The 72,089-nt window shown below is 37.1% G+C and overlaps 5 protein-coding genes across 6 annotated transcripts; 3 read left to right on the forward strand and 2 right to left on the reverse strand.

Moving 5' to 3' along the window:
• Nucleotides 1-8,587: 8,587 nt before the first annotated feature.
• On the forward strand, nucleotides 8,588-14,519 carry LOC121984836 (GATA transcription factor 27-like). The gene is made up of 8 exons (XM_042537981.1): nucleotides 8,588-9,138; nucleotides 10,813-11,172; nucleotides 11,697-12,123; nucleotides 12,234-12,306; nucleotides 12,620-12,723; nucleotides 12,783-12,969; nucleotides 13,048-13,165; nucleotides 13,928-14,519. Exons 1-8 carry the CDS (start codon nucleotides 9,099-9,101, stop codon nucleotides 14,305-14,307), a joined length of 1,689 nt encoding a protein of 562 aa, XP_042393915.1. The 5' UTR covers nucleotides 8,588-9,098; the 3' UTR covers nucleotides 14,308-14,519.
• Nucleotides 14,520-14,890: 371 nt separating this feature from the next.
• Nucleotides 14,891-15,792, forward strand: LOC121987588 (PRA1 family protein D-like). Its single transcript, XM_042541336.1, has one exon. The coding sequence runs from the start codon at nucleotides 14,940-14,942 to the stop codon at nucleotides 15,528-15,530; it is 591 nt and encodes a 196-aa protein (XP_042397270.1). The 5' UTR covers nucleotides 14,891-14,939; the 3' UTR covers nucleotides 15,531-15,792.
• A 12,495-nt stretch (nucleotides 15,793-28,287) lies between these two features.
• Nucleotides 28,288-28,869, reverse strand: LOC121987589 (FCS-Like Zinc finger 1-like). 2 transcript variants are annotated; one of them, XM_042541338.1, is made up of 2 exons: nucleotides 28,621-28,869; nucleotides 28,288-28,536 (listed from the first exon to the last, which is right to left on the reverse strand). In XM_042541338.1, the coding sequence occupies exons 1-2, from the start codon at nucleotides 28,833-28,835 to the stop codon at nucleotides 28,362-28,364; spliced, it is 390 nt and encodes a 129-aa protein (XP_042397272.1). In that variant the 5' UTR covers nucleotides 28,836-28,869; the 3' UTR covers nucleotides 28,288-28,361. The 2 variants fall into 2 exon arrangements, with proteins under 2 accessions (XP_042397272.1, XP_042397271.1); XM_042541337.1 differs by having other exon boundaries at nucleotides 28,615-28,869.
• A 13,259-nt stretch (nucleotides 28,870-42,128) lies between these two features.
• On the forward strand, nucleotides 42,129-48,622 carry LOC121984837 (pyruvate kinase isozyme G, chloroplastic-like). Its single transcript, XM_042537982.1, has 12 exons — nucleotides 42,129-42,511; nucleotides 42,906-43,157; nucleotides 43,898-44,063; nucleotides 45,728-45,862; nucleotides 45,977-46,087; nucleotides 46,193-46,281; nucleotides 46,415-46,477; nucleotides 47,261-47,436; nucleotides 47,554-47,656; nucleotides 47,761-47,933; nucleotides 48,036-48,144; nucleotides 48,232-48,622. The coding sequence occupies exons 1-12, from the start codon at nucleotides 42,299-42,301 to the stop codon at nucleotides 48,343-48,345; spliced, it is 1,704 nt and encodes a 567-aa protein (XP_042393916.1). The 5' UTR covers nucleotides 42,129-42,298; the 3' UTR covers nucleotides 48,346-48,622.
• A 47-nt stretch (nucleotides 48,623-48,669) lies between these two features.
• Nucleotides 48,670-50,309, reverse strand: LOC121984838 (E3 ubiquitin-protein ligase Os04g0590900-like). Its single transcript, XM_042537983.1, has one exon. The coding sequence runs from the start codon at nucleotides 49,871-49,873 to the stop codon at nucleotides 48,869-48,871; it is 1,005 nt and encodes a 334-aa protein (XP_042393917.1). The 5' UTR covers nucleotides 49,874-50,309; the 3' UTR covers nucleotides 48,670-48,868.
• Between the last annotated feature and the right edge of the window lie 21,780 nt (nucleotides 50,310-72,089).

Below are 72,089 nucleotides of genomic sequence, written 5' to 3' on the forward strand. Positions count from 1 at the left end.
TTATTCCGCTGTGTCTCTGGTCCTCCAAAAGCACCACACCTCGCAAAGATACGATCCATGATAAATATAGAATTTTACATATATCGATCCTATATTCCATAAAGGAATGTACATGTATTTTAGATCAAACAAAAATAAAATTCTAAAAATAATATAGCTCCTGCTGTATTTGATACATATAATCATGCACACAAAATAATGCCCTTGACATATCCAAGGGTCCAATCACACACAATATCTAAATGTCATAATAGTTGGAGCCTGCAACCACAAAGTTAGCACATCCTACTATTATCCTACCTAAATTATGTATGACATGTGCATAATTAATTTGAAAATCAAAACACATAGAGGCAAACCCTAGCTTTGATACCAATTGTTGGTTAGTCCTAGGAAAATCATACCGATTCCACTGTACAAAAATTTTGTACAAGTGTCGAACCTTTCTTTAAATAATCTATTGTGTTCTTTAGAAGTTAGATTAGGAATCGCAGACGGAACTTAACATCATTGATTCCAAATTTAACTTATCTGTTCTTAATGGTTTAGATTTTAATTGCAAGCGGAACTTAACACTATTGATTTAAATCCACGTACGTTATAAATTTAATTAAATATTAATTTCCAAAATTGGCTTCCAGGTTAAACATGGCGAGGCACAAGGCCTTCTTGGATATGGGAGCAACCATCACTTCCTAAACAAAGCCTTTTAAGGAAAGCTAATATTCAATTTCCTTATATAACTCTAGGTTTAACCAAAAAGAACAATCGAATCACAAATTCAAAAAATAAAGAAAACACAAACACGAATTACTAATTCGAAAAACTAGATCTAATGCCTCTTGTGTTTGGAATTCATACAAAGAAAAATAACTAGCATGATGCGGAAAATAATTGCTAATTATACCTTTTCTTTGCAAGCTAATGACCTCGAGATCTTCTGCTGTATTCCTCGCCTCGCCTTGGACGTCGTGTGGGCGACGATCCTCCAAGATGAACACCACCCAAAGCTTTCTTCTCCTTCTTCTAATATTCGGCCACCACCAACAAATAACAAAAGAGAGCAAAGGGAAAGGGAGAAGGAAGTGGGTCAGCCACACCAAGAGGATCACCAAGCAAGAGAATAAGAATTGTGTTCCATGAGGCCTCCTCACCCCTTCTTTTATATTACTTGCCCAAGGCAAATAAGGGAAGAATTTTTACAAAAATTAAAATCTTCCTCTTGTTTTTCCTTTTCCCTTTTTATTTTCCTTTTCTTTCCTCTTGATTGAATCAATCACCAAATCATTAGATGATGATTTTATTTTAATTTTTATTTGGTCGGCCACCTTGCTTGGGCACCAAGCAAGGGTGGCTGGCCCCCTTAAAGAGGAAAAAATATTTTTTTATAAAATTTTATAAAAGAAGAAAACCTCTTATAAAATTTTACAAGTTCTCTTTCTAAAAGTGGATGTTAAAAAAGGAAAGTTTTAAAAATTAAAACCATGTTTTAAAATTTAAAACTTCTCTTCAAAAATTTTCTTTTTAACATGAATATAAAATTTTAATTTTAAAACTTCTCTTCCTTTTTTTCTAAAACCATGAGGATGGTTAAAAAAGGAAAGTTTTAAAACTTTTAAAAATCTCTAATAAATCATGTGGCCTAATTCAAATAAGGAAAGTTTTTAAAATTAAAATCTCTCTTTTAAAACTTATAGTTTTCTTCAAAGAGAAGATTTTAAAAATTCAAAACACCCCTCCTATTTGAATTAATCATGGTCGGCCCCTACTTGCTTGGTCACCAAGCAATAGGGTCGGCCCCCATAGAGGAGGATGTGGTCGGCCCTTGCTTGGTCACCAAGCATTGGACCGGCCCCCTTCTTGGACACTAAGATGAGCTTATATTGAGTGGTTTATAAGACACCAATGAGGCTATGACAGGGACCTAGAGGAGAAATTGGTTTTGGCCTTCCGATGAGCTTGAGTATCTCGTGTTCGCCCCAAATACACAACTCAAGTTCATCAACAATAACTCATTCCACTAGAGAGTTATTGTTGCACTACCACACCAATCCCAATTATATTTATGGGCTCCTTCTTACCATGAGTGTGTTACTCTCCCTGTGTTTAAGATAACGAATGCCCACTAATTAAGTAAGTTACCGACAACTCACTTAATGAATATCTAAGTCCAAGAGTAGTACCACTCAACTTCATTGTCATGTCGGACTAAGTCCACCTGCAGGGTTTAACATGACAATCCTTATGAGCTCCTCTTGGGGGCATTCTCAATCTAGATAAATAGGACACAGTTTCCTTCTATAATCAACAAAACACACTATAAGTAATATCATTTTCCAACTTATCGGGCCTATTGATTTATCGAGCTAAATCTCACCCTTTGATAAGTTAAAGAAATAAATACTAAATATATGCGCTTGTTATTATATTAGGATTAAGAGCACACACTTCCATAATAACTAGGGTATAGTTCTTTTATTAAGTCAATATAAAAAGAACTTACCTAAAATGGTCCTACTAAATACACTTAGAGTGTACTAGTATAATTTATTAGTCAAGATAAACTAATACCTAATTACACTACAACTATACCAATGGTTTGTTCCTTTCCATCTTAGTCGTGAGCAACTGTTTATAATTTATAAAGAGCTGATGACATGATCTTCTGTGTGTGACACCACACACCATGTTATCTACTTTATAAATTAATTGAACAACTATATTTAAAAAATAAATATAGACATTTGACCAATGTGATTCTTTTATTTCAAAATAAATATTTACAAAAGCTAGACTTTTAGTATACACTCCAACAGTTTCATACCTCTCTACTCTTGCACTCTCTTGGAAGAGCTCACACAAATGTTGATTAATCTCCCTAGCACTCATGTTCTCATGCTGTCTCTGCAACTCGCGAGACATAGAAGATAGCATGATGCATTGCACATCCAGTGTATCTTCCATATACTGAGAATAATATGACTGATCTTCATTTGAAGTATTGGGTGTAGACTCTTTCGGTAGTTCTTCTTCGAGCACGTAAATTTTCTCTCGTGTTTTAAGACGATTTTCAATTTCCTATACCAATCCAGGTAGTTGGAACCGAGGAGGATATTCTCTTTCTCGAGAATGTTTCACAGTGATAAGGTACTTGTGTTTGCCATCTAAAATTTAAAACAGAGTTTTAGTATTTGTGGAATATATTTAATAAAGGTCTTTTATAACTCCTATTATTTTATTCAAGTCCAACATCCCTCACTGTTAGAATCAAAAATTGGTTGGTAACAATTTCTAATAGGACTGAAACCCTGAATCATATAGAATGCACACAGCTGAGCTGTACTTACATGCTGCATTCATCAAGTAAGCCTTAACTTGTCAATCACAAATCTATATGATTTTCGGTATATTCTTGTTGAGCCTTATATTCTCAACACTTGTCCCTCAAATTAATTAACCTTAACTGATCTAAACAAATCAACGAATTTGAATTAAGTCGACCCACTAATAATTATGATAAATTATAGATGTTTTAATACAAGCCCATAGCTGAGCTGTATCGACTTATGTAGAAACTCTAACTATCATCATAGTTATTAGTGGAGGGTATTCAACAAATCTTAACTTTAATATATTTAAGGGATTTTATAATTATTAAAATATCTCACCATAATTAACTTCTTGTGCATTTGCACAATCTCATTACAAGATTTATCTCCATTAATCCTTATAGTCTTTTAAGACAAATAGGGACTTGGAGATTTTAACATGTTAATATACTTATACCATAAGGAATTTATATCTAAATTACAACATGTATTACTTTATAGGTTTTTAGACAAAATTCATTTCTATCATGAAATGTTAAGGCATATAACTTGAAATAAAGAAATTAAGATTTCTTTGAAATCTCTCAAAACACTGATTCCTCAAATAAATTTTGAAAAATTGACTTCGTACTATATGATATAACCATAAATTGGCTCTGATACTACTATTGGGTTCAGAGTATAGCGAAAGACATATACTAAATCATGGATCTCTTCGTAGTACATATAGTTTTACAAAAATAACATAAAAACATATCTTGAATCCTCGATAGACTTGAATGATATCACAGACAGATAAAAGCCCCACGTGTGACTCCTCTAGCGGTATTCATGCGCACTAGATCGCGAACTTGACACGATCTGTTAGGTGCTATACTCTTGGATTGACAAAACCTTGGAAGCACTATCGATTTCTTCCGATGGAAGAAAGCGAAGAAGAAGTTGACGAGAGAGAAATGGAGAGAAGGAATTCGCCACTTGAATCTTTTCGAGGATGACTACTTATAGCCTCCAAGGAATACAAATAGTTAAGGTCTCAATTAATTCATCATTTATAATCTTTATTAATTAGGAAGATGAAGAGTTACAACCTCCTTAAATTCTTCATTTATAACATTCATTATGATAACTCTTCAAATTCTCCATTAATCATTATTATAATGACTATTCGAATTCTCTATTAATCATCATGATTATGGCTACTCGAATTCTCTTTTCTTTGTATCAAATAAATCCATATTTGATCTTGATCTCGACTAGCTTCCGATATTTCAGAATTAATTAATAATCTAATTAATTCTTATTCTGAAATAATCAATTGATTAATTTTAGTATCCACTAAAATAATTAATAATGTTCATGTTTACGTCTATGTGTGCGACCCTCTAGGTTTTATACACGGAGACAATGTAAATCCATACATAGACTAAGGTAATCGTCTAGCAATAATTTTTAGCTACCCAACGTGATAAAATTAATATCAGTATAAACTATAAACCACCATGAACCAATTACTGTGTAATTCAATCTCTTCATCTAAGTCTACATCCTAATTAATTCGGTACATTATGTATCATTACCAAATTAATTGTTTTACTTGATTTCCAAGATATAATAGACTCCTCTTGAATGATAAATCATTCCTCCCATGGCCATAGATTTCGAGTCACTAATATCTCTATCAAGCGGCCAGGATGTCAACTTTTAATTCAAGAGAGTGATGAATCTCTATTGACTCAACACTATTCTCTCTACACTTTTCCATATATTGAATTACCGTATTAATCACAATCTGATTAAAAAATGCTTTTAAATGCGTCAAAGCACATAACTCTATGCATAGAATAAATGAAGGTCTCAAGTCAAAAGATCTATTACACTCGTTCATAAGAGGAATGACCAATGATATTTAATATGTGGTTTTCTCTTAAGCGAGTCGTGTCTAGTGTGCCTCTAAACTCAAGGTATCCTTAAGTACAACTTGGATATTCATCCCTTGGTCTATCTTGACCTAGTCATACTCAGTGTTGATTTAGATATCCATATCTCCTCTAGATATCTATTCGATCAATGACTTTTTTCAGATTAATATACTCATTAATCTATGGGACTTTATCATTAATCATATACGTACAAAAAAGTAAATAATTAATGATAAATACTTATATTTATAAAATAATTATCCATAAAATATATGAGTATTTTGACACATAAGTCTACACACTAACAGAAGAAAAAAAAATTAGATGAGTTGATTATTAGTGACGGTATGTAAATGCAATAATATTCATAAATTATCCCGCCCTTAGTCACATTCACCATCGGAAATAAATTGAATATGTGATTTATTTTTCTTTATATAATTTAGAAATAATTATACGTGTAGAATAAATTGAATCATTTTTTTCTATAATAATATTTATAAATTGACCTTAACAAGTTGACATAGTTGATCTTTATATGGGTAGTTACTTTAATAAGTTATAGGTCAATTTTCAATTGGTATAAAATTTATCGTTGGGTGTCTAATCTCTACCATGTAAAAGACCACTGCAGTATCCATAGGGATAGAGCCAGGAATTTTATATCAAGAGCGCAAAAGATATGTATTTATGGAGGAGACGGCTGTATCATTACCTCTCTTTTATCTCTTATTCTTATACCCTATATACCTCTTATGCTAAAAAAAAAAAAATTGAGGGGGGCAACAACCCCTATCACCCCCGGCTCCATCCCTAGTAGTAGGATAAATATCGCTCGTGATTGACCTCCTTTCAAATAGTATAAGGTTTTTCTGGAGGGGTCTCTAAGGTGACGACAATTATAACATCCATAAATTGCTTCGTGGATATAGTTGGAGTAAAAAATGAAATCGTCACTTTAGTAACTCCTTTAAGTTGGTCTCATACTCTCCGAAAGGGTAAATCTCCATGGATATAGTTGAGTTGATAATTGAATGATAGATGATTAATTATATAATAGAAAAGATCGAATTCCCAGGGGAATAATCTCTTAGGAAATAAAATTCCTTCCAATTAAAAATGTTATTTGATTATTATAATTTACTTTATCGCACTTTAAAAATAAAAAAAATAGAATTTAAATTTAGATAAAAAATTGAAAATTAGTTTTGAATATGTATAAACTATATTTTAAATTTATTTGATATATAAAATGAAAGATAGTCTATTTTTACAAGCACAACTCATGTAATAATGCAATTTAGATTTTTAATTATGGTAGTAGAAGATGGAATTTGACATTCTAGCGGTTTCATATGACTCTACAAATATATGTAAAAAATTATAGTTGATCAATATGAGAAGTCCTTTTTTTCCCTTAACTTTATCAAGATTCTAATCCTTTCTTTACAGTGGCTACTGCTTTGATTCCCAATTAGATATTATTGAAGGAAGAAGAGGACATGAATATTCATGAACACTCTTCCAACATATCACATGATTTTTCTTCTTCTAAGCATGGGCACTGAGTAGGAGATTGCATATGCATTCATTTTCATAACTTAAATTTGTAAGTCAAACAAACTATAAAGGTTATTTTAACAATAAGAGCAAAATGATATCGTTCATTCTAAAGTTAAATATCATCGATTTCAGATAAATTATAAGAGATATTTTATTTTAATGCACCCATCCTAAAATTAAGTATTATTGATTTCAGATAAATTATAAGAGATATTTTATTTTATACCGCAATCCTTTATATAAAGAGTTCAGACAACTAATAAAATATTTTATATCGTTAGAAATTAATCTTAAAATTTATTAGAATAAATATCCATGTAAATACTAAACCACAAAGACTATTTTAACTATGATACTTATAAACAAAATATTTAAAAAATATTGTATTTTAAAATTATAGAAAAGTGTAATTATATACTCAATTGAACCTTTAGAATACATAATGTCCATATTGATTGAAAAACATAAACTAATTGATTTATGTGGCCCACTTAAATCTTCCACCTTTCTCAACATGCTCAATTTGTTTAAACCATTATATTTATTCAAATAGACTAATTTACTTAGACTATTTTATTTTAAAAAAAAAATAATAGTGTTCGATTGAAAATTCAGAATTATCATCTTAAAAAAATAAAAGGAAAAAAAATTATAATTACCAATTGTTTGCCCAATTTTTAAGATATATGACACAAGACTTACTCATCATCTTCAAATCAGATTCAATCAATTCTAAGATTTTATTTATTTATTTATTGTCATTTAATGAATTAAGCTCCCCTTATTCAAACTCAACACATCAATTCTTGTATATATCATCCAAAATTTCTTTAATTTCTATCCAAATAGAAAAGTCCAAAAATTGAAATAAATGTTGTCCACTCTCGACCTTCAACAAGAGTAAACAATATATGCACCTCCTTTCCTCTCTTTCTCTCTCTTCTTTTCTCCTTCCAAGCATGACTAATGTTATCATGATGACACCAAATGTAAATTGAAATTTTCTAAACAACTTTAGGACCACATACTTTCTTCATCCTCCAAAATTTTAAATTTATATTCTAGCCCTTACCTTACTTGTCCATTTAGTTACTTGCCAATTAATGAATATAGTTTACTTGTACACACCTAGTGAGCCTTCTAGATGTAAAGGAATACCACTTGTCCATCCTTTTAAAAATTCCAAACTAAATACTTGCCCACGCATCCCTAAATTTTTTTAATATTTCATCCATGCCACTAAAACTTCCTAACAAGCCTAAGTTAGTCATTTCAAGTTCATGGAGCTAAGCCTAAAAGTTTATCAGTACCAACTAAAGTGTATCTAATGGTCAACTAATATGTATTTATCTTTCAACATGTCATTTTTATAATTAAACACCTCCTCTAGTCCTCACGAGTTGATATTTATACAAGTAATTGTTCTAGTAAATTTTAAGATAAATTCTCAATTGATACAAAATACTTTGTTGGTGTTTGATTTTCCTTATGTAAAGGATCGTTATATAAAAAAATAGATCTATTATCTTAATAATCCCTAATCCTATAGATATGAAAAAAGATAAATATAAATATAATGATTATATATCGTCAATTTTAGGATGACTATAGACCTCTGTATAATCTTAATCATGATGAATGATAAATAACTATATAAAAGGTTTTAAAAAAAAAGTTTATGAATTTTGAATGATATATTTACAATATATCAAAATTAATATTTTAAAATCCTTTGAAGACCCAAAAGCATAGGGAGGAGGTTGTCATAGTAGACAAATTAATAAACAAAGAGAAGAAGGAAGCGAAACAAAGAGAAGGAAAGGCTCCTCTCACCTATTCATCTCCTCTCCTTTTCTCCTACCATTTAATTTTGATTACCCAGTGGAGTCTTCCCTTCCATTGGATTTGCCCACTCTCGCCATCCAACCCTGCAAAATTCCTCCTTTTTGCCTCTCCATTCCTCCACTCGCTCTCTCTCCAGTCTCCACCTCTTTCCTCTTGCTTTCCTCCTTTCGTCTCCCTCTTCCCGTGGTCTGCTTGGACTCGAAACGAGAATTCTACAGTTTTTTGTTGAAAAGAGGGCTGTTCTTGCTACTTTGTTTTGTGCCCTTTGGGACTGTTCGAACATAGCAAAGATAAAAAAAAAAAAAAAAATTCTTCCATTTTATCGCAATTTTGCACATAAAAAAAAAATTAGATCTTTAATTTTTTTTTTGCGACTTGTTTGTTTTACGTTGATTTCTATTGGGATTATTAGAAGGGGAAGAGGGAAGGATTGGTACAAATGGTAAAGGAAGGACCTTGCCGTCATTGTGGAGTTACAAGTGAGTTCCTTTGCACGTTTGTGAGCGATCCTGGATCTTGGACTTGCTTCCCTGATTTAGTTCTTCCATTATTTTGTTAATTTTATATTGATTTGCTTTCTTAAAATTAACAGATAATTTGATGCGCTGTAATGGAAATATGCTTTCTGTATTATTTTCATAGTGTTCTCATCAGTTCCCCCAAATAGCTGCTTACTTGCCTTCAGATTTCATTGCTGAAACATTCTGAATGCATTGTGGAATTAAACGTTGTGCTGGAATTGCTGGGTTAATGTTTGTTTCTTGTCTTCTGTTGCTCAGTTTGCATATCTTCTATGTCTGTGCTTTTCTTAGTTGGTGGGAATCATCCTGGACAATTAATCAAGTCTAATTGAATTGTGTTCTTCATTCCCTTAGGTTCAGCTCCTAAAAATGTTTTGAAATCCCCAAGCGACTTAAATTGTTGTGAGTAGCCTGTCGGAAGCATTATAACCTCTCAGCAATGAATCAAGAGGCGAGAGAAATTCCTGTGGTATACAATTGTATCAGATAGAAGATTTTCATTGCCTTATCCCTGGTCCATAGTCAGGAAAAAGAGAAGACAGCCATTGCTTGGAGATTGACTGATAATTTTTGCTTACAACTCCATAATTCGCACTTTATATTCAGTTACATGACACTGAATTCATTCTTCAGCAGCAAAATAGGAACTGGAGCTTTCTAAAATGCATTTTGTTCTACATTGCAAATTCTGGTGTATCCCAAAATGCGATTTGCAGTATGATTTTGTCTCTAACTCTAAACTTTGAGATATTGTATTAGTGACAAGGAAACTTGTCAGTACTTCCTATGAAGAGTTTCTTTTTGACTAGGTAATGGAAAAGTCCTTACAAGGAGCTGAAGTCTTTATTGGATTACACTGTTGTGTCCTAATCCACATTCATCTTCAAACTGTTTTTTGATGTGATATCCTCTAGCAACATGTCTGTACCTTGAAGCTCATCTACTTGGGGATTTCTGCTCTTCTGTCACTGAGAATATTTAGTAATGATAATGCTCTATCCTATTGTGATCACTTCTTGTGATTCTTGCATACAAGCAAGCACTTGTTTCAAGTAGAAAATGATACCCATGATCTATTTCACTTTGACCTTGTTGACTTGTTCATCTAGAACTTTGAAATTATGAACCTCCTTTATTAATGTCCATGCATACATAGACAGCCTTATTCAGAACTTCAAGTTCTTCTATGACAATTCTGCAGTAGGCCTTTGATAGGAATGCCATCCATGGTGAGGAAAGAGTTATATAAAGGGTTTATCATGTAATATCATCATTTAATTTAAATCATGGAACTAATAGGCAATAATACTACATCCTGCTGCTTGCAGAAATGTTTAAATTTTCAGAGTACACTATGCTTTATAGTTCTTAGTTCCTTGTAAAGCTACTCCACAACTTATGTACTTTTTTGTTGAAAATCATTGTTTTTTCATTGTTAGCATAATCCCATAATGTTGATTTCAACTCCTATGATTGTTACTTATGTCTTCTTTGTTTCTTGTGTCTGAGTTAGAGGCAGGATATTGGTCTTAGTTAGTTATGAATTATGATCTAGGTTTGTGCTAGTAATCACTTTCATTATATAAACGAGTATAATTATGCTTTTCATTACTGAACCTTAATGCGAAATAGGTACCCCTCTTTGGCGAAACGGACCACCTGAAAAGCCAATTTTATGCAATGCATGCGGTTCCAGGTGGAGAACCAAGGGTTCATTGACAAACTATGTGCCATTGCATGCTCGAGAAGCGTTCAATGTAAGTGAAGTAAAAGCCCCCTCCAAAATAACTGTATTCTTCAAAGAGAAGAAGCTGCAAAAGAAAAAGGAAAGCAATTATATTTTGGAAGGAGATCGCGAAGTGCAGTATCCTGACCAGTATTGTCACAAGTTTGCCGAGGGAGATACAAGCAATCGATCTAGTTCTGGGTCAGCCATTTCGGGTTCTGATAGTTGTGTAAATTTTGGCATAAATGATGCAAGTGAAATTACAGGTAATCATCCTTTTTGTTTTCTTCTTAAATCGAAGGTGTTAGGTTATGATATTCACTTCAGAGGGCATGAGTAGAGAATCTAAGTCCTTTTCTAACTACTTAAGCATTTGGGCGAATGATAGTTCGACATGGTAGTAGAGCATGGGCTCAAAAACTTCTATTGGCAAGATATTGAAGTTCCTTGTAATCCTATTAATGATTCTACTCTTTGCTATATAGTTTTTTCTGCTTAGTTCTATTAATGATTATGATCTTACTTTCAAGTTTGGAACATTTAACCGCTCAATGATGAATACTAGGTTTCTTAGCCTTGATGATTTGTCTCCTATTCTTTCTAGTAGTGTTTTGTGAGGTATATGTAAACACCAAAATCTCCTAATCTCATTATAAATTCTGAGACACTTGCACTTCAATTAGTTTTGACAGTCAGCATCCAATATTCGGAAAACTGGAACTTCTTACTTATTCTAAGCTTTGACTATAATTTACAAATTGTTCTTCAATTCCCTTGATCCATTTTTCAGGTTCAGTGCAGTCAAATATATGGGACTCACTAATGCCTTCTAAGAAGAGGACATTTTTGCCTCGCCCAAAGTCTTCTTCCATCGAAAAACTTACGAAGGACCTACATTCCATATTGCATGAAGAACAAGCCTCAAACATGTCCAGAACCACAGAAGAAGACAATTTGCTTTATGAAAGTGGAACTCCATTTGATTCTTCTGAGATTGGCTATGGAGGCATACTCATTAAACATCCATATGCAAAATCTGTCGAGGAAGAATCAGAAGCTAGCTCATTTTCAGTAGATAAACTTAAAACTATAAAAGAAGGTTATTCAAGCTCAACATCATTTCCTGTAAATAGTAAGGACAAAGGAGCCAGTTGTACTAGATCAGGGATGGACACAATGAAGTCAACCTCACAAGTATCCCGAGATACCGACAACAGGTACTATCTTAAGGCTTCACTTATTGACATTGAAAGAGTACTCCAGGAACATGCTAATAGCTTTAAAATTAGGTTGACATGGAATTTGAACTTCCATCTGTCCTTCGCAGGGACACAATTTCTCATGAACAAATAATCATGTTACAAGATAGAGAATCTCCCTTGGGTTATGCAGATTTAAGTGTAAGAATCTTGTTTTCTATGTCGACAGAATGTAGTTTTATATGCCAGCTAGTGTTATATAATCATCTATAATGTGCCATATGTATGTGACTGGTAAGAATATAAAAGAACAGAAATGGTCTCTTTCCTATCGGCTTAAGTTTTGGGGACCAGTGACTTTAATCAACATTAATATGGTAGAATATATAGCAAGCGCAGTAAAGGTTTTCGTGTTTGAATCTCAACAATGTCACTAAGCATTTCGATAAGTGGTCTTTCATTCAAATTTAAGGTAAAATAACTGAGATTTTTATTGCTCATTCTTGTTTCATAGGCTATTTTTAACTTCGAGGGTTTCACTAAATATCTGACATACGAGGAACAACATAGATTGATGAAATATCTACCATGTATCGACACTACTAAACCTCCTGAAAGGTTAGTTACATTTCTATAGTTTTACTTTCTAGTTCTTGTGCTAATTGTTAATTTGGCAGCCTCAAAACAATGTTCTCAAGTTCCCAATTTTTGGAGACATTTTCTCACTTCCAGCTTCTGCTTCGGGAAGGAGTTTTCGATCTCTCATTGCCCAAAACAAATGTTGAAGAGTGCAAAACTTTAAGGAGGCTGGTATTACGAAACTGCAGAAGGTTTGAATGGTTACGACTCTACCAAAAATTGAAGGTAAAAGAACTTATATACGCAAAGCATGTATATGGCATGTGTTATGTTCTGACTGATATCTTGCCTCAATTCTTGTAGGATGCATCCTCTAAGATCAGAGAAGGAGATGGAACACTGACCAAACTTACATTTCCTCGAGTTTCCAATTTCGCATCCCTGAAACGGCAGAGGGACAAGCAAAATCTTAACTCTTCAGGTTTGTTTCTTTGATTGATCAGCTGTATGAATGTGCCCATTCTTCCATAGTGTTCATCAGGAAGCCTGTGCTACTTTGATCTATCTCGTATATGATTACCCCCTAAATGAGCATCAAAATATATGGATTCAATGGTTTTCTCTATCACAAATAGACATAGAAAGTGAAAAGTTCTCAGAAGAAACATGCACGTTAATGTTGATTTCCCTATGCCATATTGGGACATCGGGGACCAATGGTAGTAGAGTAGTAATTAATCAAGGCAAACCAGGTCATGCTAATTACTAAAGCTTAAACCGTCGGGACCAATTAGATGCCGCCTTTATGTTGAAGCATCTCTGACATTGTAGGATCTTGCAAAAGAAAAAGATTTGGTCATAGTCCAAATTGAACATTATGATGATGTTTCTCTTTTTTCGGTTGTTAGGACCACATCGAATACTTCATAATATAACCTATGAGTTGAAGATGTATTCACTGTACAGGATGTAAATTGTGTCAAATATAACTTGTTGTTTAAATAAAGTTACAATCTCGAGATGTTTTCCTTTTTCGCTGATAAATAATTCTTAACCTCTAGCTACTTCGAACTGAATTAGGCTAGACAGTCAATGAAGAGTTATGATTCATGTAGCTGGCTCCAAATAATTGAAAAAACATGGGTTGATATTGATGATGAAGATCTAGCTGTGCACTTTCGATGAATAGTTATTATTTGAAATTTTGTCTCCTGATACAATCAGTGTATTCTGTTAATTTCAGATATCAAAAATCTTGTGAAAAGTGCTAAAAGGGCATGCAAGCCTGAGCTGATGAATCATCATCCTTCAGTATCTGCAAATCAGCTGGAATCTAGCGCAGTTTCAAAAGTAACCGACGATGTGAATGAGTTTCTCGACCATGAGGATTGTTGCTTCAGTCCGAGAAGCTTTTTTACTTCTCTTCCGGATAGTAACTACACGATGTTCATAGCCGATAGCACTGAAGATGACTTGCTTCTCGATGTGCCCCCCGGCATATCATTTCCTGAAGCACAACTCTTGTGCCATCCTCAGGAACAGAAGGCGAGCCTAAATGGTTTGTCTAGAGACATTGGAGTTGAAGATCGCGATCGGCCATCTTCGAGTTTCAGTAATAGATAATCATTAAGGGACTGATAACAGAAAGGACTGTAGCCAAGTAGTTGAGAGATCGATCGATCTACTTATTTCAAGTATGCTACAACACTGACGACATTATATTGAAATTATGGACTGGCTTGGGCTGGTTTTTGCTCTTGTATTATTAACCATGACAAAATAGTTTGTCAAACAATTGAAAAATAATATATAATTGATGCAACATTATGATTTACTAAATTTGTCGTAAGGGATTATTTGCAGTTTATCGTATTGAAGTTTTGCCGTGTAATTTGAAGTGCATACCAATACGAGAAATAATGGCTGGAATTGGAGATGTACGATGTCAATGGTCAACGTGGAATCTAAGAAGGAAATTTGACCCGACGACTTTGACAATCCTGCGCGTGATTTCGTGTATTAGAACTGTGATGGATAAAATTTGTAGTATATTCTTATTTTTTAAAATGAAAGGGTGTTTTTGATAGACGAATAATCAATAGTGCCGGACCAACTCCCGTTACGAACTCCAGTTGGGCAACTCCCACGTTTCGGATATTTATAACGGGACTACAAAACAGTAGGCGTTATATTATTCGTACCCGAACCCCCAGGCCCCTCCTCGGTTCGCCTTTCCTTCCCAAAACCGGCGCGCGATGGCGAGCTACGGCGGCCTTCTCCGGCGCTTCCCCTCCGTGGTCCAGCGCGGCAGAGAAGGCGTCCGATATGCACGCAAGGCCCTGGTTCGCTTCGCCCGTCCCCAGTCCTTCGCCGTGCCGGCCTACGACGAAGCCGCTGCCGTCCGCGCCGTCCGAAACCTCCGCTCCTTCCGCTTCCATTACGCCTTCCTCCTATGGTTCCTCCTCCTCGCCTCCCTTTTCCCCCGTCGCCGCCACACCATGCTCTTCCTCATGGCCGCCTCCAAACTAGCTCTCTTCTTCGGCGCATTCCTCAAGGTCTTCCCCAATTCCACTCTCCTCCGACGCATCGTCGAACGAAGAGTCATGGGCGCGCTTGTGGCCTTCGTGATCGGCGCCGAGATCGTGGCGACGGGAGCTGTGCTGCAGTTTTTGGTGGCGATGGCCGTCGGCGTGCCCTTGGTGCTGCTCCACGCGGTGTTCCGAGCGCGGGACGACTTGGCGACTGACGTCGTCGAGACAGCGGCGGTTGCGAACGGTGGAGAATTTCGGCAGATGGCGGAGAAGGAGAAAAAGGAAGATCTCGAATTGGGTTCCCAGCGACCGTAGCCATAATTATAGTCTTTATAAGCAAAATTGAGGGTGTGAGACTGGAGAGGAAACAGCAATTAGTGAATGTTCGATCTTCGAAAACTAAGCATTTCTTTAGTTTTATAAGCAAAGTTGAAGCTATGTTAGAATTTATGCTTATATTTCTCTGGTTTAGTCTAAGAATTAAAAAGCAATACTTTGTTCTGATTTCCTCAGGATCTGTAATAGGACTAACCGATTTGTTTTTCTCCAAGTCTGTCGAGTTAGTTGCTTTATTTTTCGAGCTTTGGACGTTGAGAATTCTTGCCTTCGACAAGACTATAGAATATTTCTGCCCTGAAGCTTTTGTCTAGAGGAGGTTCCAGCTTTTGTTTTGATTTTGCTAATACATTTCTTTGATTCTTAAGAATTCTCAAGTAATTAGTTGATCCTCAATTGACCGTGTGAAGACGGTTGGCTGGGGGTGTTGCTCCTCGATTGACCGTGTGAAGATTTCGTTCCGTTCTACAACACAAAGAACGTCAGTGTTGGACCAGGGAAAAAGTTCCTTGGTCATCCGACGCTTAAATCAGTCACCGAAATAGTAGAAAAGACGGCAAGGAACTGTAGCAACAACAGGAGCTCTAGCAAAAATAACGCATATCTCCGTCGGTGCATAGACCTCCTTTATATAGTGCTCTGGTAGCAAACGTACACCTTCTCAAGGCGTATACACGTTTTCCCAATTGTCATATGAAAAGATATGTCAAGAAAGTGTCTCTGACACCATTCCTTAACATGACGTATAAATCCTTGATATAACAATAGAAGATTTCGTCGTACGATTTGCCTGTTGTCCATGTCCTGTTGTCAGCGACACTAACTCCCAGAAGGATATGATGAGTTGTCCCACTGTTGGGCTAGGCGGGGGAGCCGTTCGGCCAGGATTCCCCGCCCGATTACTCAAGGTTGTTCTTCTTCAGGGTCGCTCGGCTCAATTGGGCATTCCTCGCCTGGTCGAACAGGCGATCCAGTCGGACTAGCCTTCATTTAATCATAGTTGTGAGCATCTGATGTCCTCTATATAGTCGTCCCGGCTGGATGAGCGATCTGCTCAGATGAGCCTCCGTGTCGATCGGGATCCTTTATGCTCGCTCAGCACGTTGTTGTTGGTGCAATCAACCTTTAGAGTTTCGATGTTTGACAATATGACCAAGGATTGACCCAAACAGGACCTGATGTTTGGGAGAGAGAAGTCTAGTCAGGAACAGATGACTAGCAAAGGTAAGTCCTAACCAAAGGTTAGGCAAAGTGGAAGTTCCGGTGAGTGAAGTCGAGCCCTAGTGAGTGAAGCTAGGTGGTGGAAATCCTGGTGAGTGAAGTCGGGCTCTAGTGAGTGAAGCTAGATGGTGGAAGTCCCGGTGAGTGAAACCGGGCCCTAGTGAGTAAAGCTAGGTAGAGGAAGTCCTGGTGAGTGAAGCCAGACCCTAGTGAGTGAAGCTAGGTGGAGGAAGTCCTGGTGAGTGAAGTCAGACAATGGAAGTCCTAGTGAGTGAAGCTAGGCAACCCTATGTTATACTTGAATTCTGTTAATACTGTGCTAACTCAGTGTTGCAGGGAAGCTCAGCTAGGTCGACGGGCTGACCAGGTAGCTGAAACGAAGTCCAAACGGGTCGACGGGCTGACCGGACGTTTGACACGAAGTCCAGCTAGGTCGACGGACTGACCGGATAGCTGACACGAACCCCAGACGGGTCGAAGGGCTGACCGGACATCTGGCAGGTAAGTAAAGGTAAGTCACTGGAGGGGAGTGACTGTGAGGACACATTTTCAGGAAGGGAACTTAGGCGCCAATCCGACTTAGAACCATTTCGGAACTCTAAGTTGAGATCTTGACTAGATTCCGATCTCGGAGAGATGGAATCTAGCTAATACTCTAATTGTTTAACTTAAACTGTGCTAACACCGTGTTTTGCAGGATATATACATCATATGTTTGCCTCCAGACTAACGTTTTCTTGCAAGAAAGAAGCTGCTGGAAAACTAGGGTTCGGGCGCCCGGATGGATCCGGGCGCCCGGAGGTTCGAGCGCCCGGGAGGGATCCGGGCACCCGGGAGGTGAAATTCTATCCCAGCGTCGCCTTGCCAAGTGGAGCTCACTGATTGGCTCAGCTACGTCACAACCAGGGCACCCTGAAGGTTCTAAGCGCCCTGAACCTCCTATATAAGGAGGGTCAAAGCTGAAGCTTCTACAACAACTCACGATTCGATCTCTGGTGCTCCTGCGATGCTACTGACAACGCTATGCTTTTTCATTTTTTTTTTCTTGTCAGTATAATTTTTTTTATTGGCATTCGTGTACTTAAGTTGTAATATTTTCGAATTGCTAGTGAATTATCCATCGAAAGCACCCTTGTGTACGGGCCTTGGAGTAGGAGTCGGCACAGGCTCCAAACCAAGTAAATTTACTTGTGTCATTTCTTTCTGCTTTTTCCTTTCCGCTGCGTATTCTCGATAGTCTTTTTTTATTCGATATTCACCCCCCCTCTATCGAACGCTACAATCTAACAAGTTGTATCAGAGCATGTACCGCTCTGATTTGGTGCAACCACCAATCAGGCAAAGGGGGATTTTTTTTAAGGAAAATTTAGATATCGTTTGTTCTTAAAATATATTCTTATGCCTTTCGTTTTTTCCCTCCAAAAATATTTTTGAAAAATTTATTTTCATTTTTTCACCGTTGGTTAATATTAATAAAATATCGCATTTACCAAAATTTGAAATAATATTTTTTTTATTAATATTTTTAATTAGTGAAATATTATATTATTTCTCCAGCACTGCTAATCCAAGACCAAGTGTTGGAATTTTTTGTTTGTTTCCTTGTGTGCAAGAACAATGTCTCTTCTAGAAGGACGGAGCATCCACGAACCACCTCTATATGAGATGTACGAGAGACATGAATTCAATTTGTGGAGGATGCAGATGGAAACCTTTATTCTTATAAACACAAAACTCAGAAGCAAACCAAAATGTAATAAAGTTAGTTTCAGATTTATTACTTAACGAAGTTACTTGCAGGATAGGGAAGGTCAAGGATGCCCACAAGTTTTGGACCGACCTGACCAAGCTTCACGAGGAGCCGTTGGAGTTAGACGATCAAGTCGAAATCGAATCCAGACTCGAGTTAGATCCAACGGAAAAGCCTACTGAACTAGGGGATGCGCTTAAGGTTAGTATAGTTTACCAAAATACCCCTATCAATAGTAGGTTAAATAATCTGCATGATGATTCAGATAAGTATGAAATTATCCCAAATATGGTGCATGATAATCTAGATCTATATGATTTAAATTCAATATCACAAAAAAAATCTAGATTCTGATCAAGTCAATCAAGACTCTGATCAATTTGACATCAACCTTGACTTGGTCAAACAGAATAATGACCAAATCAATTCAAATAATTTAGTTAATTCAGAAAATTTAAAATTAAGTCAATATTTAGACATAAGTAAGTCAAACATTAAAATAAATTCGAATTTAAAAATTAAAAATGAGAAAATAGATAAAACTAATAAATACCTTAATAAAGTATTTAATAATCCAGATAAAATCAGTCTAGAGAATGCTATCCAAAACCAAGATAATTTAATTAACAAAAAATTAAATTTTAAAGATAAGACTTATCTAATAAATTCCACTAATCATATCAACTTAAGAGGCAAAGAAAATATAAGGATAAAATCAAACACTTTAATAAAATCAAAACTAAATTTAACAAATTTAAAATTAAATGTTAAAAATAACATATTAAACAAAGATAATCTAGAAAATTCAAAATTAACAATTAATAAAAGGCTAAAAGATAAATCTTTTAAGAAATATAATTCAAACAATTTAATTAATTCAAATTTAAAAATTAATAAAAACTTAAACATTAAAAATAAGCTATTAAAGAAAGATAATTCAATTAACTTAATAAAACTAGAATTAAATGAAAATTTAAACATTAAATACACTTTTTAAAGAAGAACAATTTGACTCATCTAATTAATTCAAAATTAAAAACTTACAAATTAAATAAAAATATACAAAAATCTTAAAAAGAAAATCAATAATTTAGGGAAGGCTCCAAACTTACCTCCAAAAATAATCTACCCGGCAGGGTAACCGAAACTAACCTACCCGGCAGGCTAATTAGGATTAAAATAAAAAGGGACAAAATTTAACTTGGCCTACAATATTGGTGAAGTTTTGGATGATAGTACGTTAGAGAAGCTTAGTCTATGCATGTCTATGAAGATATGGCTCCGACCTGGTGCATTTGGCTAAGTGGAACTAACCGAAGCTACCCTTTACGAATCCTAACTAGTTAGACCAAGGTTTCGTATTAAGTTCAGTGGATATGACCATTTGAAAAACCTCGAAGGCATGATTACTCTAATGATGTTCAAGTGACTCACCATAGCTCAGAAGTTTATCCTGAGAATGTCTATTTGTTGAGCCCAAAGCGAAACCTGAATCTAACATAAAGTTAAACCAAACCCTAAAACTGAATCTAACACATCTCACAAAAATTATAGGATTCCCTGATTGAAAACTTAGATCGGGTGAGATAACTAAGGACTTCGAATCGAATCGAACCAAACCAAATCGAATCGAACCAAATTGAATCGAACCAAACCAAAATGAATCGAATCGAATCGAGCCAAATCAAACCAAATCGAATCAAACCAAATTAAATCTAATTAGATCTAATTAAAATCAAATCAAATTAAATTCAATTGAAAATTCAATTTCAATATCTTTAAAATTAAATTAAAAATTCACTTAAAGATTATGTTAAATTAAATTAACTTAAAAAGTTATTTTAAAAATTAATTTAACTTAAAAATTATTTTGAAACATATTTTAAAAATTAATTTAACTTAAAAATTATTTTAAAACATATTTTAAAAATTATTTTAAAAATTAATTTAACTTAAAAATTATTTTGAAACATATTTTAAAAATTATTTTAAAAATTAATTTAACTTAAAAATTATTTTACCTTAAAAATTATTTTAAAAACTATTTTAAACTTAAAAATTAGTTTAAAAATTAATTTAACTTAAAAATTATTTTAGAAATTAATTTAACTTAAAAAATTATTTTAACCTTAAAAAGTATCTTAATTTTTTTAAATAAAATTATTTTAAATCTTTTTAAACTTAAAACTATTTTAAATCTTTTTAACTTAAAAATTATTTTATCAAAACTAAAAACTAATTTAAAAATTATTTTCAACTAACTTAATCAAAACTAAAGATAAAAATCAAATTTAAAATCAACTTAACTAAAAATTAAATTAAATTAATACTGATTAAATTAAATTTAAAATTTATTAAACTAAACTAATTAAATTACGTTAAACTTAAAACTTAAATTAAGTTAAAAATTAATCGTTAAAATTTAAATTTAAACTTAAAATAAAACTTGAATTTTAAATTAAACCTAAAATTAAAATTAATTCTAAGTCTATGTTACTTAAATATAATTTAACAACTTGAAATTAACAACTTATTTAATTTACTTAATTCTTAATTTTTTTTTAAAAAAATAACAGATTAATTAATCTACTAATTTATTCAACTTCGAATTACTACTAACTTTAAATTAAGTTAATCCTACTTAAAAGGAAGTAAATGAAATGTTAAATTATAACTAACACTTTCAATCAATTAATATAAAATTTAAATTATTTTAATAGGTATTAAATTATATAATCATGTAAAATTTAATTAATAAATTATTGATAATGATTAATTGTTATTGAATTATTAAAAACTTATCTTATTTAACCTTAAACTAAAGTTTAACTTATTATACCTGAATCTAAAGTCAATTATTTTCGGTATAATTGATTAATGTTTAATCAAACTTAAATGAACAATTATACCAAGTACAAAGAGATAATTATGTAGGAAAATGTTACTAACCCTAAATTCACTTAGGTCGAAAAATATGCTAAAGATCACTTAGGTCAAAAAATATACTAAAGTCTTGAAATTAACATACCCAAACCCCAATGTTGGCTTCAGGGGGAGTGTTGACCTCAGGGGGAGTGTTGACTTCAGGGGGAGTGTTGGCGTCAAGGGAGGTGTTCTTGAGAATTATGTTTGTAAAATTTTTTGAAAAATTATTTTGGAAACTATTTTACAAATTTATTTTATATATAAAAAAACACTCTATGCTTTTCAAAAAACCATTACGACTTAACACATTTTGAAAACTTATTTTGTTACTCAGTAAATATTTTAGAACTTTCAAATTTTTTTTGAAAATATTTTGAAAATTCACCTTCAAACTTTGTGTTCTTTTAATTTGGATCAACCCCCTAGACACATAGGAAGTTTTACTTGTGGTTAACAAGAAATCCTAAGAATGTGTCAAGTTAAGGGGAGACCTGATTGAAAAACTAAAAATAATCTTTAAAAATTACTTTTTAAAAATCTTTGAAACTAAGCTTAAAATAAATAAATAAATATATATATATATATATATATATATATATATATATATATATTTTCATATCTTTTTCAAATTTTTCTTTGCTTTATAATTTTTGTGAAAACATATTGAAAAATATTTTTGCACTTTCAAAAGTTATTAATTGCGAAAACTTACTTTTGTCACTTAGAAACTTTATTTAAAATTTTGACAAAATTACTTAGAAGAATGTTGCAAAAGATATAATTCAAAAAATCTTTTCAACAGTTTTATAAGTTTTTTTTCAAAACTCAACAAATGGTTTACTAAAGCAAATTTTTTTCTTCAACTATTTTAAAATATACTTTGAAAGATGTTTTTGCAAACACTTTGAAAAGTTTTTCAACCATTGTTGATGCAAAACTTAATAGAAACTAATCTTAAGTTTATATCCTTTTCATGTATACCAAAGGGGAAGAGTGATGTCTTAAGTTAGAAAAATTATCTAAATCTCAAAATTTTGTGTCTTAAGTTAGAAAAATTATCTAAATCTCAAAAAAAATTTAAAATAATTTTTAAGTTAAATTAATTTTTAAAATAAATTTTAAGTTAAAATAAAATTTTAAAATAATTTTTAATTCAAATTAATTTTTAAGTTAAAATAATTTTTAAGTTAAAATAATTTCTAAGTTAAAATAAAATTTTAAATTAATTTTTAATTTAAATTAATTTTCAAGATAATTAATATGATTTTTAAATAATTTTAAAAAGAATTTTTAAATTAATTTTTAAAATAAGTTTTAATTTTTTTTAAAATTACTCAACTCTTGAGAATTAACCCTTAAAGGCCCAAGTCTAAATTAAGAAAATTGTTAAACATTAAAAAGGGGGAGATTGTTGGTGCAATCGACCTCTAGAGTTTCGATGTTTGACAATATAACCAAGGGTTGATCCAAACATGACTTGATATTTGGGAGAGAGAAGTCTAGTCAGGAACAGATGCCTAGCAAAGGTAAGTCCTAACCAAATGTTAGGCAAAGTGGAAGTTCCGGTGAGTGAAGTCAAGCCCTAGTGAGTGAAGCTAGGTGGTGGAAGTCCCGGTGAGTGAAGCCGGGCACTAGTGAGTGAAGCTAGGTAGAGGAAGTCCTGGTGAGTAAAGCCAAACCCTAGTGAGTGAAGCTAGGTGGTGGAAGTCTCGGTGAGTGAAGCCGGGCCCTAGTGAGTGAAGCTAAGTAGAGGAAGTCCTGGTGAGTAAAGTCTGACCCTAGTGAGTGAAGCTAGGTGGAGGAAGTCCTGGTGAGTGAAGGCAGACAATGGAAGTCCTAGTGAGTGAAGCTAGGCAACCCTAGGAGGTAACCCTAGGTTATACTTGAATTCTGTTAATACTGTGCTAACTCAGTGTTGCAGGGAAGCTCAGCTAGGTTGACGGGCTGACCAGGTAGCTGACACAAAGTCCAAACGGGTCGACGGGCTGACTGGACGTTTGGCATAAAGTCCAGCTAGGTCGACGGGTTGGCCGGATAGCTGACACGAAACCCAGACGGGTCAAAGGGCTGACCGGACGTCTGGCAGGTAAGTAAAGGTAAGTCACTGGAGAGGAGTGACTATGAGGACGCGTTCCCGGGAAGGGAACTTAGGCGCCGATCCGACTTAGAACCATTTCGGAACTCTAAGTCGAGATCTTGATTAGATTCCGATCTCGGAGAGACGGAATCTAGCTAATACTCTAATTGTTTAACTTAAACTGTGCTAACACCGTGTTTTGCAGGATATATACATCATATGTTTGCCTCCGGACTAACATTTTCTTGCAAAAAGGAAGCTGCTGGAAAACTGGAGTCCGGGCGCCCGGGAGGTGAAATTCTGTCCCAGCATCACCTCGCTAAGTGGAGCTCACTAATTGGCTCGGTTACGTCACAATCAGGGCGCCCTTAAGGTTTCAGGCGCCTTGAACCTCCTATATTAGGAGGGTCAAAGCTGAAGCTCCTACAGCAACTCACGATTTGATCTCTGGTGCTCCTGCGACGCTGCTGATAACGCTATGCTTTTTCATTCTTCTTTTTCTTGTCAGTATAATTTTTTTTATTAGCATTTGTGTACTTTAAGTTGTAAACATTTTCAAATTGCTAGTGAATTGCCCATCGAAAGCACCCTTGCGTGCGAGCCTTGGAGTAGGAGTCGACACAGGCTCCGAACCAAGTAAATTTACTTGTGTCATTTCTTTATGCTTTTTCCTTTCCGCTGAATATTCTCGATAGTTTTTTTTATTCGATATTCACCCCCTCCCCCCTCTATCGAATGCTACGATCCAACAGTTACCACTCGCTCGGCCAAAGTTCTTCTGAGGCTAAATAATACTTTTCTGATCATCTCAAAGCTCTTCTCTGCAAGCGGACTGTGCTACAAGTTCTCTACGGCTCTTCAAGCTACTCCGTCCAAAAGTACCGACCGAGCTTCAACCTTCACATACTATTGTCGGTATACTTTATTTGTATTGCACTTAAATTCATATAAGATAATAGGATTGTTACTATCTTATATCATTGCATACTGTACGCATTACTTCTTTCCGAGGTTTTCGGGAAGAAGAATCTTAGTGGAATGTCCATCGGTGCAGTCAAGGATCACGGGCCTTGGAGTAGGAGTCGACCTAGGCTCCGAACCAAGTAACCGAACAAGTTTCTTTTACTTTCCGCTGCACAACTCTGTTTTCTAAAGTAAAAGAAAAGTTTTAAGAGTGCGATATTCACCCCCCCCTATCACACTCATCCGATCCAACATGTTCTATGGCACTTCCTTCCTTAGTGCCGCTTGGACTTCTTCCACGTTGATGTATTTGATGGCGTGCCTGTGCAAGTGATCAAAGTTTTTTGGCGGCTGCCGGATGAGTGAGCAAAAGAATTCACCTTCGATAAGCCCCTGCGAGAAGGCGCTCATCAATATCTCCAGGGTGATTCATGACCATTTGGTTGAACCTCTTCATGTAGGCTCTCAATGCCTCCTTTGGCCCTTGCTTCACAACGAACAAGTTAACATTCGTTTTCTGGTAACGGTGGCTACAGGTAAAATGATGCAGAAAAGTCGCTCGAAAGTCCTTGAAGCTATGAATTGATCTGATCAGCAGACATCTAAACCACCTCTGCGTTGATCCGGAAAGGGCGATGAGGAAGACTCAGCACTTCACTCCATCAGTGTACTGATGGAGCATGGTCGTGTTGTCAAACCTGATCAGATGGTCCTCTGGGTCAGTTGTCCCATTATATTCTCCGATCGTTAGTAGTGTGTAATGTCGGGGTAGTGGGTCATCTAGGATCCCCCGATGGAGTCTTTCCCTTCCGTCCATCCTAGATAGGCGCGTCGTCCGAGGAGGATCCTTGCTCTCTATTCGCTTGGCCTTATTCCTCTAAAGAAGTGTGGAACAACACTCGATCAAAGGGGGTTGACACATTTGGTGCATCCCTATATGTGTCGGTCGACTTCTTGTTTTGCTCCCGAACGGATATATTTTCTGCTCGGTCTCTATAGCCGACCTGCTGTTCTACTACTGACACCGTAGGTTCATTTGCTTGGCCCTCGGTCATCGCCTGTTGTTGCTGCCCCACCATCTTGGCCGCCCGGGCTTATATCAGCATATCCAACTCCTCCTTCGTCAGTGTTATAGTCTTGAGTCGTCTAACATCTTCCATCCACGTTTCGGATACAGGTTAAGTTCCCATAGACGATGCCAATATAATTCTGTCTGAAAACGATGAAGACGGCTGGTTGGGGGTGTGGCTCCTTGGTTTACTGTGTGAAGATTCTGCTCCGTTCTACAACACAAAGAACGTCAGTGTCGGGCCAGGGAAGGGGTCCCCAATGTTAACCCTCCGACGCTCAAGTCAGTCATCGGAATAGTAGAAAAGACGGTAAGGAACTATAGCAATAACATGAGTTATAGCACAAATAACGCATACCTCCACCGGTGCATGGACCCCCTTTATATAGTGCTCTAGTAGCAGACGTACATGTTTCTCAAGGTGTGTGCACGTTTTTTCAACTATCATATGAAAAGTTATGTCAGGAAAATATCTCTGACATCATTCCTTAACAGGGCGTGCAAATCCCTAACATGACAGTAGAAACTTCCGTGGTACAATTTACTTATTGACCATGTTCTATTATCAGCGTTACTAACTCTCAGAAAGATTGATGAGCTATCCCACTGTTAGGTCGAGCGGGGGTGCCGTTTGGCCAGGATTCCCCACTCGGTCGCTCAAGGCTATTTTTCTCTAGGGTTGTTCGGCTCAATAGGGTGTTCCTCGCTTGGCCAGACAGGCGATCCGGTTGGACTAGCCTTCGTTTGATCATAGTTGTGAGCATCTGATGTCCTCTATATGGTCGTCCCGGTTGGATGAGCGATCTGCTCAAATGAGCCTATGTGTCGATCGGGATCCTTCATGGCCCCTTGGCACGTTACCACCTGCTCGACCGACTTTGATAAACCGGTCATTTCGTTCTTTTGACCATCTTAACTTTGACCTCCATATTGATTACTGTTCTTACCTTTGACCCACACTTGATGGGATCTCTTTATGGCTGCATCAACATATTTATGAAATTGAGGAAAGATGGAAACTTGGTAGACTTAGGAATTATCTTTTCACTAATTTCGATTTTCTAATTTATTCGTTTAGACTAATATGAGACAGTCGCGCCAGGATTTCACAATAGGTAGAACTTATGCAAACATTACTTACCATGCAGAGTCGTAAGTAAAAGAATGATGTGCTCAAAGTATTCTGCTTCTGTTGGTCCAATAAATGCAACCAGCACATGTATTAGCAGGTAGTGTTGGACTTTAAGAGGTAACACACAAAAACTCAAGGTAGTCCTGGGAGAACTATGATAAGAAAATGACTATATTTTTAGTTTTACCTAAATTTGACTCTGAACCTAAGGTGTTTATTCACCGAAAAAGAAAATTTGTTATAATTTTCGTTTAATTTTTTATAAAGAGCACTCCAAATTAAAAATATATATATATATATATATATATATATATATCATATTAGAACCTTTATTTTATATAAATCATATCGTTGCCCTTCCATAATTTTATTTTAAAAATATCTTTAGATTTAATGTTATTGTAAAAATTATTGAGTAGTTTTTACAATGGATAAAAGTTACCAGTTAACTTTTACAACTTGTAGGAGCTAGAAGCTATATGCTAATTTTTACACATTCAATCATGATTAAATTATGTTCATTTAAAATATAATGAATATTATAAAGTATTTTATTTATTAAAATATTATCTTCACTAAATTATCATTTAGAGAAATAAAATTAAAATGTCATCGTTGTAAAAACTAACAACTAACCTCTATATATTGTAGAACTAGTAACTAACTTCTACACGTTATAAAAATTACGTATTAACTTCTACATAATCAATTATGATCAAATAATCTTCGTTTAAAATATAATATATAATGATGTCATTAAATTTTCACTGTTTATTTTACTTGTGTAAATATTATTTTAACTAAGAAAAGTAAAATCAAAATATATAAAATTATTATTATAGAAACTAACAATTTGCTAGCTTCTAGAATAACCTAATTGTTAATTTCTACATGACGAAATGATAGACGCCGTTTAGCTTTAATATAAGGGCACTTTCTGTGAAATAGGGCATCCATGTAACTTCAATTGAAAATGGGATCTCCATCTAACTATTTTGCAATTGATAGACGCCATTTATAGACGCAATATCAACTTACTTTCCTTTCAGTTTCCCGTTGATCCATTTTATTGATACAGAAATTTTGATCAAGATTGTTCTAGGAAATAATGTAATTTTAATCCTTAACAAATACGAGGGGAATCAATCTCCTAAAAAAGAGTCACCTATTAAAAGGTGGGGAAGTAATTAATTAAGCACTTTCAAAGTTCAAAATGCGATGCTGGAGTTAATGCGAAGATGGTCCTTTCAAAAAAGAACTACTTTATTAATTTTTAGAACAAGGACATTTGATGCCTAGATTAATCAGCTCTTGCGAATGTTGCCATGTTTTGTTTATCATCATGAAAAACGATTCCGGAAAGAAAAGAAGGAACACGAAACTTTACATTGAAACTACAACAATCATCCGGTTGAATTTTATAAAGGGATAAATAGATCACCAATCCCTTGTAATCAAGGATCCAAAAAAAAAAAAAATGTGATTTGAGGAAAAAAAAAGTGTTTTCTATCTCACGGAGAATTCAGATTCATCTAATACTTCGAGATCGACATCAAAAAGAAGAGCGAAGAAAACAAAAAAGACGTTTTCCCCCACCGGTTACACAGTGCTTGATGCCCTGATCTTGCTCTTCCGCCGGCGTTAAATACGAGGAATCCAAGCTCAATCGGCCGTCACACGGCGGCGGCGACGGTTTTGCGAGGTTTGGGCGGGCTTTCGCCTCTGTTGGATTCCACGGGCTGGGAGGAAGGCCTGCGAACGATCTTCCGTTTCACCCTGATCTCCTTTCTCTCGTCCATCTCGATCTGCTCCTGCCGGCACTCCTTGCTGCAGAACGGCAAATCTCCTCTGCATCCATCGATCCATCAACCGATCGATCGCGAAATAGGTCGATTAATGTATTAGGAGGGTGCGAAAGGGGAAAACCTGTACATGAAGATGTCGCGATTGCCGGCCAGAGGACGGCGGCACAGGAAGCAAGCGTCGAGGAAGTGGGTCGTCTGCTCGTCGTCGAACCCGTCACAGAAGAACCTGGAAGACGAGGAGGGCAGCCTCCGAGGGCAGCGGAAGAGGACGTCCGTGGGTGGAGGGGGGCACCCCGATTCGAGATCGGAAGAGGAGACGGTGGAATCGGAGGAGGAATCCATGAGTCGGTGAGCGACCAAAAGCGACGATGGTGATGAGTGAGGCTGGTCCTCATTTATAGCAACTGGGCATTGTTTTCCTTCTTTCTTTTGATTATTTTGAAATGGACTGGAGTTTTGCAATTGAGCCATCGATACTGATAGTATTTGCAGAACTGTATGAGAGAAGATTCGCATTATCCTTCCTCGCACCGTGCAATATTAATTATATCAAAACATTTAGAGTGGAATAAATAAAATGTAATAAATTATATATTATAAGATAATTTTATACAACAAAATTAATTAATCAATTAATTCTCAAAAATGTGTATAATGTAATATTGTCAGCACAACCTTTGAAAAAGATTACTCTCGCCGTAGTTTTATTATATTTATGAAGATCTGGTCAACTGAAATCAATGATCTTGTTCAATATGTACACAGGGAAACAAAGTCAATGACTAGGACAAGAGTCTTCAATAGCTGCTGCTGACTTTTTTTTAATTTTCTATATTTTACAAACCCGAACTATATAGTTAATTAATTTATTTATTTTTGTTTTTTTTAATATCATTTTTCCGGTCAATACAGTGGAGGGTCAAATAAGCAGTCTACGAATGGATTGATGTACGTTCTCTCCGGAAATCGTCTGTGAAGAGGACGGGGAGGAACTGAAACGTACTTTAACGTAGAGTTAGAATGTTATTAGAGAGATTTTGACATGTCATTTTGATTTATTTAAGTATCAAAACTAAAAAAAAGGAATGAGGAGAGAAGAAGCGAGCTTAGTGTAGGCTGTAACCAAAGAGAGAGAGATCAAAATCCTTTATATTTATTTACTTTCTCTAGGATTTATATAGCTTTTGTCAGAAAAATATTTCTACATTTCTACGTTTGTTTTCTTTTATCATCCTCATATGAGCTAGTGAGGGAACCATATCAGACAACCGTTAGTTACCTCTCCATTCACCAAATGTCACATATTTGAAGGAGAGCATCTTAACCCTTTAACTATTTCTTTATTCATTCGATGCCACGTGTTTTGGAATATTCATAAAGAAACAGTCTCATTGAGGAGGCGGCTACGTTGCCTCCTTATCCACATACCCCTCACGCGCTTTCAACGGGCCACGTACCCAAGGACAAATGAGGGAATGAAGTTGATGCAGAGTGACCTAGAGAATAGACGAAGTCGAGGTCAAAGCATGGAGATGTCGAGGACTAAGGGCGAGGCATGAGAATGCCGACGACTGAAGTCAAGGAATAGATGATACCGAGATCTGAGTCTGAGGCATGGATGATGTCGGGATCTGAGGCTGAGGTATGAATGATGTTGACAATCAAGGCTGAGTCAAGAGAAATGTCTAGATTTGAGACTAAGCTAAGTGAGGATGGCAAGGGAGATGTCTAGATTTCAGGCTGGGAGCAATGTCAGGATTTGATACTGAGGCATGGATGGTGCCAGAATTTGAAAATGAGTTAAGGGAGATGACTGGATTTGAGGATGAGTCGGGGGAGATGTCGACAACAGTTTTAGTAGCTGCTTTGTTTCTAATCAACTTATATTCCTTAGGATGAGTACGCTTATTATGTTTGACCAAACTTGATTCTCATCTAGGCTATGTCCGAGTCTCTTTGGGTTATGTTTGACTCATCTTAATTTTGACGGATAGTTTAACATAACTTTCGATCCTATCAACCATGTGGGATTGTAGGATTCCACCAGATAAATCATGTTCTTGGATTTCTTTTTTAAAAAAAAACAAAAAGTAAGCTTATATTAATTTAGGAAACATGTATTAAAGATATTAAATTTACGGTCAACATATGTCAGGAGTTGATTTTTCCACAAAATAACCATAGAGTTGAATAAAGTGATTAAATTGAGCTTTTGAAAATTGAATGAGACATTTATTGATGCAGAAAGTCAATGTAAGATAAATATATCTTACCAATACAATATATATGACTCTTTGATTTGTTCAAATATATTTAGCTATAATGTTGAATGTATTAATCAACCTATAAATGAGAATTTGCAAACATCATTTTGATAGGAAGCAATAAGGATTCCCTTTTTTCCCTCTTCTTATCCTCTTTTTTTAGTGGTTACTCTGTTACTTTTACAACATGTTATTAGCCCGATGCTTTGATTAGGAGAGAAGGTTGTTATCGGGCCTCTGGTCCGCAAAGGTTGGATCAATTCATGGTCCAACCTTTGCATTGGTGGGGGGCAATGGGCCCCCATCTATTAACAGGTGGGGGCCATTGCCTCCCACCAATCCCCTTGTCCCGGTCCAGGAACGAACCAGGACAAGGGGACCAAAGGATCCGGTCCCGTTATCGGGAGAAGAAAGCTAGAGTCATTGATTTTCAAAAATATTGCTTTGGTTGGTAAATAGCAATATCTTATATCATTCTTATTTTATCTATTTGATTTATCAAACCTCAAAATAAAAAAAAAAAAAGGAGTTTTAGAGAAGTGAACTCTTCATTAATGATGATAAAACATGTCGGGTAGATAGTGTATAACACACACTATTCTTAAAGATAAAAAATTCTTTACCTCATTGGCAATGAATGATACAAGGGTGCATACTATATGTGGTAGTATAAAAATGATTGAAGGTTATAAAAGAGTTAACATCCTTTTACCCAAAGAAACAAAAATCTTTATCGATGACACTTTAAATTCCCTTAAGTTTTAAATATATTCACTAAAATGGATATTATATTAAGATTACAGATGAAGATAATATAGAATATTTATGCATTACAAATATTGTCTTGGTAAAAAAATTATATTAGAAAAATTAACCACAGTAACATTTGGGTTATAATATATAAATATATGTATCATTGAAGTATATGTCTTTACAAACTAGAAGTTTGTTGAGCAAAATAATTACACCACATGACATGATCGATTGGAGCATCTTGGATCTATAATGATGCGGTGAATCATTAAGAATTCATGTGGGCATTCATTGAAAAATTAGAAGATTTTTCTTCCTAATGAAATTTCATGCATTGCTTACTCACAAGGAAAGTTAATAATAAGGTTATCAATAACTAAGATTAACGCAGAGTCCTTAACGTTTTTGGAACGAATTCAAGGTGATATATGCGGACCATACACCTATCTTGTGGAACATTTAGATATTTTATGGTATTAATTGACACATCAACAAGATGGTCATAAGTGTGTTTATTATCAACTTGTAATCAAAGCATTTGCAAGGTTGCTTGCACAAATTATTCAATTACGAGCTCATTTTCCTAATTATCTAATTAAATTCATTCGTCTCGATAATGCTGGAGAATTTACTTTACATGCTTTTAATGATTATTGTATGCTCATTGGAATAAGTATTGAACATCCTATAGCACATATTCACACACAAAATAGCTTCACATAGTCACTAATAAAACATCTTCAATTAATTGCAAGATCTTTGCTAATGAAGACAAAACTTCCAATTTTTGCTTGGGGGCATGATATTCTACATGCAACTGCACTAATTCATATCAGACCTATGAGTTATCATGAGGTTTTTCCTTTACAATTAATTAATGGTCAGAAACTAAATATTTCTCATCTAAGAATTTTTGGATGTGTGATTTACGTGCCAGTTGTATTGGATTGAGTCACACGTGGGGATGGCGGGGTGAATCACGTGGTTTTGAAAAACTTGTTCTTTTAAATTTTGAAAACAAAATACGTAGCGGAAAAACATAGAAATTAAAAAAAACAAGTAAGAAGACAAAGATAGACATGATCAGTTTTACTTGGTTCGGAGCCTTTGATGAATCCTACTCCAAGACCCAGGTCCCACAGACCTATTGATGGGTAATACACAAAAATACCTTTTTCGAAATCGCCGGAAGAGGAAATTGAGTACAAAAGAAAGTCGAAATAAATGCAACACACAACACTTGCCCTTTTGTAATAATTAAGTACAAAAATTAAAGTTATCAAACACTTTTTCATATACGGTCGACTCAAACTCGGTTTTTGGGTGGCTTCTCAGCGGTAGACAAGTGTAGCAGTGTCGTAGCAGAGTTGCAGCAGGAAGTCAGAGCAGTCAGAACCTCAATCGGATGCATAGAAGCTTGTATATGAGTTGTTTTTTGAATCTTGGTCGAGATGCTCTTATAAAGGTTATGGGAGGCGTCTTCCATAGGGTTGAAGGTGCCTCCAGCATGTAAAACTTGATCCCAAAAAAAGATGATCCTTATCGTTGAAGAGGTCAGAATTTTATTCTGCGGAAGGCAACTTCCATGCACCGAAGGCGCCTTCCATGAACAGTGCCAGGCGCCTTCCAATGCTTGAAGGCACCTCAGATACTGTTCACCGGAGGCTTTTTGTGTTCTTCTTGCCCTGTAAAATATGTTAGTCCAATAAACCAAATAATAACCTGTAAGATAAATGTTAGTATAATAATAATTAGCTCCTGCCCTCCTTGGACTAGGAACTAGCAATGTCTCAGTTTAGGGATCCAAAATAGACCTAAACTAGACTGGCGCCTACTGTCTCTCAACTGGAACGCGTCCTCACTGAGTCATTCTCCTCCAGTGACTTACCTAACTTACCAACTTACGGTCTGTCGATTAGCCTCTTGACCCACCAGGTCTTCATGCCAGTTGTCAGGTCCGCATACCCAATTGAATTTCTGCTGGTAGTGAGGTCCCGCGGACCCAATCAGACTTTCTGTTAGATATCAGGTTGGCACTTTGACGTATCTGGGTTTCACACCAACTATCAGGTCCTCAGACTTAGCTGGATTCCAGCCTAGTGTCAAATCCTTTAGACTCATCACCTCCTGCACACTTGGTAAAACAATTAGATCACATAAAGACCTAACTTAACTCACTTATTATTCATCAAAATCTGAATTGGACTGTTAGTACAAATTGCACCAACCTAGTGTCAAATCCTTTAGACTCATCACCTCCTGCACACTTGGTAAAACAATTAGATCACATAAAGACCTAACTTAACTCACTTATCATTCATCAAAATCTGAGTTGGACTGTTAGTACAAATTGCACCAACAAATTGCTCCACCACAATGCAATAAGATGAGTCTTAAAAGAAGGTTGATAATTTATGTTGGATATATATGAATCTCCATCTATTGTTAAATATCTAGAACTGTTAATAGGAGATTTATTTACATCATATTTTGACGGTTATCAATTTGATAAAATGACATTTTCAACGTTAAAAGGGGAAAATAAGTAGTTGGAAAAGGAAATTATCTGGTGTGAGTTATCATTATCTCATTTTGATTCTTGAACAAACAAAGTGAACTGAAAGTTCAAAAGATTATTCACTTATAAAATTTATCCAATCAAGTGTCAGATGTATTTACTGACTCAAAGAAAGTGACAAAATCATGTATTTTAGCTGCTAATACTCCAATCAGAATTGATGTCCCCGAAGAACAACCTGTTGGAACCCCAAGGTGTTTTGATGTGATCACTCAAACAAGCTAAGTTAGATCCTGCGTTTGTTTAACTCTTGTGTCTAAGTGTGCAGGAGCTTAGGAACACAGGAAGTCGAGCGGAAGACGCGGCTAGCGAGAAGGACGGCACGGGGAGAGAGCCGACGGGCTCGGTGCGTCCGAGGGACGAGGTGTCCACGGAAGAGTACACTGGTGGACGAGAAGAGCGTGCGCGGCGCTCGAGGGACGAGAAACCGGGAAGGAAGGCTGCTCGAGGAGAAGGCCGGAACATGGATTCGGGTGAGCCCTATTCCGGAAGGCCGAGATCACCCAAGCTAGCGGAGCCGGAGCGAACAGACCCGGACCAAGACGAGCCGAACTGAGACGAGTTGAACCGGAGTCGAAAAGTCAACTTATGTTGACCTTAGGGCTTCGGGCGCCCGGAACCCTTCCGGGCGCCCGGAATCGACTTTTCAACATGATCGAGTTTTGACTCGATCCAATCGTTGGGGGATAAAATTTATCCCCCCCAGGGCGCCCGGAACCCTTCCAGGCGCCCGGACCAAGACTATAAATATAGCCTTGGTCCAGAAGCTTAAATACAACGAACTACTTGTAATCCAGTGCTTTCATTTGTGTTATTTCTTTCTGTGCTTTCAACGCTGTAAGAGGCTACTCCGCCCAGAGGAGAATCAATTAGTGCGCCTTCTTTGCCTTGGATTAGCAATCCTCTGATTGCAAACCAAGTAATTCCTCTGTGTCTACTTTCTGTCTTAATTAGTCTCTGCCGTTTTAATTACAAGTTCTTTTAAGTTAGTTGAATATCCGAGAAGGGTTTTTGGTTTCAATTTTGTAGGGCAATTCACCCCTCCCCTCTTGCCGGCCTTCAAAGGGACCAACAAGTGGTATCAGAGCGAGGCACGCTTCAGGAGGATTAACCGCCGATCGAAGCAACAAGATGGTCGGACCAAGCATCGTCCCACCAAAATTCGAGGGGAACTTCGCAGACTGGAAGAGACGTATGGAGGTATTCCTAAAAACAGATTTTGAAATTCGGTTTATCATGAAATATGGTTTTGTAGCTCCAATAGATAAAGATGGAAAAGAAAAAGAAGAGAGCGATTGGACAAAGAAGGAGCAGAATGAGTCGGTAGCAAACAGCCGAGCGGAACATCATCTGCTGAGCGTGTTATCGCCTCAAGAGGTCAACCGCATCGGAAACTATTTATCTACTAAAGAACTTTGGGAGAAGTTCTTGGAACTCCACGAAGGCACGTCCGAAGCGAAGCTCGCTAGAAGGGACATTCTCCGCAACAAACTGATGAACATCCGTCTGGAGAAAGGTGAGAAAGTAGCTGGTCTACATGCGAAGGTAAAAGAACTAGTTACTTGTCTCAAAAACCTTGGTGAAACAGTAACAAACCGGGACACTATACGCTACGCGCTCAACGCGTTTCCAAGAACTCCGGAGTGGACATCAATCGTCGACGCCTACTACATCTCAAAAGACCTGGAGGTAAGTACTTTAGAAGAATTGTTTTCTACTCTTGAATTGCATGAAACCAGGTGTGCAGGAACGACAAAGGATACAACCCAGACTATGGCGCTGAACGCAACCCAGAAGGATGAACTCGAGTCAGACTCCGAAGACGATCAAGAAGCATACATGGTAAGAAATTTTAAAAAGTTTTTTAGATCTAATAAATTTAAAATGCAGAATAAAAAGAATCAAGGTAGAAGAAAGGTACGGTGCTACCAGTGTCAGAAGGAGGGACACCTAAGGGAAGACTGCCCAGAACTCAAGAAGGTCAAAATGAAGACACCCAAGAAACACAACCTAAAAGCAACTTGGGATGACACTTCTTCATATGAATCAGAAGCTCAAGAATATGCGGGGATTACACTGATGGCAAGCCACGAAAGACAAAGCACATCAGAACCCAGCATCGATGAAGGGGGAGCGACGTCAGATGGAAGTAGCGAAGCAGGGGGAGATTCAGGCTTCAAGTCTGATATGGTAAGTGAGGTATGCCTCTTACCCCCTGATAAACTTTACTTTGGTATCAAAGCTATGACTAAATCCATGTATAAATTAGAAAATAAAAATACCAAATTAGAAAATGAAATCTTAGAAACAAAGAGAATTTTGGCAAAATTATGTCTTATAGAGGATTTTGAAAAATTGAAAATTGAAAATGAAAAACTAAAAGAAGAAATAGAAAGATTGAAAAAATCTAATGGTCCAAATATTTCTACTTTTAGAAATTATAGAGGTTTAAATTGGTATTATAGATTTCATCAAAGTCAAATTAGAAATATATCAAAAATCTATATACCTAGGAAATACTTGGTTAATCCTGTAGGTAGGAACCTCTATTGGGTTCTAAAAACCTATTTAATTTAAAATTAAAATCAGACTTAGCATTTTCAGCAAGTAAATTAAACAACTAATTTCTTTATGAGGCTTTGTCTAAGGAAGTGGTTGTTGCTCCAATAACCAAGAAGGCCTAGTGCCTCGCCACGACCTGGAAGCCAAGTATTGAAATGAAGAGTTTAATTGACTAACTGAAAAAGCATTAATTTGAATTACTTAATGCTTTAAAAGAGTTATTCAATTTGTGTTTAAATTTCTTTTACTTAGAAATTTTTTATTATCTTAGAAATTTTTACTTAGAAATTTTTTTAAATTATCTTAGAATTTTTTTTTGCCTTATAATTTTTCTTAAAATAGACTTAGAATTGTTTCTGATGAATATTAACTTAGAATTTTTTTTAATTAGAAAATTTGTTTTGAATGTTGAGATAAGTTTTAAAACTTAAAATTTTTTTAACACTTATGACTGTTTTATCTGAAAAATGTTTTACTTAAATATTTTTCTTTCGAAAGAAAAATTCTGAAGAGTGTCTTTAAATTGAATTTTACTTAGACATTATTTTACACTTAAAGTTTTTTTATTTAATTTACCTTAGACTTATTTATAACCCCAATTTTATGTGATCAAAGGGGGAGAAGTATGTACTATAATTTTTCAATTGAATATTAGAATATAAATCGTTTTTATTGCATATGGTTACCCTAACTTAACTTGGGTTGCTCACATCGATTGTTGGAACCCCAAGGTGTTTTGATGTGATCAAACAAGCTAAGTTAGGTCCTGCGTTTGTTTAACCCTTGTGTCTAAGTGTGCAGGAGCTTAGGAACACAGGAAGTCGAGCGGAAGACGCGGCTAGCGAGAAGGACGGCACGGGGAGAGAGCCGACGGGCTCGGTGCGTCCGAGGGACGAGGTATCCGCGGAAGAGTACACCGGTGGACGAGAAGAGCGTGCGCGGCGCTCGTGGGACGAGAAACCGGGAAGGAAGGCCGGAACATGGGTTCGGGTGAGCCCTATTCCGGAAGGCCGAGATCACCCAAGTTAGCGGAGCTGGAGCGAACAGACCCGGACCAAGACGAGCCGAACTGAGACGAGTTAAACCGGAGTCGAAAAGTCAACTTATGTTGACCTTAGGGCTCCGGGCGCCCGGAACCGACCGGGGTGCCCGGAACCCTTCCGGGCGCCCGGAATTGACTTTTCAATAGGATCGAGTTTTGACTCGATCCAACCGTTGGGGGATAAAATTTATCCACCCCAGGGCGCCCGGAACCCTTCCAGGCGCCCGGACCAAGACTATAAATATAGCCTTGGTCCAGAAGCTTAAATACAACGAACTACTTGTAATCCAGTGCTTTCATTTGTGTTATTTCTTTCTGTGCTTTCAACGCTATAAGAGGCTACTCCGCCCAGAGGAGAATCAATTAGTGCGTCTTCTTTGCCTTGAATTAGCAATCCTCTGATTGCAAACCAAGTAATTCCTTTGTGTCTACTTTCTGTCTTAATTAGTCTCTGCCGTTTTAATTACAAGTTCTTTTAAGTTAGTTGAATATCCGAGAAGGGTTTTTGGTTTCAATTTTGTAGGGCAATTCACCTCTCCCCTCTTGCCGGCCATCAAAGGGACCTACACAACCAAAAATTGCAAATGAGCCTAAACTACAAGTGAAACATGATAGACCTATTGGCTCTAAAGATAAATGTTCTCGTAAAATAAAAGAATCAAAGACTCAAAATGAGAAAGTAATAACTCCGGAAGAGTCTCCAGTCATCGATAACATGATTTTAGAAGAATCTCAGGTACTTGATAATCATGCAATAAATTATGTTATGACTGGAAAAAGATGGAATCATATTGCATGCGATATTGTGAAAGATGATGAGGATCATGAACTAAAGTCTGTTAATGAATCAAAGGCTCAAAACGAGGAAGTAATAACTCTAGAAGAGTCTCCAATCATTGATAACATGATTTCAGAAGAATGTTAGGTACCTGATATTCAAGAGATCTCTATAAATTATGCTATGATTGGAAAAAGATGGAATCAAAATGAAATCATATTGCATGCAATATTGTGAAAGATAATGAGGATAATGAACCAAAGTATGTTAATGAATATAGACAAAGAAATGATTGACCTAAATGAAAAGATGTGATTGATACATAATTGAAATCACTCACAAAACATAAAGTTTTTAGACCTGTAGTTCATACACTAGAACGTGAAAAATCGATCAATCATAAATCGATGTTTGTGCACAAATGAAATGAGAAAAATGAGTTTGTTTGATATCAGGCGCGACTTGTTGCTTAATGTTTCTCTTAGAGACCTGATATTAATTATGAGGAGACATTCTCTCGTAGTGGATGCAACAACATTTTAATATTTGTTAAGTTTGACAATCATAAAAGATTAGAAATGTGATTAATGGATGTCTTTGCAGCATATTTGTATGGCTCACTTGATAATAACATATACATGAAACTTCCTGAAGGATTCAAACTACTAGAGGCATATGATTTAGGTCACCGAGAATTATACTCGATTAAGTTACGTAGATCTTTGCATGGATTAAAACAATCTAGACATATGTGGTATAAACGTTTTAGTAAATATATGTTGAAAAAGGGATATCTAAATGATCCCATATGTTCATGTGTATTTATTAAGAGATCCAGATCCAAATTTGTTATAATTATAGTATATGTTGATGACTTAAACATTATTGACACTACCAATGCACTTTTTGAAATGGTAGATTACCTAAAGAAAGAGTTTGAGATGAAATATCTCAAAAAAAATAAAACTCTGTCTTGGTTTGCAAATTGAGCACCTTGAAAATGGAATATTTGTCCATTAAACTGCTTATACATCAAAGATGTTACCGAGATTTTATATCGATAAAGCACATCTATTGAGTAAACCAATGAATTTATTGGTCCCGAAGTACCATATCTTAGTATTATTAGAGTACTAATGTATCTTGCGAGTCATACAAGACCCGATATAACATTTGCTATAAATTTATTAGCAAATGAAATATTTGTTCATCAAACTACTTATACATCAAAGATGTTATAGAGACTTTATATGGATAAAGTACATCAATTGAGTAGCCCAATGGTCGTAAGATCTCTTGATGTAAATAAAGATCCATTTCAACCTCGAATGAATGACGAAGACTTTATTAGTCTTGAAGTACCATATCTTAGTGGTATAAGATATCTTGTCAGTCATACAAGACCCGAGATACCATTTGTTATAAATTTATTAGCAAGATATATCTCTTCTCCAACAAGAAGACACTAGAATGGAATTAAACATATATTTTGATATCTTCAAGGTACAATAAATATGAGATTATATTATCCTCATATGCCTAAAACGGAATTGAGTGGGTATGCTGATGTTGGTTATTTATCTGACCCTTATAATAGTAGATCTCAAATGGATATGTTTTCACATGTAGTAGTATAACTATATCTTGGAGATTTATGAAGCAAACGATTATTGCCTCATCTTCTAACTATTCTGAGATCATAGTAAGTCAGGAGGCAAGTCGAGAATGTATATGATTGAGATCTATAGTATATTACATTTGAGAGACATCTGTTTTAGTACCCTTAAATAAGAATGCCCCGACGACGTTATGTGAGGATAATGCTACATGCATTGCTCAACTAAAGGAAGGCTATATTAAAGGCGATTGAACGAAACATATATCACCAAAATTCTTGTTTACGCATGATCTTTAGAAGAGAAGTGATATCGTTGTTCAACAAATCCATTCATCGGATAATTTGGCCGATTTATTTACAAAGACTTTGCCTACTTCGACATTTGAAAGACTAGTTCGTAATATTGAGATGCATAAATTGAAAGATCTAAAGAGATATGATAAAGAGGGGGAGTAATTATATTGTACTATTTTTTCTTCACCATAGTTTTTCCCACTGGTTTTCCTGATAAGGTTTTCAATGAAGCAATATTATAAATGACATCCAAGGGGGAGTATTATTATGTGGATACCATAAATTTGAATCTATCTTACCAATGAATTAAGTGAATGTATCTAAAGTGAAAGATGAAATGAATATATCTTACCAATGCAATCAATGTATATGATTCTTCGTTAAAATGTATTTAGTTTTAATGTTGAATGTATCTACTCACCCTATACATGGGGAGTTGTAAACATCATTTTAGTAAGAAGTAACCAGAATTCTCTCTTTTTCCTCTTCTCATCCTCTCGCTGTTATTCTGTTGGCGTTATTTATAACAACTAGTGTTTTACTAGTAGTTCTTATTTTTAGTTTTACAGAGAGTAATTTTTTAAATAACTGAAGGTGAGTGATGGGTCACAAGCAATTCGTGATGTCTATGAAAATGGTCACTTAAGATCTTCAAATCAGTCTCATCAAACGCTGTAAAGTAGATGGTTACAAATCAAATGAGACTTTGATCAAGTAACCTACTTAATGTCTTTGTCAATGACTTATTCTAACTGAATTTTAAGCAATGAAGAGCGTATGCTATCATCAATTATTGCCAATTCCTCTACTTTATTGTCTTCTTTCTTCTTAAATGGTTTATTTGCAAGCAAGAGACTGTGCTTGTGCAAGCTGAGGTTTTACACATATTAGCTGCTTACGCCTCCATGAAACATGTGCTTTGTAGTAGAACTTAGGCTATGTCTGATTTGAGCTGTGACCACCTCGTTGTCCAATTCAATCCATCAGTCAAATGCCAAGCAACTAAAGTAAAAAGGCTTTGAAAAAGTCAATGTCAAACCAATGACATACACGTGATAAATTCAACCAAAGCAAGAAATCAAAAGAATATGTATTTTTTTTTTTTTTTTGAAGCAGCGGGTCAAACGTTCGTCACTAATATCGTTGCCACGTTCCAACGATGCCCGCGCTGCCACGGAAACCTATCAATTTCATAAATGATATATCATTCGAGCCACAGGACACCGTTCCAGCCACACATAATTTGGCCTCACACTACGAATGACTTCATCATAGCAACGTGTTATCTTTCTTCCGCTGCGAAGGAACGAAACAGATGCCGCCTTTCTGGACCGAGACATTGAGAAAGAGAATAAGAAGACAGTATTTGATTTAGCCCGGCGTCGCTCCAACTAATTCATTTAAGGCCTCGTCAACTCACTCTACCAATTAATTCGAACCCGATAAGCTCAATTTGCGACCATATGCAAATAAACATATTATTTTGGAGGCATTTAGTAGGCTTTAAAACTTTAAATGAATTGCTAGATATAATTTTTGATAAAAAAATGATCTGGTTATATAAAAAATTTTCATCAACTATTCCTAATGATTAAGAGAAGGTCTATTAATTCAGTATTAAGTCACTATTAATTTAAATAATATTCTGATTCTAATTTCATCGAATCGAACAAAATTTTCCTTTTAACCAAAAAAACCCGATCCGTTAAAGGAGGAGGCTATAAACGGCGGGTATAATCTCTCATTGACGAGTTTATTACTTCAAGCCGCAAGGCCTGGTCGCTCGTGCCTGGCTGCGACACGCGGAACTCGATTCAATCGCCCACAAAGCGCAGATCCACATTTTTACAGCCGCACTCTTCTAGCATAAGGATTTCAGTAGCCGTTTCTTTCTCCTTTCTCTGCTTTTCTCTCCCATGGCGATTGTGGCGGACATCGGCGGTATGGCGGTTCGGAGCATGCCGGAGCGTTCCAACCTGGCTTCGTCACGGCTTGCCGCTCGGATCCGGAGTTCTTTTGGAATGGGATGGGGCTTGCGATCCAGGCGGGTTTCGGTGAGATCGATGGCTATAGCGGAAAGGGGCGAAGACGCGCAGTACTCTGGGGTTTCCGTTGACCATCTCAACCCGGTGAGTTGAAGTGACCTTAATCTTTGAAATTAAATATTTTATTTGAAAAGATCGAATTCTAAGATTTTATTGATGTAGTGAATCCATCTTTTTGCTGCTTTAAATGCGATGTTTGATTGTCGGATTCGATTTTGTATTTATTGGTGAACTTTAATCGGATTAGTTGTTAATATTCTATTGGGTTCTTATACGTATGACTCTTTGACCTTCCTGACTTGAGAATGTGGGAGTGTACAGATTCAATTATGTTAGTTTAGCCCCTACAGTTCAGTGAATTGTTTCTGGTAAAAAGCTGTTATAAGATTTGAATTTCAAACTCATGTGAAAAAAAAAATGAAGTTGTGGTAAATTCATGGGCTAAAATAACTAAAGAAATTACTCTTGTGAACTTCAGCCAGACACAGTGAATGAGAGGTTGACAGTTACAGCATCAAATTCTGAAAGGAAAACAAAGATAGTTTGTACAATTGGCCCTTCATGTAACACACGTGAGATGATATGGAAACTGGCAGAGGCGGGAATGAATGTTGCAAGGCTTAATATGTCCCATGGAGATCATGAATCACATCAGAAGGTCATTGACTTGGTAAAAGAATACAACGCTCAGTCCAAGGACAACGTTATTTCCATAATGCTAGATACTAAGGTATGTGCCTCTGTGAACATTACTTAGCTCTTTCTGTTGACTTAGCAAGGTGCATTTCTAAAATTCTTGACATTGTTTATATCTAATATTCTTGAGATTTAGCTTATTACATTGGCAGAATATGCACTTGGTATTTTCTTGTGTATGATTCGTTTTCTCTTTAGGACTCTTCCGTCAATGTTGTTGCTTCATCTTATTTAACTGAATATCACTCAGTACGATGCCTTAAATTAAATTTTCCAGCATAATAGACATGGTGAATATTATTCTTAACATACTGTTTCAACACTACCTGCAAGCATGCACCAGGACGAACTTGTGATAAATTTCATTGTTTGCTGAAAACACAATTTTTTTTTTCAGAATTCTAATGGTCATGTGATTTCAATTTTTTTTCTGATTCATTAACTTACACAAACTTATTCCTTTCCCGGCATACATTGGATGCTACTTATATGCATAATGGTGGCAGTTCTGTATTAGACTGAAAAATTTGTGACGAGGTTCTCCTAGCACCGGCATGTTATGGCAATCCTGCTTTCTTATTTGGTTTCACCTTTAAAATGACGTCCACTGAAGAAATGCATGACTAATATTTTTAAGGAGAAAGGAGGCTTCCTCCAAATTAAAAGCATTACAAAGCTTATATGAGCTATATCCTTGGTTACTAACTGAGAAAGAACAGATAAAACAGAAGTACATATACTTAATCTGATACTCTAGTCATATACACTATACAGGGCCCTGAGGTAAGAAGTGGGGATGTGGTTCAGCCTATCTTGCTCAACGAAGGGCAAGAGTTCAATTTCACTATCAAAAGAGGAGTCAGTTCAGGAGATACTGTCAGTGTAAACTATGATGATTTTGTTAATGATGTTGAAGTTGATGACATTCTTTTGGTTGATGGTAAGTATACTTTTCAGATGACTCTCGCTTTTAGATGTTTCTTAAAATGTCCATGCTTTGATTGTATAAATGCGTTTCTTAAAATGTATATGCCTTGATTGAATAAATGTGTTACATAAAATGTATATGCCCTTGTATAAATGCCTCTATAAATGATCTGAAAGTGCAATTAGTTTATAAGATGATGACCATCTCGGTAATTAAAAAGCTTTTTGATTGCATCACTTTATTCAATCTTATCAAGACCTATGATGGATGTGTGGGATCGTAAAGACGCTAGGGGGGAGATAGGGTGAATAACGTTCGTCACTTTTTCAAAATAATGAGTTAAAACAACGTAGCGGAAAAAAAAGAAACGAGAACACACAAACAATCGCTAACACAAGTCTTTTTTACTTTGTTCGGAGCCTTCGGCGACTCCTACTCTAAGGCTTGCATTCGTGAAGTGCTTTTGTTGGACAATCACTATAAGTTCGAAAATGTTTACAAAATTTAAGTACAAGAATTGTTAAATAAAAATACTGACAAATTGCTTGAGCGTTGGTTGTTGGTGTAGCCTTTCGAAGCAACGCGCGAGTACGAAAGTTAGAGCGAGTGATGTTGTGGAGCTATTGGTCGAAGTCTCTTTTATAGGCCACCCCGGGCGCCCGGACCACCCCTGGGCGCCTCGGGCGCCTGGAGTGCTGACGTGGCTGCTCCTTGTCGAAAGTTTGTCTCTAAAACTTTTATCCATCTCCAGGTGCTTGACATATGGACCCTGACGTGTGTCATCCACTCAGCATCTGCCACGTGGTCGCCCACTAGCTTCACCCCTTGCCCAGGCGCCTGGACCACCTCTAGGCGCTTGGACCTCCGAGCACTTGGACCAAGTCTAGACGCCTGAAACCTTTTTTTCAGTCTTTTACTTTCCTGTATCATAAAGTTAGCATAACAAGTAATAATATGAAAATGAGTAATATATTTGGCCGTCCCGATCCTGACTTTGAGTTTTGTTGAAACCCTAGGTCAGACCAACGCTAATGCGTCCTCACTGGATCTCTTCTCCAGTTGCTTACTTCCACTTACCAATCGTTGTCTTCCTTGATGTCAGGCCCTGTGACTCACCAGGACTTCCTATCAGATCTCAACCAATCTGGACTTCAGCCAGTTGTCAACCCAATTGGCCAGATCTCAACCAATTTGGACTTCACCCAGTTGTCAATCCAACTGGTCTTCCTCATCTCAACTAATCTGGACTTCATGCTACCTATCAACCTTGCTGGATTTCAGCCTGGTATTTCGGTCCTCTAAATCTATCAAGTTCATATCCTGCACACTTGGTAAAAAGATTAGATCACAACATAATCTAACTTTAATCTTTGTCCTATATCAAAATCTGAGTTTGATTATTAGTGCAATCTGCACCAACATGATGTACATCCGCATCAACTACACTGCCTAGTCAGGATGTCCAATTCCATATGCAAAATTTTGTTGCTTTTTGAATTTGAAAAAAAGACAATGGTGCATTTAATTGCAACGAATGAAAAAGTGGATTTCAAGTCTTTCTTCCTTTTTTTTATCAGTTAGACAGCATCTACTTTCTCATTGTTTTGTGTATGGCTGTTGCTGTATTAGCTCTTGTATACCATCATGTATAACGTAAGTCCTGTGGTATCTTTTAGGAGGAATGATGTCGTTATCTGTGATATCAAAAACTGCTGACACTGTCAAATGCAAAGTAATAGACGGCGGAGAACTCAAATCAAGACGCCACTTAAATGTGAGGGGCAAGAGTGCTACACTTCCATCCATTACTGGTACTTTGCCCTTCGTACGCTTCTCTTGTCAAAGAATTTATACAATTCTTTCTTCCATCATGAATTTTTTTTACAAGTATATTTAATCACTTTTTGAGTTTGATCTTCCTACAGAAAAGGATTGGGAAGATATTAAGTTTGGCATGGAGAACCAAGTTGATTTTTATGCTGTGTCATTTGTGAAAGATGCTAAAGTGCTACATGAACTTAAAGACTATCTAAAAAGTAAATTTATAGCTTTAGCCTTTAATCAAAGTTTTTTTTTGTAGATTCATTCACTGTTCATAAATCACAATATTTTTAATTTCCAATTTTTTTGCTACCTTCAAGGTCACAACGCTGATATACACATAATGCCCAAAATTGAAAGCGCTGATGCAATTCCAAATCTCGATTCAATTATATCGGCTTCAGATGGGGTAAGGAATCTTGATGTTCATCTACAGTTAGCAGAAAATTTACAGAGTATCATTGGACAGATATACTTTATTATTGCCTAATCAATTGCTTCTTTCCTATTTTGCCAAAAATAATAATCTTGAAATATTGTAGGCAATGGTGGCTCGTGGAGACCTTGGTGCGGAACTTCCAATTGAGGATGTTCCCTTGCTGCAGGTGAAACATTTAGTTACTAAATCTATTTAGTTTTGCTTTTATTAGTTTGAGGCATCAAATCTCAGCTATGTCTGCTAAATGAGACTACGAGAGTGCATAAGTTTCATGTATTATCACAACAAAAATTAGTAATGTGCTAAAGATGATCTGATATCCTCAATTGGTTTCTATTGCATTGTTGAACTCTCATACCATCTATTAATATTTTATAATAGAAAGGATTTCGATGATATCATTTAATTTTTATTTTGGGGTGAAAAGTTCTGGTCTGTTGGAAAGTCCATAGAACAGGATTAAAGTTAATCTAGTTAGAGCATCTCCAATGCAAGGTTTTTTGAGAGGTTTGTAAAACCAAAAAGCTCGACAAAAAAGCTCTCAAACCATTGTGGCCATGAGGTTTTTAGTTCAAGAGCAGTAGTAAAAATCAATCCTGGTTTTTTCTCTCAAAATTAACAATGTAAGTGCAGCCAGTAATTAATTAACAATGAGGTTTGAGGTTTGTATGAGGATTTTTTTGATCGTGCAGAGAGTAGCAGGTGTTTATACATATGAGGTGACATATTTGAAATTATTAAAAAGTTCGAGCTCTAACCATTGGAGATATGTCTGAATATAGATGACACATTTTCATTCGACAGAAATGGAACATGTCATATATGGCTTTTTATGGTTTAACTATTGAAATTTAGACACTTGTTGATTTTGAATCTCTTCCTTTTGATATTTCTTTGTTCTCTTACCACACATGTTTGGAACTTTAAAAATTTCGATGCAACTTTGCAGGAGGAGATAATTAGAAAATGTAGAAACATGAGAAAACCAGTAATTGTAGCAACAAATATGTTAGAAAGCATGATAAACCATCCAACCCCGACCCGAGCTGAAGTTTCTGACATAGCAATTGCAGTTCGAGAAGGCGCAGATGCCATCATGCTGTCCGGAGAGACTGCACATGGAAAGTAAGTCAGAATGCACTTTTATGTCTTTCTTATGCTCTCTTGATTTGCCAATTTGTTTATGGATTTGTATAACCACAAAAGGGTATCCTGTCTAAATTAATTGAACCTTGATTCTAGGTTTCCACTGAAAGCTGTTAAAGTAATGCACGATGTGGCATTGAAAACTGAATGGTCAATATCGAAAACTGTGGGGGATCCTATTCCGGCTAAAATGTTTCAGGTAAACCATCTTTAACAACTCAGCATGAACTCTTTCTTTACACTAATTGCACAATTGATTCTGGAGTCGTACTATGCAAATCCAATGCTTCTCTTGCTTTGAAGGCTGTAAATGAAGATTCTTCCCCTGGCCACACAAGCGCGATGTTTGCTTTCCATGCGACAACAATATCTAACACTCTAGGCACTCCCATTATAGTTTTCACCCAAACTGGATCCATGGCTGTGCTTCTGAGCCACTACCGACCATCGTCTACCATATTTGCATTCACCAATAAGTAAGCATCATCATGTTACCATCTCACGTATGTTTGTATAAACTTCCTGTACCTTATTGGTCATCGCAAAATGAGACCTCAACTCTTATGCATATTTTGCAGTGAAATAGTGAAGCGGAGACTGTCGTTGTATCACGGAATTACGCCTATCCACATGGAATTCACTAACGACGCAGAAGAGACATTCTCAAGGGCGATCAAATTCTTGCTGGTACTGCTGATTTTGATTCTCGTGCTTGACTCTCGATTTCTCTTTCTTTCTTTTCTCGTTTAATGACCTTGGCTTTGGTCGAAACAGGATCATGATCACTTGAACAATAAAGAGCATGTAACCCTGGTTCAGAGTGGAGTTCACTCCATTTGGAGACAAGAGTCGACGCATCGAATTCAGGTTCGCAGTGTCCAGGCCTGATCTAATCTGTTGATCTGAATGCAAGAGGCAAGTTCTCGTCTAAGGTGACGCAAAAATGCAACTTTAGGAGGTAATAGCTATACCGCGTTTGAGATCTTTCAGTATAAGTACGGACGGGAAGACTACGCACCCACTTCTATTTTAGTTTTTTGTTTTCTAAGAATAAAACTTGAGTATCATTTTGAAATATTCCTCTCTACGCTTCCTATCTAAATCAGCAAACACTATTTGAATTGATTGTTTCGTAAAAATATTGATATTTTCTTTCCTGTGTTTACTTGGAGGATCGGAGAAATTGAATAGTTTTTTTTTTTTTACCCTTTTTCTCCATCTCCCTCTTCCTTCAATGGCAACGGAGTACGCAATGTCACGGGCAACGACAAAGTGTCACTAACTTCTACAACCTTCCGAGCCATGTCATAAAAGAGGATAAACGACTGTACGCAACAAACTCAAAAGAAGAAGAAGAAGAAACGACTGTACGAAACAAACTCAAAAGAAGAAGAAGAATTCGGGTTCATGGCTACTCGGAAGAAGTTTCTTCTTCCTGCAGTGGGCTTCCGTTCCTTCCCTTGCCAACGTGTTTGGTATTGGACCAGAGCTTCCCGTTTGTGCATGACCTCTTCATCGCCACTGGCCTCATCACGCCATGCAACCCCTTGTTCTTCCTATGCTGCCCTGCCGAGCGCCGCCCCGAGCTGCCGCCGCCACTGCCAATCCACACCCCCTTCTTTGCTTGCGCGATCTCATCCTCCATCTTCATTTTCAACACGTCGCCGATGTGAATGCCGATGTGAATGCGGTCGGCGTTCACCAAAAAGGACCGAACCTCATCCCCGTCTCTCGCCTCGACAATGGCGTCGACCGCCTCCTCTGGCGCCGGCGTTGTCTCTTCAGAATCGACGTTGATCTCGTTTTCTATGTTCACCGTCACCTCCTCGGCGCGTGATGCTTCTTCCTCCCTGCCGCGCTCCGTCTCAAGGGCCTCCGGCGCCGGCGGCGGATGGAGAGGCGGCGCAATGTCAGATCGGCAAAGAGGGCAATTGGAGCGCGAGTTCAACCAGGCGTCGATGCAGGGGAGATGGAAGGCGTGGCCGCACTTAGGGAGCAAGCGGAGTCTCTCCGCCTCCCGGAACTCGCTGAGGCATACGGCGCAAACCGTGCCATGGACCGCCCCGTCGCCCAGCCTGTACTCGTGGACCGCGATCTTGCGGATCAGGGCCTCGTCGAGCCCGTTGGGCCAGGTCGACTGGCCGCCGGCGTTATCGCCGGGGAAGCGAGTCTGGTAGTAGCGGTCGAGCCAGATGCAGTGGTGGGAAGCGAAAGCGCGGTAGCAGAGAAGGAGAAGGGCGCCGGCAAGGATGCCAATGGTGGCGAAGAAGATGGCGGAGGCAGTGGCGGAGGAGGAGGCTAGAGGGGGAGGCGGCGGCGGTAGAAGGACGTAGCACCATTGAGGGCAGTAGACGCTGCAGAAGCCCATGGAGCAGTCTCTAGTGGGAAGGTAGGGAACCCAAGATTGGGACGCCATTGAGGAGAGCAGGAACTGATTAGGGAGTGAGCGAGAAAGAATCGAACTGCAAAATAAGATCTTTGTGGGTTTGGAGGAGCGTGAACTCCGACGAGGTTGTTAATGGAGGAGAGGGGTGAGAAAAGTGTGAAGGAATCAAATGTGTGCTCGATGCTTAAAGACCGGATAACGTCGAGCCCGATCTCATCCCTGAAAATTTTCCATCAATTGCAGATAAATTGGGAAGGGCTTACAACAGACTAGGGATGATCGCGGATCGGGTTGATTCGGTTATTGGAATAAAAAACTATCTGACCCTACTAGATCGGATAATGTAATATCATGACCCTACATCCGGCCTTATATCCGGCGGTTATTATGTATTAAATATCCGACGGGTTGTCAGTTATTTGGATATCCGACCCTATATCCAATGAAATATAAAATATAAATATAAAATAATAAAAAATAAAATATTTTAAAATGATAATAGACATTACTCATTACATGTTGTAGTAGCTAATCGTCAATAGCTGCTACAACGTGTAACAACTTATCGGCAGTAGCTACTACAACGTGTAGTATCTTATCCGTAGTAACTACTATAACGTGTAACAACTTATCGGCAGTAGTTGCTACAAGTAGGGGTGATCGCGGATCGGGTTGGTTCGGTTATTGGGATAAAAAACTATCCGGCCCTACTAGATCGGATAATGTAAATCATGACCCTACATCCGGCCCTATATCCGGCGGATTTTGTTTTTTCGGTTCGGTTCGGGTCGGTATAAGCGGGTTGGTTGGTTTGGCGGGTTGACTGCTCACCCCTACAACAGACTATGTAGAAGCGCCGGGGTATATGCTAGATTATAAAAAAAATATAATAAATTTAGTCAGCCTAGTTGACTAGTCTAGGATATATTTGACCACGATTCGGAACCTACGGTTCGAAATTGACGGTTCATAATCATCGGTTCAACGGTTTCAAGTAAGTCGATCCTTAACCTTAACCGCCCAAGACGATTACGGTTCACGGTTCATCACGGTTCAAGGTTATTATGTTAAAAAAAAATTAAAAATTAAAAATTACAAATTAAAATTTATTGAAAAAAGGGCTTGTACTTATTTAAGTTGTCTACGTATCCCCTTAGGGGAATCAAAGCCCACATAGTTCTTTTACATTTTTATTCTTTTACATTTTCACTCACTTTCATTTTCCGTTCATGTTGTATTCGTTCCTTCAGTATCAAAATCTTCAACTTCGTCATCTAAAAGTTGCATTCCTTGGATTCTTTTCTCCGCTCTGGTCCAATAGTCTAGTAATGCTTGGGCTTCCAATGAGTTGGGAGACAAAGTTGATCGTCGTTCATCTAATATGTTGCCGTCGGCACTGAACGTCTGCTCCACAGCAACAGTTGACACTAGACAAGCTAAAATTTCTTTGGCGATCACGGAGAGAACGGGAAAGCTTTGAGCATTCTGTGACAATCACTTTAAGATATCGAAATTTTTACTATCTGCTTCATTAAAATCAAAAGAAGTCGTAAAATAATTCTCAAGTTCTTATGTGGAACTTGAGGATTCTCATATACGTTTTATCTGTTCTTTTAATAAAAGTTGTGTTTTTGTAAGTTTTAAATTACTATTAGTAGTTTGTTGTATTTTAAAAATATTAATTTGTGTTCCATATTTTGCGTAATATTGATTATAAATATCATATAAATAAATTCTAATATTATATATAATATTAATTGATCAGGAGAAGAAAAATCTTTAATTGGAATTAAAGCGTCATAATATAAAGTTAACATTTCTTGTAAAACTTCTAATTTAAATCTAGGATATAAAGCAAATGCAATTAAATAAATTTTAGGAATAAAATAAAAATATTTTTCCCATTTAGTTTTTATAGCTAAGATGCAAGGAGATAAAGATTCATTATTAATATGTTCATTTAAAACTAATACTATATTAGAAAATTTTTCTAAAACTAATTGAGTAAAGGGATAATAAACACCGGAAAGTTGTTCGGTTGCATGATTAAATACTTTTAAAATTTCACAAATACTACTACAAATATTCCATTGTTGTGAAAATAAATATATATTAGTATTAGTATTTTGTGCAAAAAATGAACATAATAATTCAACGTGTTGGTACATCACGTGGAAATTTTTTGGGTCTCATTCCATTAGTTTTATAAAACCTACCTCATTGTTTCATTATAGATGGATGATACCATAAATAAGAAATTATAATTTTAATTAGTTTAATATAAATTTCTAAAATTTTTAAACCATCTTGAACACATAAATTTAAAACATGACATACACAACGAATATAGAAAAAATAAACTGCCAATAATATGTTGACAAACAAATTTTTGATCATCTATACAAGCGATATTGAAACTAACATTATCTAATGATATTGAAAATATTTTATGAGTTAAACCATATTTTTCTAAAATTAAACATAATAATTGTGCGATGTTATGAGTATTATGTGATTCATCAAAAACTTTATAAGCTAACAATCTTTTTTGGAGGTTACAAAAGTTATCGATCAAATGGCAAGTCACATCCATATACGAATATGTTTGTTAATGATCACTCAAAATATCGGAACATAAAGAAACTTATTATCTAATTTACTAAATTAATCAATTAAATTCTTTTTCCATATTTTACTAATTTTTTAATTATACGAGTAAGTGTAGTTCTAAGAACACGTTTAGCACATGGATTAAGAGATTCTTTACAAAAATCTTCAAATGTGTATTTAGATCCAAAACTAAAAGAAAGATGTTCTACGGAAACAAATTTAGCTAATGATTCTCTTAATTTATTATCCGAATATAAAAATAAACTAGAATCGGTACTACCGCTAATTGAAGATAATCTTGATAATTGTGTTTGAGAATAGTCGAGTCCAAATTCCGTCGGGTGCTTCATTTCTACATGTCGTTTCAACGACCCATAGTCGTCGGCGGCTTGAAATTTGTAGTAAGCATTGCAGTGCTTACATTTTACATGCATTTCTCCCGACGGAAGAGTGACATTCTCAAAATATTTAGTGAAAATAGAAGACTTTAGAGGAGGAAGTTTCCGAACCTTAAAAGTAATTGCATCGGTACTTTCTTATGTTTCGGGTGTCGGATTCGAAAGATGTTCGATCTCATCATTAGTGGATTGAATGTTGGGGTCTTCCTCCTGCAGATTCATTATTTCCTTTCCCTTCCGAGCTCGAGATGATGCACCTCCGCGGCCTCCTTCCATTGTAATTGAAAATTGGAAACGAAAGCGTATAGAGAATACAAAATTGAGATTAAGAGTAAAGAAGATGTGTGTGAAAATGATGAAATGAACTCTCTATTTATAGAGTTTTGATAGTTACAGATACTAAATCATAGTCGTTGATTAAAAAATGGTAAAATGATCATAACTGTTGAAAAAAATACCTAAAACCCCCCCTCTCCCAATGGCTATAAACCGCTGAACCGGTGGGCCGAACCGGCGATTAACCAACGGTCCGTCAGTTTTGCATCAACGGAACCGGAACCGGCCCGACAACTTGTAGGGCTGGTTCCGGTTCGACCCGGTGAACCGGGTCCTGCCCGTTAACCTGGTTATCAGCCCGGGCTGGGTTTGGACTAGACCTGGCCCGAGGTCGGGTCTAGTCTAGGATGATCGGTTCGGTCTGACCTTACAGAATTTTTTCATCAGTCATCAGAGTAAATCGAAAAGTACTCGCGATGAGTGGCCAAAAAATTCAACATCCTTTAAGTTACACGTCCCATTTAGAATTTTTTTATAAATTTATTATAATTAAAAATTAAATTACCGATGTCTGAATGATAATCTAATGTCACTTACCATAGTCCCAGGGCATCAATGATAAAGTAGAGTAGGAGAAATGTCAAATATGAGATGGAGTTGTTTTGTAATTATTGTGAATGATACAGTGCATAGAAGTAGGGTCTGGTCAAGGGGACGTGACAGTCAGAAGTTAATGAAACATGGCAGTCAAAAGACAAGGAGGTGTGACAGTCGGTATATGGAGTGGGACCACCCGGGGCCATCCGGTGTATAAAGCCAGAGAAGGATCTCCCGGTCGGGAAATCAGGGTTGCGGCAAAGAGTGCGGTTAGGACCCAACCCGACCTAGCTTTATCGATTAGGTGTGAGGTGCTGCGAAAGAGTACGCGGGGCGGACGAGAAGGAGGTATGCGGTGTTTCCGAGGGACGAGAAGTCGGAGCGGAAGTTTGCTCGAAAGTCGGAAGTTGTGGTTCGGGTGAGCCCTATTTTGGATGTCCGAGATCACCCAAGTGGAGCCGGAGCGAGAGCGGAAGAACTCGGACCAAATAGTTAACATGATGTTAACTTGGGTCTAGGCACCCGAAGTAAGTTTTTATCCGAAACGTGACGTGGTGCGTTCCGTTGCGATGGAGATAAAAGTTTATCCAATTCCAGGCGTCTGGAACCCTTCTATGTGCCCCGATAATACAACCCTAGTCCCAGAAACTAAAATATAACACTTGTAATTCATTTTTTTTAAATCTTGTTGTATAACTGAGTGTTTCAGCTGCTGTAAGAGACTTATCCGCTTAAACTAGACATTAGTGCACTTTCAACTTCCTTGGATTAACAACCTTCCCGGTTGTAACCAAGTAAACTCTTTCGTGCATCTTCATTTTTTTTATTTAGCCTCTTATTTATTTTATGCTAGTGTTAATTTTTATTAAACTGTAAAATTCGAGGAAGATTCATTTTGCTTTACAGGGCTATTCACCCCTTTAGCCGGTCGCCAAGGATCCAATACTCTCATATTTGACGAGAAAGGATGAGATATAATAATAATGTCTGAGTAAATTATGAAAGTATTCATATTTCGAAATGGAAGGTAAGTTGAGAATGTCTGAGTAAATTATGAAAGTATTCATATTTCGAAATGGAAGGTAAGTTGAGGGAGAAATAACTAATAGAAGTATGTGAAAAAATAATGGCAAAAAGAGCATTAATTTGAATTTCAGGTGTATGCTTATCAGTAGGGGTATAATCGAGTCGAGGCCAAATGAGTTGAGTCAAACTCTTGAATATTTAAGTCTGGCTCGTTTATAATCGAACCGAACTCGAGCTTTATTTAACGAATATATTCATGACTCACGAGCTTATTCAAATTTTTATCAAGTCTAAACGAGTTTAATAAATATAAATTATAAATTTAAATATTTATTAAAAACTAAATTATATATTTAGAGAAAATTATAATATTCTTATTAAAATTTATAATTTTATTTTAATAAATAAATTTAATATATTTATCTATATTTTTCATAAATAGAGTATAAAATTTATAAATTCAATATTAACACTATTATTTTTCATTTAAAAATTAATTCATGAACTTATTAATAAACATGTTCACGAACTAACGAACCGAGTATTGTGAAATTTGAGCTTAATTTATTTATTTTAACAAGTCTTATTAAATAAGTTCAAATAAACTTTTATCGAATCCAGTTTTCATTAATTTATGAATACTTTGATTTATTTATCTCCCTACTTATCAGATATTGGTAAGAGCATCCGTATTGTCATTAATGTGTTCATATGTTAATGGCAACATGTTACTTTTTTTTTAACTTTTTTTTATTCTGTTCTCATTAACACGTTTAATACTACATTATCAAAAAAGCATGTCACGTTGACATTAATGATTCAGGTATTAAGATCAATTTTAACACGTACTCTTCTACACAATTTTAGTATAGAAAGAATCTCAAATATTTTCCAATGTAACATTAAAATTTGTACCATTTTGGTGAGATGGTGCTCCACTATTCACTTGCATCAAAATAGTAAAAGTGCCTTTTTTAAATATAATATATTATAATATTAAATTTATATTTAAAATATTCTTAAATATAATAAATTAATATTATTTAATTTGAATTTATTATGTAAATTTTTTATATTATAAATTACATTAGTTATTCACTTAAATAAGTAATATTTAAAAATATTAATAATTATTATCTTAATTAAAATATTTAATAAATTAATATGTAAGTTGAATAATAAATTATAAGATGAAAAAATAAAATATTTTAAGAAATATTTTTTTTTTAGTATAGTAAATGATGTGTATTGATTAGAATTGAAAAATTATTTAATAATGAAGCGACACTAAATTAATGTTAAAATGGTATCAAAATGGATTTTATGATCAGAGATGATCTAATGCTCTAACTGTTGGGACCGATTATGTAGCTAGACGGGGTGAATAGCTCGTCGCGCGCTTCGTGTTCTTCGTTGTTTGTTTCTTTGATGATGTGCAACGGAAATACAAGAAACAAAAACATACAACGCTAACACTTAAGGATTTACTTGGTATCCACCTCACAAGAGGTGACTAATCCAAGGATCCACACACGCACGCACCCTCCACTAATAAAACACTCCTTTACGGTAACTCCCAAAGGCGGAGAAGCCCTACAAGACTCTCAATACAAGAAGAAAAGAAAAGGACAGTAAAGAACAAGCAAAAGTTTACAAGAAGTGCAATAAAAGCCCTAACCCTAACTTCTCTTCTTCGCCTCTTGACTTGGACAAAACTTCCAAGAATCTTCAAGATTTGGCGTGGAGAGCTCTGTGGAGAAGCTGTGGAGTCGCCTGTGAAGATCGGAGCTGTATGCGTGAAGTTCTACTGAAGGAATCGAATGCCTGCAGCTAAATACGACGCCAACGGTCGGATCCCGATCGATTGGATTGCTCCCAATCGATCGGGGAGGCTTTGGATCGATCCACTAATCGATCCAGAGTGCCTCTGTGCTCTCAAGAATTGCCTGGATCGATCTGCTGATCGATCCAGGGCTTATCGCGCAGAATCGAACCTCCCAATCGATCCACTAATCGATTGGGGGCTCTGGATCGATCAGCTGATCGATCCAGAGCTGTTCTGTTCACGCGACACTTCTCCCCAATCGATCCACTGATCGATCGGGAGGATCCCTGTCACGGGGACTCATCTGATCGATCGGATGATCGATTGGACATGAGACAATCGATCGGCTGATCGATCCAGCCCTTGGTTTTTTTTCCCTAAAACCAAGTCCAAAGCCCCCTAAACCAACATCCGGTCAACCCTTGACCTGTTGGTACATGTGTCTAGCATCCGGTCACCCTTGACCAGCTAGGACTCTCTCACCAAGTGGCTGGTCAATCCCTTTGACCCACTTGGACTTTTCTCCTCTTGCCAAGTATCCGGTCAATCCCTTTGACCTACTTGGACTTTTCTTCCTCTTGCCAAGTATCCGGTCAATCCCTTTGACCTACTTGGACTTTCACCAGATGTCTGATCAACCTTGACCCATCTGGATTTCCCCGTGCCTGGCTTCACTCACCAGGTCTTTCACCTAGCTTCACTCACTAGGATTTTCACCTAGCTTCACTCACCAGGATTTTCCTCTGCCTAGCTTCACTCACCAGGACTTTCACCTAGCTTCACTCACTAGGATTTCCTCACTGCCTAGCTTCACTCACTAGGTCTTTCACCTGGCTTCACTCACCAGGATTTTCTTGTCAAGTATCCGATCAACCTTGACCTACTTGACTCTCCATCACAATCTCCACACATGAACAATTGCACTTGCAATCTCCATGTGTTGTCTACATATATTGTCAAATATGTATTGTCAAACCATCAAAACATAAACATTAAGACTCGAGCTTGACCCAATTCAAGTTCAGTCAAACTAAGTTAACCTTGACCTGGGTAATATTGCATCAACAATCTCCCCCTTTTTGATGTTTGACAATACCTTCTTTAAGTTAGGCTAATCTCATAGCCTAAACCTCCTTCATGCCACTAGGTAATGAAGGCATAAGTTAAACCCTTCATTCTCCTCCTAAGAGGGCAAACTCCCTCTTAGATAATGAAGTCCTAACTTAAACCCTACATTTCTCCCCCTATTGGCACACATCAAAACAAACTCTCCCCCTGAAGAGTTACTTAACGTTGTTCACAACTTCACTCATTGTGATCAACCCGATAATGAAAGTCACATACCTTTCATTTATCCTTAACCCTACATTCTCCCCCAATGTAGACAAATGCCCAACCTTGAGCATTTACAACTTAAACAATGAAGATAGCCACTCTCCATTATTTTCAAATGCTTAACCTTGAGCATTTCCGCGAGCGAAGGTTAACTACCTTCCAACGTGTATGAAAAGTATTTTTCATGTCCTTAAAGAATAACTCCCCCTAAAGACATGGTCGTGAACTTCTATCATTGCACCAACAATGACTTGGAATCCCTAAACCTTTAGGAAACCCAAATTTAGAAGTTTGAGGTTCAAAAATTCAATATTGAAACCAAACCTCAACCTAAACTTCAATTTAGTCTTCCTCAACCAATCCATCTTTGTTTTCAACATGAAAATACCCTTTTTATGTATACAAATATATTTTGAGGGGTTAGGAATGATTTACTAGACTAAACTTGGTTTGGAATGCTGAAATCAGGCTTTCCCAGCCAAAATCAGCTTCCTCAATCGATTGGAGTTGGGTTCCAATCGATTACACTGCCTTGAATCGATCCACTAATCGATTCAGCCTGTCTGGATCGATCGACTGATCGATCCAGCGAGCTTCTGCTCGCGAGAATGACCTTCTCAATCGATCGGCTGATCGATTGAGGCACTCCAATCGATCCATTGATCGATTGATGTTCTGAAATTGCTGAAATTTCATTTCAGTCAATTTCAGAAACCCCTAGAAAATTCTACAAAATCCCAAAAATTGTGAAAATTGTTGTAGATATTATTTAGGGCATATATTATCATGAAAAAAAATAGTTTTATAAGAAAATACTTCATATTTTTCAAAATTGACACAAACTTGAAAACTTGTAAAAACTTTAGTGTTTTCTTCCAAGTTTGTGCTTAACTTTTCAATGGTGATTACTATCAAAAGATAGCATTCACCAAGGTTTTCCAAAAGTATTTTAAAATGATTTTCAAAACCAATATCCAACCATGTTCCTTGGGCTCAATGCACATGACTTGTACATTAGCTTTCCCAATGATTGGAAAACACATGACTATGTGTTTGATGAACCTAAAACTCAAAAGAATGCACTAAATCAACATCTTGAGTTTTGTTCATCATTTTAACATCTCACTTGTATCTAATGTGTACTAAAACACATACAAGTCACCTTATAGTTCTTTAGTGAGATGTAAACTTTGGTTTTGCCCTAATCTAGGGATCATGCATATCTATCTAGGCATTTTGAGGTGATGAACATCCACCAAGGATGTGATTTGTTAATAAATGTCATTTGCCCTTAATTTTCAAGGAAATAAAATAATGCATGATGATGTTATGTCATACATCAAAAAGAAATAATTATCAAAAGAAAATTTCTATGACTACATGATGTATGTATGGCATGACATGGTATTTTTGTGTTTTTTTTTTCATACTAAAATGAGAATGCAAAAATAAGCATGATGTCATGACATATTATGGACAAACAAAGTATGGCAAGTAAGCATAGATAAAATACCTAGATTACTTACCTAAGTATCCTTAACCCTTAGCTAACTTAAAAATTTAAACCCTAGATTACTCACTATTTCCCAAGAAAATGTCAAAAACCAAATTTGACATTTCTTTTGCTTTTCATAATTTGTGCCAATTTAAATTAAACATATTCCTCAAATTTTTGGCATAATTTATTTATTTATTTATTTTTTAAAAAATAACCACTTTAAGTTAAGGCATAACTTGCCTTTAATTTCCCAAGAACATATCAAAATCCCAACTTGGTAGTTCTTATGATTTTCTCAATTTGTGTCACTTAAAATATCATCCAATTTATCAAATTGTGACACATTTTACTCTTATAAGAGTAAATAAAAATTCTTTTCATTTTCAAAGGTTAACAATAACCTTGAAAATGCTCTCCGAGTGTCAACTTCATCAAAGTTGGGTTAACTACCCTTCTAATCGGAGTTGACACTCTCTAACCCATTTACGGGGTAAAGAAAATGCTCCTAGGAACCCAAAACCTATTGGTGCTCCTTGGGTGCTCTAGGTACTCACTAGGGATAACCTCCCTAGATATCTTCCTAGTGACTTTGTTTGGCTTCTTAGAAGCCTTGGTCACCTTTTCTAGGTCAACCCTAGGGATTGCTTCCCTTGTGACCTTCTTTGTGACTTTCTTGAGCTTCTTAGAAGTCTTAGTCACATTTGTTGCAAAAATACTCTTAGGAATAACCTCCCTAGTATTCTTGACTTGACCACTAGACCTAGGGTTGGTTCCATAACTATATGGAACCCTATGGTAAGAGATTACATCATTCTTAGCCTTAGGTTTGTATCTCAAACCTCTATGGCCCTTGGATGACCCTTGTTGTACTCATAAACCTAGGTTTTGCTCATTTTGCCCTTTTAGGATATTTTCCATCCTTTTTAGGGTCTTTTCCATTTTATCAAGCCTTGATCTCAAGACTTGATTTTCTATCATTAAATCCTTAGTTTTTGATTTTTCATTAAGTCCATGAGCATTTCTATTTCTAGGCTTATAACTAAAATCCTTAGAGTTATTGCCTAAATTCTTATCTACCTTCCTAACCCTAGGTGTGGCAGTTTTAGCATGAAGAGTTACATGATTTTCCTTAAAACTATCATGCTTTCTATTCTTATGGTAAATATCATTAAAATGATAAAAGTTAGAACTATCATGCTTTTTACCATTAATTAAAGGAGTAGGCTCAATAAATGATACCTTTCTTTTTACCTTGGAGGCTCCCCCTTGAGTTGTGCTTCCTCCTTGAGCCTTGACCGCTTTCTTCCCTTTGGGACATTGGCTCCTATAATGTCTCTTTTGATTGCACAAGAAGCACACGATGTGCTCCTTGTTCCTCTTTATTCCGGGAGCGGTCTCCTTGAGCTTATCCTTGCCCTTTAATGCCACTTGGCCCTTCTTCTTGGTCAAATTGGGGCACTTGCTCTTGTAGTGCCCATGTTCCCTACACTCAAAACATATAATATGATTTTTATTTTTAATTGAAATGTTTATTCCTTCACGTGTAGGGATGACATCTTCTCCTTTGGATCCAGAGGTAGAAACTTCCTCTTGATTTGACAATGATGCTCCTCCAATAGATTTGACTTGACTTGTGGAGGTGGAAGCTTCTTCATCCTCTTCTTCTCTTGACCCGGATGTGGAGACTTCTCCTTCTTCTTGATCCGATGTCAATGAAGGTTGCTCCTCCTCAATCCTAGAGATGGAGGCTTCTTCATCTTCATTTTGTATATTGAACAAAGAGTATGATCCCTCTTTGTCCTTTTCATTGTACTCCTTTGAAGATGAAGCTTCTTGGACTTCTTCTTCGGAAGTTGAGCATCTCTCAACCTCGGAGTCCTCCTCCTCTTGGTCTTGCTCCAATAAGTTGCCCTCTTTGGATTTATCTTGAATTGGTACAGTGGAGGGTTTTTCATGAAGCAATGCCAATTTGCTCCATAGCTCTTTGGCATCCTTGAATTTTCCAACTTGAGCCAAAATATTGCTTGACAATAAATTGACCAAAAGCTTGGTCACTTTATCATTTGCCTTGCTTCTTTGAACTTGCTCTTGACTCCATTTGCTTTTCTTGAGAGGCTTGCCCTTGGAGTTTGTTGGAGCTTCAAATCCTTCCATGAGAGCAAACCATTGCTCTATCTTCATCATAAGAAAATTTTCGATTCTTGATTTCCAAGAATCGAAGCTTGTTGATATAAATAATGGAGGCACCCTTGTATCGAATCCAAGCTCGTCTTGGAATTCCATTTGAAGTTGAGCTTCTTGTGATGAAATCTTTGACTTGAAAAATTTTGCTCCAACTTCTTTACCCTCTAGCTTGTTGACCCTTCTGGCGATGATTCCGGTGAAGAGCGGCCTCGCTCTGATACCACTTGTTGGGACCGATTATGTAGCTAGAGGGGGGAGGGGTGAATAGCTCGTCGCGCGCTTCGTGTTCTTCGTTGCTTGTTTCTTTGATGATGTGTAGCGAAAATACAAGAAACAAAAACATACAACGCTAACACTTAAGGATTTACTTTGTATCCACCTCACAAGAGGTGAATAATCCAAGGATCCACACACGCACGCACCCTCCACTAATAAAACACTCCTTTACGGTAACTCCCGAAGGCGGAGAATCCCTACAAGACTCTCAATACAAGAAGAAAAGAAAAGGGCAGTAAAGAACAAGCAAAAGCTTACAAGAAGTACAATAAAAGCCCTAACCCTAACTTCTCTTCTTCGCCTCTTGACTTGGACAAAACTTCCAAGAATCTTCAAGATCTAGCGTGAAGAGCTCTGTGGAGAAGCTGTGGAGTCGCCTGTGAAGATCGGAGCTGTATGCGTGAAGTTCTACTGAAGGAATCGAATGCTTGCAGCTAAATACGACGCCAAAGATCGGATCCCAATAGATTGGATTGCTCCCAATTGATCGGGGAGGCTTTGGATCGATCCACTGATCGATCCAGAGCGCCTCTGTGCTATCAGGAATTGCCTGGATCGATTGGCTGATCGATCCAAGGCTTATCGCGCAGAATCGAACCTCCCAATCGATCCACTGATCGATTGGGAGCTCTGGATTGATCAGCTGATCGATTCAGAGCTGTTCTGTTCGCGCGACACTTCTCCTCAATTGATCCACTGATCGATCGGGAGGATCCCTGTCACGGGGACTCATCCGATCGATCGGCTGATCGATTGGACATGAGCCAATCGATCGGCTGATCGATCCAGCTCTTGGTTTTTGCCCTAAAACCAAGTCCAAAGCCCCCTAAACCAACATTCGGTCAACCCTTGACCTGTTGGTACATGTGTCTAGCATCCGGTCACCCTTGACCAGCTAGGACTCTCTCACCAAGTGTCTGGTCAATCCCTTTGACCCACTTGGACTTTTCTCCTCTTGCCAAGTATCCGGTCAATCCCTTTGACCTACTTGGACTTTTCTTCCTCGTGCCAAGTATCCGGTCAATCCCTTTGACCTACTTGGACTTTCACCAGATGTCTGGTCAACCTTGACCCATCTGGATTTCCCCGTTCCTGCCTTCACTCACCAGGACTTCCCTTCTGCCTAGTTTCACTCACTAGGACTTCTCTTCTGTCTGACTTCACTCACCAGGTCTTTCACCTAGCTTCACTCACTAGGATTTTCACCTAGCTTCACTCACCAGGATTTTCCTCTGCCTGGCTTCACTCACCAGGACTTTCACCTAGCTTCACTCACTAGGATTTCCTCACTGCCTAGCTTCACTCACTAGGTCTTTCACTTGGCTTCACTCACTAGGATTTTCTTGTCAAGTATCCGGTCAACCTTGACCTACTTGACTTTCCATCACAATCTCCACACATGAACAATTGCACTTGCAATCTCCATGTGTTGTCTACATGTATTGTCAAACATGTATTATCAACATGTATTGCCAAACCATTAAAACATAAACATTAAGACTCGAGCTTGACCCAATTCAAGCTCAGTCAAACTAAGTCAACCTTGACCTGGGTAATATTGCACCAACAATCTCCCAACACTAACAGCATTATGGATGCCCTAATAGATATAGTTTATACGACAATTTATCAAAGGACGGACGTAAAGATTTAAATTTACCAATAGACGTACACTACTTTAACATTTACCAAAGAACACACTTGTTTAAGTACATTTCCTATTTTACCCTCCTGACATTTGACTTTTTCTACCATTTTCTTTTCTTCACTATATTTCTCTCTCTTCTTTTTTTTAATAGGCAGAACATATAAATAACATTAGTCAATTTTTAATAACATTTTAATACATTTGAAGAAGCAAAAATAATCAATGGACACCATATTTGAACTTCCTGCAATATCAGAAATCCACTGGAACTAAAATGAGTGTAATCGGAGCTCTCTAGGTCGATCAGTGGATTTCGATCAAAATCCACTGATGGACCTAGAGATCTCCGATTGCACCCATTTCAGTTTCCATGGATTTCTAAAATTGCAAGGAGTTCAAATATGATGCCCATTATTTATTTCATCTTTTAATAGATGTTAACATGTAAAATCAAAGAATCGGCAAAAACGACCACGTTGGGCCTGATATCATTCCATATCAGGTCCAACGTGAATTTTTTTGCCGATTCTTTGATTTTGCATGTTAACATCAATGAAAAGCTGAAATAAATAATGGACACCATATTTGAACTGCTTGCAACATCAGAAATCCATAGGAACTGAAATGGGTTCAATCGGAACTCTCTAGGTTCATCAGTGGGTTTTGACCAAAACCCACTGATGGACCTAGAGAGCTCCGATTGAGCTCATTTCAGTTCCTATGGATTTTTGATGTTTCAAAGAGTTCAAATATGGTGTTCATTATTTATTTCGGCTTTTCATTGATGTTAACATACAAAATTAAAAAATCGACAAAAAACCCTATGTTGGGCCTGATATGATTCCATATCAGGCCCAACTTTTATCAACGATGATATGATTCTCTAAATGCTCCACAACCACCCAACTAAAAATTTATCCTCACTGTGAGGTATCAATTATCAAATTATTCATGCTCATGACCTCTCCCAAGATAAAAATACTCTAAGCTTGGAAATTCTGTCAGTGTTAAGCATAGGTCGATGTTACACTTGGTGCTACGATTTGTTGAGCTGTCAAATTACTCGTCTAACAACTTCCATGAAACTACTATTTTAAAGAAAACTCCAAGTCAAGGTCAACAGATTAATGTCTACAATACAAAAACATTGAAAATAAAAAAAAAATCAATTAGCCTATATAATCTCTTATGAATTAAACACAGGAAACCATTCACCAACTCAATGAATTACTTTCTATAATCATTTTCATCTTGAGAATCAAAAACATGTGTATGTCTCATGATCTTTTAAAACCATTTTCTTCTTACATATATATACTTGAACATAATATCAATATATTTAGGGCCCCGGCTTGTACCATACATACATAACATAGATGCGCGCGTCCTAAGTATATCCAAGGTAGCAAGTCTTGAATCATACTAGGAACTAGGTCAAGATCACAAAGCATGGCCTAGTTCCTAGTATGATTCAAGACTTGCTACCTTGGATATACTTAGGACGCGCGCATCTATGTTATGTATGTATGGTACAAGCCGGGGCCCTAAATATGTTGATATTATGTTCAAGTATATATATGTAAGAAGAAAATGGTTTTAAAAGATCATGAGACATACACATGTTTTTCGGATACATGTTTTTAAAATCATGATGCATATAATCTATGATTATGTTGTGTTGAGGCTATGATTTAAGATATGTCATGATATGATTATGTTATGTTTCATGCTATGTTTTAAGAGATGATATGCCATGATATGATTATGTTATGTTTCATGCTATGCTTTAAGAGATGATATGCCATGACTAGTTGAGATCATGTTATGTCGAGATATTCTTTGATCATGTGATGATTTTCGGTTTTAGTGAATAGGAAAGGAACTTACTGAGCCATGAGTGCTCATAGCTTACTTTCCTTGTACCACAGATAAAGGAAAAAGCTGGATGAGCTAAAGGAGCAGCAGGAGAGGCAAGGAGATGTGTGTGGCGGTGGCTAGGCAACCAAATAAGAACCTGCTTTAAGAACTTTTAAGAATTACGCTTTGGTTTCATAAATTGTAGTACTAAATGGGTGACTTGATGTTATGTTTCTATTTCTCTTGTTATCATGTTATGGAAACCATATTAGTGTAATTCGGATATGAAAACAAAAGAAAAGTTTTTATTAATCTAAGAAAAATTATTTTAAGTCTTCCGCTGTAATATGTACGTAGAGTATCGTAGCCCCGTCCCTTAGGGTTAGCAGGGAGGGCGGGCGTTACAGGTTGGTATCAGAGCGAGGTTATTGCCAGCTCACTACACACACATCAAGCCTCCTACCTGCCGCTCCAAGTAAGAATGTTTATGCTAAATTTACTTGTTATATGCTTATGTTTAATTTTCTTGTTATATGTTTATGTTTGATTTTCTTGTCATATGCTTATGCTTTATTTTCTTTCTTGTTATATTGCTTATGCTTTATTTTCGTTACTACATTGCTTATGCTTTATTTCCTTATGTTATATTGTTTGTCATTATATTCCTTATTTTTCCTTATGTTGTTTATGCTTGATGCTTTATTCTATACTTTTAGTTATAAATTAGATTAGGATTACATATTGGTAGGTTAGGAATAATACCAGAACAAATAGATAGAAACAAAACAATAGGTTAGATTGGCTAAAAAACGATAACCACTTACACTAGTCTGTTTGTCCTTATTTAGATAAACATGGTTAGGACACGCAGTGCCCGAACCGGAGGAACAGTGACTCCACCAGATCTGACACAGGTAGTCGCAAACCTCCAGCATCAGATCGCAGAGCAACAGCAGCTGATCACTACCTTGATGGGTCAGCAAGGCAACCCAGTCACCCCACCGGTTGTACCTACAGCCGCACCAGTGCCCCCGGCAGCCCCTACTCCGATGGTCCGACAAGAGGCCTATCTGATTCAGTGGCAAAGGCTTAAGCCGGAAGCATTCTCGGGAAACTGTGAACCATGGGATGCGCAAGCCTGACTCAAAACCGTGGAGAACATAATGGAATTATTGGATTGGCCTGAACACGAGAAGGTCAAATGCGCGTCGTTCTGTCTTACCGGAGATGCCCAGATGTGGTGGGACAGAGTAAAGGCGAAAAGACAAATAAACCAAATGCAGTGGACAGATTTTGAGACAGAGTTCTTAGAGGAATTCTTCCACATGCAAGTGACCAACAAGCACTATGATGAGTTCACCGAGTTCCGGCAAGGTGATCTATCAGTTAATGAAGCCGTTAAGAGGTTCAACCGCCTAGTCCAGAGTTGGTCAACACGGAAAAGAAAGGGTCCGTTAATGTTAAAGATGCTCCGACCCGAGATAGCTCTGAACGTAGCCGGCGGAGTTAATAGACCGCAGACTACAGAGGAGCTAGTCAGCAGTGCCCTAATTACCGAGCACTATCAGGAAGCAATGAACAAGGGCAAGAACCAAGCACTGACCGGAGGATAAAAATCGCACAATACCAGAGCCGACTGGAAAGGAAACTCAGGTGGAAAGAGGAAACAGTGGAATAAATCCAAAGGTGGCCCGGCCAATAAGCAGATCAAGTACCCTCAGTGTGCCACATGTGGGAAGATGCATTCTGGAGTATGTCGTCTGAGCACCAGAAAGTGCTACAACTGCGGAAAGGAAGGTCATTTGATAAGAGATTGCCCTACTCAGCCTCAGGCACCACCTTCGCAGAACTTCCAGAGCAGGAGTGCCCCCGCACAGCTTCACCAGATGCAAGCTGCCATAGAAGGGACTTCAATCAGCCAAGGAAGATTGGAGGCCCCTCCCACTATGACCAATGCCAGAATCTACTCACTTACCCAGGAAGACGTGGCGAACGCCTCTACTGTTGTCACATGTCAGCTACTTATTTACAATCAGTACGCTGTAATATTATTTGATACCGGGGCAACACACTCGTTCGTCTCAACACCTTTTATGAAGAAGCTAGATATACCACTCCGAACTCTAGAGGACACGTTCTTAACAACCTTACCATCCGGGGAGATTATGCCATCGGACCATATGCTGCAAGCAGTACTCATTCGGATCGCAAACAGAGAACTCTACTGCAATCTGATAGTACTTGATATGCAGGATTATGACATAATTTGGGCATGCATTTCCTTAGCAAGTACGGCGCTTCAATCGAGTGCCGCAAAAGAAAAGTGATTTTCCGACCCGAAAATGAACCAGAATTTGAATTTTACGGGGAATCAAAAGGAATGGAGAAGTTATTGTCATCTATTAAAGCACAAAGGATGTTAGATAAAGGATGTATGGGGTTTTTAGCTCACGTGGTTGACACCAATCAAGTCAAAGACCCGAAGTTAGAAGATGTCAGAGTAGTGTGCAACTATCCAAAAGTATTTCCTGATGAACTACCAGGGTTGGCCCCTGACAGGGAGATAGAATTCGGGATCGAATTAATTCCTGGTACTCAGCCGATCTCGAAAGCACCTTATCGTATGGCTCCGGCTGAATTAAAGGAGCTTCAGGAACAGTTATCCGAATTACTCGACAAGGGACTTATTCGTCCTAGTCACTCTCCATGGGGAGCTCCAGTGCTATTCGTAAAGAAGAAGGATGAGTCTATGCGAATGTGTATAGACTACCGAGCGCTGAATAATGTGACGATCAAGAATCGGTACCCACTCCCACGGATCGATGACCTGTTCGATCAACTGAAGGGTGCGACTGTTTTCTCAAAGATAGATCTACGATCCGGTTATCATCAAGTGAAGGTGAAACCAGATGATATACCAAAAACAGCATTTCGAACCCGATATGGACACTATGAGTTCATAGTTATGCCTTTCGGAGTAACCAACGCTCCTGTAGTATTTATGGACCTGATGAATCGAGTATTTATGACATATCTTGATAAATTTGTAATCGTCTTCATTGATGATATACTTATCTGTAGGACCGTTAGATTCGATAGAGGGGGGGTGAATATCGATTCGCAAAACAAGAGTTTAAGCGCAGCGGAAAAAGATAAAGTAGACACAAATATTTTTACTTCGTTCGGAGCCTGTGACGACTCCTACTCGAAGGCCCGTGGTCCTTGACCACTTTCGTTGGGCAATCACTAGCAAGTCGAAATATGATTACAGAAAAAGTACAGGAGATGCTAGTAATAATAAAGCAATACCGACAAAAAGAAAATTAAACAAAAACCGGAAGAGCACTTTTGTCGGAGCGTTGTTGACGTCGCACTTGAACGTCGAGCAGCAAGATCAGCAGAAGAGTTCTCAGTCAAAGTTGATTCTGAAGCTCCTGTCTGGGGCTTCTTTTATATGCTGTTCCGGGCGCCTGGAGTGTGACGTAACTGCTCGAATCAAGATGCTCCACGTAGCGACGAGGTGTCTGGATAAAATTCGCCTTCCGGGCGCCCGGACCACCTTGTTTCAGAAAGACTCCTTTTTCCTGCAAAACAAGGTTAGTCCGAGGCAAATATATATCCTGTAACACAAATGGTTAGCACAGTTAAAGTTCAACAGATAGATAAAGAGAGTATGACTTAGATTCCGTCTTTCCGAGACCGGAATCTAGTCACGATCTCGACTTAGACATCCGAAATGGATCTAAGCCGGATCGACGCCTAATGTCCCCTTCCCGGGAACGCGTCCTCACAGTCACTCCCCTCCAGTGACTTACCTCACTTACCTGCCAGACGTCCGGTCAGCCCGTCGACCCGTCTGGACTTCTCGCCAAGCGTCCGGTCAGCCCGTCGACCTAGCTGGACTTCTCGCCAAACGTCCGGTCAGCCCGTCGACCCGCTTGGACTTCTCGCCAGCTATCCGGTCAGCCCGTCGACCTAGCTGGACTTTTCCTGCACACTTGATCAAAGTGTCAGACAACAACACAACTAACTTAACCTATTTGTCATTCATCAAAACCTGGGTTAGACCGTTAGTGCTACCTGCACCAACAATCTCCCCCTTTTTGATGGAATGACAACCTGGTTAAGTTAGTGAAAGCATATGTACGAAACAACATGCATTTGTGTGGTTTTAAAGTCAGTTTGTGTTTTCAAATTGGTTTAGCTAACTTAACCACCTAACCCTCCTCCCCCTTTGACATTCATCATAAAAAAAAACAAGGGTAAACAATCATAGTGTAGAGTTACTGAATAACACTTAAACAATCATAGTCCAGAATTTAAGGACAAAAGTACAATTTTCCAATCCAAGAAAAGATCAAGTTGACTTGGGGGAGTATAAAGTTTTGAAAACTTGTATAAAGCAGTAGTTTTTAATTTCAAGATTTATATTTACAAACATAAGTGTATAAGGTCTAAATTTTAAGATTTAAATACTCAAAACAAGTTTCAACTTTGAAACGCTTTTTCAAACATAAGTTTTCAAAACCAAAAATTCTAAAACTAAGTTTGAAAAACCTATTTTTCCAAAACTGATTTATTTTTCACCACTAAATTTGTAAACGATTTAATTTAAAACTTAAGTTTTGACAATGATTTAAGTTTGAAAAATCTAACTTTCATAATTTTCAACACTGAGTTTTGCAAATCAAATTTCAGTTTGCAAATGTTGATTTTGAACTTTAGTTTTCAAAGGAGTTTGGGAGAACTAACTTTGATAAAGTAAAAATCAAACTTTTAAAGTTCAAAAGTACTAGTTTCAAAACCATGGTTTAAAATACTTGAAAAGTTGAGTTTTCAAAGACTAAGTAAAAAGGATAAAAAGTTTGTGATTTAAAATAAACAATTTTGAGTTGATTTAAAAAATTTCACAATTTTAAGCAATTTGAAGATTGATTATTGAACTTTGATTTTCAAAATTAAGGAAAATTTTTTTTGAGAAGCTTAGTTTGTAAACTTAAGTTTTGGAAAATCTAATTTCCACAATTTTCAAAACTAAGTTAAATCTAATTTTCAAAATCAATTTTCAATAAGATGTAAAACCTAATTCTTAAAAATAGCTTAGTTTTATAAGAGTTAGTTTTCAAAAGTAGGTTTAAGAAATTTTTAAGAAAACATTTTTCAAACAAAATTTAAAATATAAAGGAAAATTTTTAATTAATTCCTCCCCCTGAACCTGACATAACTTTAACCAGCTGTCTAACCAATTAGATACTAACTAACTATCAGAAGATAGTAGCTTTCACTTGGTTAGTCAGATTAAGTTAATTACAACCAGTCAGTGTTTGACTTGACTGATGAACTTTAATCTGATTAATATCTGAATTGTATTTAACGTCCAGACTTATGTTGATGCACTGAAATTAGCATCTTAAGTCCAGACAGTTGGCCTATGCATCTCACCCCTTTCTATGTTTATCAAACACAAGCAAGGTAAACCTAAGGTGTTGGTGAGATGCTCAAGAACTAGACCTATGGGCACATGCTTTCTAAGGATTCAAAACTAGTCTAAGGCCAAAACTGTTTTTGAAAGTCTAAGAATGGAAAGTTTGAAAACAAACAATTTTAGCCTATAAGTTAGTAAAATCATTTTTGAAAGTATTTTTGAAAGATCCTAGCCTATTAAGATAGAACATATTCAATGTAAGTTTGAAACGCCACTAGATAAATCCAAAATATTTTACAAGTAGTGTAGCTACAGAAGTAGGTCATCACTAAGGCTACTGAGATGATGAAGGGGGTGGTCCAGATCCCAAGGATCGAAGAAGTGCCATCAGCTCAGTGTGTCGGGTGACTCCAGCAGCTCGGCAACCTCTCGCCGCATGTCCCGATGAAAATCAGAGTTCTCCTGCTGGAGACTCGCCATAGCTCTCTCTAGTCCGGTCATACGGTCGGCTAGAGTGCGGGGAGCGTGTCGTGGTGCTCGAGCTGGGGGTGGTGGTGGAGCCGGTGCGGCTTCCTCTGGAAATAGTGCGAGCATGAACTCGTCCACCTGTGCGTCTGGATCGGGCTGGTGCTGTGCCCCCCTCCGCCAAGACATAGTCCCGTCATCTCTATCTATATGGATGCCGGCTAGGGAAAAGTTCCGAGCGGCTATAACATCGAACTCGGTCATATGGGCAACGTCTCCCCTAGTGACATCAATGTGCAACGAGGACAAATAGGCTGTCAGAATGTGACCAAATGGCATATGGACTCTACTGTCAGTCACATATCCAGCTGAATAGATGATGGTGGAGAAGATATGTAGGCTGATGTCAATTTCTTGTTGGGACCTTAGATGGCTAGAGGGGGGTGAATAGCCTCTTTGAAAAACACTAAACACAAATTTCTTCAAGAACTTTGTTAGCACAGCGGAAATAGAAAACTAAAACAAGAAAGCACAGCACACTAACTCAGAGATTTACGAGGTTCGGGGATAACTTGCCCCTACTCCTCGGCGTGTCCGTAAGGTGGACGAATCCTCTTGATCTTTCGGTAGATCACACCCCGGAAGCTATCCGGCTAAAGGATTCTCCTTCTCGGTGGAGTAACCTCTCCACAAAGTCTTTAACAGCAGTAAGAAATTAAGCACAAGACTTACAGTAGTGGCTCAAATGAAATGATCAAAGGAAGCTCACAGCCACAATCAGCGAAGAACAAGCACACTGCTTCAATCTTCCAGAGAGTTTTTCTCC

Source organism: Zingiber officinale, chromosome 5B (assembly GCF_018446385.1).
Source record: "Zingiber officinale cultivar Zhangliang chromosome 5B, Zo_v1.1, whole genome shotgun sequence".
Classification (NCBI taxonomy): domain Eukaryota; kingdom Viridiplantae; phylum Streptophyta; class Magnoliopsida; order Zingiberales; family Zingiberaceae; genus Zingiber; species Zingiber officinale.

Bases quoted from the DNA above. Each gene is read 5' to 3' on its own strand.
- LOC121984836 (XM_042537981.1), top strand. From the start codon at position 9,099: ATGGTAAAGGAAGGACCTTGCCGTCATTGTGGAGTTACAA. The intron at 12,307-12,619 runs GTAAGAATCTTG...CTTGTTTCATAG, and splicing joins TGGGTTATGCAGATTTAAGT to GCTATTTTTAACTTCGAGGG. The intron at 12,970-13,047 runs GTAAAAGAACTT...CAATTCTTGTAG, and splicing joins GACTCTACCAAAAATTGAAG to GATGCATCCTCTAAGATCAG.
- LOC121984838 (XM_042537983.1), bottom strand. From the start codon at position 49,873: ATGGCGTCCCAATCTTGGGTTCCCTACCTTCCCACTAGAGACTGCTCC.
- LOC121984837 (XM_042537982.1), top strand. From the start codon at position 42,299: ATGGCGATTGTGGCGGACATCGGCGGTATGGCGGTTCGGAGCATGCCG. The intron at 46,282-46,414 runs GTAAGGAATCTT...GAAATATTGTAG, and splicing joins TTATATCGGCTTCAGATGGG to GCAATGGTGGCTCGTGGAGA. The intron at 47,934-48,035 runs GTAAGCATCATC...CATATTTTGCAG, and splicing joins ATATTTGCATTCACCAATAA to TGAAATAGTGAAGCGGAGAC.
- LOC121987589 (XM_042541337.1), bottom strand. From the start codon at position 28,835: ATGGATTCCTCCTCCGATTCCACCGTCTCCTCTTCCGATCTCGAATCG. The intron at 28,537-28,614 runs GTTTTCCCCTTT...CGATGGATGCAG, and splicing joins CGCGACATCTTCATGTACAG to AGGAGATTTGCCGTTCTGCA.
- LOC121987588 (XM_042541336.1), top strand. From the start codon at position 14,940: ATGGCGAGCTACGGCGGCCTTCTCCGGCGCTTCCCCTCCGTGGTCCAG.